The sequence below is a fragment of the Trematomus bernacchii genome, unplaced genomic scaffold (genome assembly GCF_902827165.1).
Source record: "Trematomus bernacchii unplaced genomic scaffold, fTreBer1.1, whole genome shotgun sequence".
In the NCBI taxonomy this organism is placed as follows: domain Eukaryota; kingdom Metazoa; phylum Chordata; class Actinopteri; order Perciformes; family Nototheniidae; genus Trematomus; species Trematomus bernacchii.
Genome location: NW_022988050.1, coordinates 12,087,328 through 12,159,416, shown reverse-complemented (window position 1 = coordinate 12,159,416; position 72,089 = coordinate 12,087,328). Strand labels below are relative to the sequence as shown.

General features: G+C 41.4%; 2 protein-coding genes across 3 annotated transcripts; both read left to right on the top strand.

Annotated features, from left to right (window-relative positions):
• The first annotated feature begins 14,372 nt into the window (after positions 1–14,372).
• On the top strand, positions 14,373–48,777 carry LOC117473713 (protoheme IX farnesyltransferase, mitochondrial). 2 transcript variants are annotated; one of them, XM_034119476.1, is made up of 7 exons: positions 14,373–14,504; positions 15,511–15,653; positions 15,763–16,159; positions 19,793–19,917; positions 41,064–41,134; positions 45,286–45,518; positions 47,658–48,777. In XM_034119476.1, exons 1-7 carry the CDS (start codon positions 14,474–14,476, stop codon positions 48,092–48,094), a joined length of 1,437 nt encoding a protein of 478 aa, XP_033975367.1. In that variant the 5' UTR covers positions 14,373–14,473; the 3' UTR covers positions 48,095–48,777. The 2 variants fall into 2 exon arrangements, with proteins under 2 accessions (XP_033975367.1, XP_033975368.1); XM_034119477.1 differs by lacking the exon at positions 45,286–45,518.
• A 3,569-nt stretch (positions 48,778–52,346) lies between these two features.
• hs3st3b1b (heparan sulfate (glucosamine) 3-O-sulfotransferase 3B1b) lies at positions 52,347–71,016 on the top strand. The gene is given in 3 exon segments (XM_034119478.1): positions 52,347–52,628; positions 52,631–53,171; positions 67,898–71,016. Coding segments are annotated over 3 exon segments (1,197 nt in total). The 5' UTR covers positions 52,347–52,591; the 3' UTR covers positions 68,517–71,016.
• The last annotated feature ends 1,073 nt before the right edge of the window (positions 71,017–72,089 follow it).

The following is a 72,089-nucleotide window of genomic DNA, read 5'->3' as shown; positions in this document are numbered from 1 at the left end:
AAACACTTTGTTTATAGAAAACCACTTGGAAGAATCCAGCAATGTTAACCGCTTTATGTCAGGAAATGTTGCAAAAGCTGAACTTCTGAACAAATAAACAGTTTATCGACTCACCATCTACTTCTTAGCAACAAGCAAATTATCTTGACATAAAAAAGTTGAACTGACAACATGGGTTGATAAAAGCATCACCCCCTGTTTCCCCTCCAAAGAAAAACACCACCCATGGGAAAAACAAATCAACGTGTTCTCATACATCTGCTGCTGAAAAAGTAGCAGTGCTCTGGGTGAAATTAGGAACACTTGTCTTGAGGGAATAACATCCTTCATGTGTCTGACGGACATTCCTCACACTTAGCAGCAGAGGTCAACGCACATCTTAACAAAAAATATGAACCACTGTCTGTGGTTTCCTCTTTTACTCCCACAGGGGTTGTGTACAGGCCAGTAAAAGTCCTGAGGGCCAGATTTCCCACACTGCGGCACGCTGTTGGTGCGTCGCAGGAGGGAATACATTCACACTGTGCGTTCATTTTGATGATGTAGATATGGAAAAATCTAATTTAGTTAGCGAAATTGGACAATTCAATTTTGTAGAGGGAAAATCTAGGCTTTTAATTAAAATTAAGTGATTAAAGTTAGCCAAAGAGGCAATTCTATGCAGCTTGTTTTGGATTCATTTCATGCTATTATGAAGAGAAGGACCAAGTGTGCAAATAGGATTCTACATCATTTGTCTGTTTTTAGGGAGAAGCCTGCTGCAAAGATTAAGACAAATGATTCAACGGTATCCTTTCTCAGATCTTAATGATACCACATTTACCAGAGCACAATATCTCATTCTGATGAAGGAATGCAAAAGAGGAATTTTTCATAAATTCAAGCATCATTTTTTTTCATTAACAAGGCAGCAGGAAGCCAGTGTGAGCGCAGGTGTTTTCAACCTGCCGGCAATTCATGAAAAAAAGAAAAAAAAGTTTCACAATCAGTACAAAGAGAAACAAAAGCCCCAGACTATCAAAAGTGTCTGCAGTGTGCTTAAAGATATCCAGCTGGAGACACACACACACACACACACGCACACACGCACACACACACTCTCTCTCTCTCTCTCTCTCTCTCTCTCTCTCTCTCTCTCTCTCTCTCTCTCTCTCTCTCACACACTCACACTCACACTCACACTCACACTCACACTCACACTCACACACACACATGGTAAAGATGGCTTCTCAACCTGGCTACCACATCTAGCACACAGCTGTTTTTCATTGTGAGGTCAAAACATGTTTTCCATTTTAGTTTAAATCAAATTAGTCCTATAGTATTTATGGGCCTTTCAAAGTGCGCACACACCTGAATCCTGACAACAGAAATGTTAACTACAACACTCGTACGTACGCACACACACACACTTTCTATCCCACACAGGGTCCTTATTGAAGGTTGATGCACTTTTAAATAGACTAGTGTGTTAAGTACATTCTGCTGTGTTGACATACACTTTGGGTACGTTATTCTCTCCCCATCTGGAATTGTAGACATCCTTTTCCCGTCCCTCACTTAATTCACAACTCCAGGACAGCATCTATTTCTGAGTGTTGTTTTTCCAAGAATGCTGACGGGTTAACTTATATTTGTGGCGCAGGAGACCCTCACAACAGCTCCAAAGTCCTATAAAGTATCCCGGGATTCCTGAGTACGGAATGTCCATCTATTCCTCTTGTTTTCCTCCCGCCTCAAGAAACAGTCCTGCGAATGCCATGTAATGACTATTCCACCTGGCACAAATGTTCTCAAAAGAAACAGAATGAAGTTGGGAAAGAAATAAATAAATCAGCGCGATTTGCTACGCTGAGGCTGATATAGCATATACCCGTATTAGGAAATTCCTCTGGATTTTTGTCTAGTTTTGAATTGACGTTTCTGACTGGTCTAGCAGGGGAAATTAGGGAAGGATAGAGAAAAACAAGATGACAGAGTGTCTATTTTCTGTTGCAAGCCGCAGGCGTTTGACTGACACCTTACGGGCAACACACCGTCAGTGTTTTCCTCGCCCTTCACAGAAAGATCTGTTTAATATTCTAAAGTAGCCGAGTAAATATTTGACATAAGGAAGCACTTGATTCGGGCAGGACGATTTAAGTCAGACACCGGATGGGAAAGGGGACATGAAAGAGGCCCTTCATGAATCCAACTGGCCCCGGGGTCAAGTTTCAAACAAGCAGTCCCGTCATCCAACAAACTCACACACTCTCCTGGGTGTGTGGCACGCATCGGATGCACAAACACGCACATTCACACACTGAAAAGCATGTGTAAAATGTTTAGTGTGGAGACATGTACCTCATAACGCCAGGCGATTGGTAGTTTATTGTTAAAACTCAGGAATTCAGCCTAATGAAAGCTTTAATGCTCTGTAAACGAGGTGACATGAAGCCAGAGGTCTTTTGAAAGACAAAGACCTTACCATCACACACAAAGGCTTACAAACAACAGTATACCTGGGGATGGAAACTTTTTTCTTTTAATTAACACCACATAGATATATTTCCAAAGAGGTGCAATGCTTGTTAATGGAATCAAGGATGCAGCTAAACCAGAAGAGATAAGCAAATGTGCAGAACATGTTTATCGTAAGCTTGTATGGGTTTGTTTACTGGAAATTGCTTCCCATTGGGACGTTGCCAAGAGCCATTGGGAATTGAGAATATGGAACATTGAGCTTAAAGCTTCTCCGAGTTGCAGTCACAGAACCATTGCTAGGTCTTCTTGAATTCAGTCCTCAACAAAATTCTACCTGCTAATAAGTCTAGCGTCTACTGCAACAAAATCAGCTTAATTTCATCCAATTTACATCTGATCGATTTCATAAATGTGTTGCTGTTGGTCAACTCCCGAGTATGACATCATTACCTAATTAGAAAATGGGCTTTAGTCTCTTTTATTGCCCCATAGGGTTGGTGGAAAGGCGCCTGCTATATGTATTCACAGTCTTGGTGTTGCTGCCCTGCTCTTTATTACGACAAGAGAAGAAAAATGAGAAGGAGAAAGTGGATTTCACCCACCTGTATTCCAAATTGCAAGTTCCCTCTCACTGGCACATACTGCACAGATAATTCCCTCTAAGCAAATGTTTTTGGTTGGAAAGAAATTATTGATCACAGATCAGAGAAAATGTTGCACCATGCAGGAAATACAGAGGAGTGGCGAGGGCATGGTTTAAATGAGAAAAGCAAAATGAATTATGCAAGTCTCTCACCCATCCACCTTTTTCCTCATTATGTGGAGCCATCTGAGTGGTAATTAAATTCACGCACTGATAGGATTCCCTCGTTTTCTGCCACCGTGCCTTTCTTCCGCACTTTGTCATTCTGGCACTTTCCAAAAAAGAGGAGGGGGGGAGAACGTAACCACTTACGGAACATGCTTTTGGTCGTATTATTTTTCTTACTTTCAAGATGTGATTTTTTTAAAACAATTTAAGGTTCAGGAATACTGGAATCATCTTTTTCTTGGACTTGCTTTGTAATACGTGCAGATTGGGTTAAAAGAACATTTGCATAAAACCTCGTTCCAGTGCATTTAATGAGTTGCTGTGATTTATAATTTGGTTATAAAATTGTTATAATTTAAATGTTATCATCATTATATATTGGATTATGATTACTGTAATTGGAGTGTGTAATCCCTAACCCAATATGTGTTTGTGGGTGGTAGTTTGGGAAATGATGAGCGGACCACCTCCACAGCACAGGCTTTCACAGTAATGTTAGGAACAGCTTTGTCCCTATAGATAAGAGCAGCATCCAGGAATGTTCCATACTCTTCTGCCTCACAAGACCCTTTAGAGCGCAGCTGCCAAGACTCTGTCATACAAGCAGCCATGCACACTGACCGACAGTCAGAAGGGCCCTCCTCTGGCCTCGAGGCTATCACACGGTTTGTAAAACTAACTGGTTCCTGCTGAGAATAAAACATTTTTCTCAAAGAATAAGGGATGGTTCATGGTCATTATAGAAAGAGTGTGACGGGGGTATAAAAGGTTAAAAATACTGTAGGTTCAAGCCAATTGATATGGCAGAAAGGCTGTTATAGTATGACTTTACATGGAGCTAAACATCTACAACTGGCTAGAATGATCTTCCTACAGTAAGAAGATTTCAACTGGATTCTAATGAATATCGGAGTAAGATCTTTCAAGATTGGGTTTTATTTATTTTTGTATGCTGAACAACCAGTTTCTCTTTCAGGAATGTACACTGGAGTTACAGCGAATGCAATGGTATAGCAGGATTGGGTTAGGGTTTATGATTAGGTCAATCGGAAATTATTTCCCACTCATACCAATAAATGTCAGACAGACTGGGGACGATTCTCAATAGATTTTATGATATTGTTTGTTTTGGTATCCATAGATCCACCATCTGCCAGTTCGATTTGGTTATCCTTCATAAAACCTGTTGCCATAACATTTTGAATAAATAATCCAACGATTAAAACATTTGAGTTTCAAAATGTTAGCATTGTTGATCTAGGGTGGTCTTGCTTTTCCATTCACTCATAGACTTCTGACTACAGGGACCAGGCTCCAGATCTGCATGTAATGGTAACAAATTGCCTAGAAACCCAAAATTATTTCAGCAGGGAGGAAGAGACGGTCCATTTCGTAAATTGACTCCTTCGCGAGACTGCGGTCTTGCAATATCCCACCTCCCCCATGTCCTCCTCTGTTGGGACATACAAACCAAGCAGGAAACAGATCCTGTGAAGACGGCCATGGATTTATGATGCGGAGGCAAGTGCGACTGAACAAGGCCTATTCCCATCTGGGCTGGGAGCCACTGCTGTACTTGGGGATTTATGACAAGGATGACACAGCTGATTACTCTCTGTTACTGAAGAGAATTGGACATGGACAGGCTCCAAGAGAGTTAAGTGTGTGTATTTGTGTTTATGAAATGGAAAATGGAAGCACAGTAACCCAGTTTTGTTTGACCTGTTCTTCATTAAACCTCAATGACCTCCATCACCAAAGTTTCCCATGGACAAGCGTAAACTGCAAAATGACTTGCGGTAAATCAATGATTGAATGAAGGGAAAGAAGAATAAAGAAACAATAAATAACCCACCCAGACTGACTGGAAAAAACACACCGAGTGTTGCGTATGCCGTCCCTGGATGTGAAGACATGTGGAGACTGTGCTGTGACCCCATAAACCGCATGTGCTGTGGACATTTCCTTATTCCTCTTGACAAATTTGTGGGCTTGGCGTTACGCTGCGGCCAAATCCTGGACTTTGAGAGTTCAGCCAAACCAAATACTTGCTGTACACTGGCTGAGGAGTTGTTATGACCTCTCTGACCCTGTCTGGAGCATGCTTCTGGAATATGGTCCCAGACACACTTTACCAGCAAGTGTCACCTTGTCCGATGCCAAATGAAATGGCTCACCGCCCATTTGCCAGCCGCTGCCACCAAACCGAGATACAGTAATAAAGCTGAACGAAAGAGACGCTCTCATTCTCACCCGCTCAATAAAACCCTATGAGGTCAAGTTCAAGTGAAAACAGCAAATAAGAAACAAAGTGAAGCCAGATGTTTGTCTGTTTTTCTTGAACTAACATTTGACAAATGTAATAAGATTCAATTTATATCAGCATATATGCCAGTTTGGGCATACTGGGTATTATTAAAAAAGCACCACATGTTCCTCGACTCCATCATAAACCCGGGTGACACATCTATATTTCCTCTCGGTTTAATGTTAGAGGGGAAGTGGTTGAAGCATGTCAGCGGAGACAAAGGACAGACGCATACATTGCTCTACATCTACTTGGAATAAGTGTGGTTTTCTCACAAACCACTTGCCCCTCCCAAAGCCTACTTTTAGGTCTTTGGGAAGCATAGAGTCCATTCCATGGGTCCCATTCCTCTTAGCTCTTTGGATGAGACTTTGGGTGAAAGGGGTTGCTCTGTATGATTGATGAGCCATGGCCAATTAGAGGCTTAGCCTTGGAGGCCCACAAAGACAACCGTGATCTCAGACATAAACATTGGCGGCCATAGGGCTGGAGGATACCTGTTGTCCATGGAAAGGGGCAGGACAACAGTTTTCCTTTGGAGGTTTTGAATGCTTCCCGGCTTAAAATATCTTTTAAAAGAAGTCCGATTTTAAAAGAGAGCAACAGTCGGTCCCACAGGGAAATTCCACGGGTAAGTAGCGTGGTGCCATCCCAGTGGGGGTAAGTGTGGTGGGTGGCTGCTACATCTGACGCTCCGTGTTTGACGAGCAACAGGGCGCCAGCCAGGGGCTCATTAGACAAACTGTGACAACAAGATGTTGCCCTTGAAAATCAATTATAAACAGGAGAGCGTCTCTGCATCTGTTTCTGCTTGGAGTTATGCGGCACTGTCTGCCTCTTTCTGTTTTTTTTAGAAGGTCTGACTCCACTGCCGTTCAGATGGTCATCCCTGTGGGATTAGTGATGGCCCTAAAGCCTGTGGGACAGTGCTTGTAAATCACAGCAGATGAACTGGGGTGATGACAGGTCTTGGAGGCCTCTGTTATTTGACCACCATTTATTGGGGCTTCCTTGGAGGGGGGGGTGTCTCATTATATGTTCTTAGTTCGTTCCCCAGCGTGAGACGTGTAAAAGTAGCTTAAAAAATGATTTTGCGAGGGCCATATGTGGGCTGTTTGCATGGAGTAATAGGGCCTTTGCTTATTAATGTCTATTAATGACCCTTCAGCACTTTGCTTACACAACCTGGGGCCCGTGCTACCTTCAATTGATTCAACATGTCACCTTTTCACCACTAAGTGCCAGGGAGCTGTGTTTTAAATAGAAAACTGCGTAAATTCCTGGACCCTTGAAATTGCTAAAGAGACCCGTTTTCCTCTCGGCAGACCAACTTCACAGTAAACTTTACAACCAGAGATCCTAACACTATGCGTACCCATCAATCTTACTGACATCTGCTTACCACTTTCCAAGGATTTGTCTTTGCTCTTTATGAAAGTTAAATATGTTATTATTATGAATAAATGTAGCTAAGATAACAATGAATTTACTCGTTAATTTGTTATGTTGTAGAAAAAAGACAGACTTTTCATTTATAAGAACTACCAGCCTAGTCATATTTTACTTTAACTCCAGAAAAACACTTTTTAAATCCATCCTTTAACTACACATCACCACAAGACTAGCATTGTCTGGCTGACATCAGAATGCTTTTACTCTGATAAACTACATGTCGTCACCATCTCACAATACAAGGCTTCTCTTCTTTTGTGTCTTTTTGTTTCTCTCTAGAGAGGAAGTTTACAGCCATTTCATTTTTTTCCAAGATGCAGTGAAAGAAGCGTGATAAAACACCCACATGCTGAGACCACCACCAGTGTTAGAATAACTGTAAAGATCCTTGAAAAGAGCCCTTTGGGTCAAATAGGCCTTGCAAATCCTCCTATTGTTACCGGGCCATTCCTCTCCATTTTGTCCATCTGTTATTCGGGTCCTGTCTTTTGGTCCACCTTATGGACAGAAGGCCTTAAAAGCCAATTTGCCTTTGTATTTACTCACTGCAGTGCATCGTGCAATTATCCAAACAAGTAGAGCTTCCTGACTTTAGGAACAACAAATCCGACATAAAAAGGTGTCAGTTTGTCTAGTGGTTCTTCACCACAAATCCTCAATAACAAATTGTATTTTCCACCTTTAAATCAAATATGTACTTGTAAGGAACGCTCAAGTAAACACAACATTATGTAGCGGAAATGCATTAGCTCCAACCACCAGACTATTGGCCAGTCAGAGGGCTACGGATGGTTCCATGGAATGAATTCCCCAGAGCAAGTCCAGCTCACACTCATTGGCAGGGGCTAAACTATTCCTTGATGCAATAAACAAATATTATTCCATTCCAGTCCAGAAGCGTAGTGGCAGCTGCACACTTATGAATGAGCCTGTCTGTTATTGTGAGGCCCTGACATTCTGTTAAGGATGTCAGTCATCTGTAGTGGTAGCTTACAGATTGCTATACAAAAGATTATGGTTTGACGCAGTGCCCTGCACAGCCATACACTTGGCAGCTTTGATCCTACACTCAGAGACTGTATTTCTGCAGCCTTGGAGAAGTCAATTGAAGAAAAACACGGAACACTGAAACACTACCGGGGAAATAAATAATATAGTGTAAAACCAAGCAATACACTTTCTTTTTCAGCACTCACATTAGAACCATAGCTAAAGCGGTTGACCGGGTCAGGGCGGAATGAAATCTTGAACACAATGGTTATCTCCTGTAATAAAGGTGCTCTTGTGCTGGATCTTGGATGGCCCCGTCTGTATTGTTGGCATTCACTATCCCCTGCATCTTGATGGTGCATGGAGATTATACCATGTAATCTTAGCAGGGGAGGAGCTGGCAGTAGAAGGGAATGAACAAGATGAATCAGGAGAATTGGATGCTACTGCAGTGGATATGTACACTATAGCCATAAAACAAAAAATACGTGTGGTTTGATTCTGTGTGTTTCAAATACCACACAATGAACCACATGGCATGACAATTGCTAGATTCCCTGTGTATGTTGCTATGTTTTTCCCGTATATAGAATATGACCTCTACAAACAGAGCAGCATAATAATGGTCCTCCTGCATCTGTAAAATGTTATTGTTTGAGGAAATGAAACACTGACAATCATACTGTTTCATTATCTTTGTTTGAATAAAGCCAGGCAGCAAAGTGAAAGCAGTGGAGAGGATATTAATCAGAAGGTTTCCATCTTGTTGGCCATGGCAGCCAGGGCCAACAAGATGATCATACACATAAATAACAGGCCGAGCAGCGGGGCTGGTCAGAGGACGTACAAGGGCAGGAGGCAAAAGGCCAGACATTGAATTAGACGGTAGTTTTGAGTTAAATGAATCCTGTCTTCAACTCAGATTTACTGGATAGTGAAAGGGGTTTTCTGGTAACCTGACTTCTGAAAAAAATTAATAACTTTAAGCGGTGTTTCTTATAACTAAACAGGGATTTTTTTCACATTACTTTGATTCAGCTGAACTGATTGATGTTCATTTAAAGCCTTGCTGGGAATACATTGGCTTCGTCTTGAAACTTAAGTAGTTCAAGGCATCATTACAATACGATATGGACACAATTGTCTTTTCACACTGTTAGGGTCATGTTGACTTAAATCAGTTTAATTTACTGAAGTAAAAGTAATAATGGGTTTTATTTGTAACGCACTTCATATTTGAAGACAAATCCCGAAGTGCTACAAGCAGTAAGAACAATATAAAACAGCAAAAGTATCAATTGCACACTGTTAAAATACTGTTACAAGTAAAAAGTCCTGCATTGAAAATGACTTAAAGCATTCAATGTAAAGGTAGTAAGATGTTCCCTGTGACCGCTATACTATTACATATTATATAATTGTATTATAATTACTTATGCATAATGTAAAATGTTTACTCGTCTAATAGGTTGAGAGGTTGAGTTTATTTTTGAACTATTTAGTATCATACTGCTAAGGATTTTTTCAGTTATGTTTTATATTGCTAATTTAAATGATCAAAAGGCATATTTAGCAGATCTTCACATTTGAGAAGTTTAAACCGGCATCAACGTAAACAAACAAGTTGCATGAAAATATAAAAAAGGAAGTAGCCTATACATGTACATTTTACTTTAGTTATATGTTTTTATTTAAAGTGCACCTATCATGCTATTTTTAGGCAATAGCATAGGTCTCAGATATATACAAATATATAAAAAACATATCTATGAAGTGTTTTGCTCAAAATACCAAACAGATCACCCATTCTAGCCATGCCTCATATCCCTCTATTTCACTTCCTGTTTCAAAAGTGCTGATTTGGGGTATAAAGCTTTAAAAAAAAAATATGTATAAAAAAAAAGAGGAGGGGGCTGAGCTCATGCAGGAGATGCTACCGGCAGATACTGCGGTGATGAAACGCCATATCATGGATTATCAAGGATTATTTCTGAAACAGTATGGAGCTCAAAGGCTTTCTCTCTTGCCGGTTATACCACAAGGTGAGTTCCTTTTTATTTCCTGCTTCTTCACACACATGTGACGAGTGTTAGCGATGCTAATGTAAACATGCTCTGACCATTTTACGTCCAAAACAGTCGGGCATTGTTTCTGATAGCAGTTTCTGATAGTGCCGTGGGTGTAAAGCCAGCCTACATTTCCGATATTACGTCATATCGGACGCAAATCTGGATCAGCTCCGTTGTAGCCCCGTTTTTAGAGATTTGGGTACGGAGGAAAAGAGAGAGGGGCCGTTTCTCAATCGCGAGGATATTGGCTTCCAAGCCAATATTTCAAGGATGCTACGTCATCGAGTGCCGCCGAAGGACTGTTCCAATCTCCAGCATACTTGGAATTCCACCGAGGCCGCGTCCTTGGTTTACAGGAAATAACTGTACATTTTTATAGTAATTATCATGTTTTTTTAAATAACTTGCAAAATCCTGTAAAATGACAGATATTAACTATAAATTAACAACCCAAAACATTATTTTAAAGGAGAGGTGTCATGGCCATTTCCACTGATCATAATTCCATTGTTGAGGTCTACTAAAATAGATTTATACTGTGCATTTTTCCAAACTCACATTGGTTTCTCATACAGCATCTCTGTAAACTACTTGTATTCACTGAATTTCACTCTCTGCCTTTAACGGCGTGTGTGGTGTGTGTGTGTGTGTGTGTGTGTGTGTGTGTGTGTGTGTGTGTGTGTGTGTGTGTGTGTGTGTTGTGTGTGTGTGTGTGTGTGTGTGTGTGTGTGTGTGTGTGTGTGTGTGTGTGTGTGTGTGTGTGTGTGTGTGTGTGTGTGTGTGTGTGTGTGTGGTGTGTGTGTGTGTTGTGTGTGTGTGTGTGTGTGTGAGTGTGTGTGGGGTGTGTGTGTGTGTGTGTGTGTGTGTGTGTGTGTGTGTGTGTGTGTGGTCCATCATACAAGATTTAGGGGATCTATTGGCAGCTGCTGATAATAACATCCATCATTATGGTTTACTAATAGTTATCACTTCACTTCCTCCTCCAGCACCTGGACACAGCAGGAACCTACGCCAGGATCCTGTTTGTGGACTTCAGCTCTGCCTTCAACACCATCATCCCAGCTCTGCTGCAGGACAAGCTCTCCCAGCTGCAGGTGGATCACAGACTTCCTGTCTGACAGGAAGCAGCACGTGAGGCTGGGGAAACACGTCTCTGACCATCAGCACCGGTTCCCCTCAAGGCTGCGTTCTTTCCCCTCTGCTCTTCTCCCTGTACACCAACAGCTGCACCTCCAGTCACCAGTCTGTCAAGCTCCTGAAGTTCAGACGACACCACGCTCATCGGACTCATCTCTGGTGGGGACGAGTCTGCCTACAGGTGGGAGATGGACCATCTGGTGACCTGGTGTGGGGAAAACCACCTGGAGCTCAACGCTCTCAAGACAGTGGAGATGGTTGTGGACTTTAGGAAGAACGCAGCCCCGCCCGCCCCCATCACTCTGTGTGGCTCACCATCACTCTGTGTGACTCCCCAGTCACTGCTGTGGAGTCTTTCCGCTTCCTGGGCACCATCATCGCCCAGGACCTCAAATGGGAGCAGAACAGCAGCTCCCTCATCAAAAAAGCCCAGCAGAGGATGTTCTTCCTGAGGCAGCTGAAGAAATTCAACCTGCCAAAGACGATGATGGTGAACTTCTACACCTCCATCATGGAGTCCATTCTCACCTCCTCCATCACCATCTGGTACGCTGCAGCCACAGCCAAGGATAAGGGCAGGCTGCAGCGTGTCATCCGCTCTGCAGAGAAGGTGATAGGCTGCAATCTGCCATCCCTCCACGACCTGCATGCCTCCAGGACCCTGAGGCGGGCAGGAAAGATAGTGGCCGACCCCTCCCACCCTGGACACAAACTGTTCACCCCCCTCCCCTCTGGCAGGAGGCTGCGCTCCATCAGGACCAAAACCTCTCTCCATCAGGACCAAAACCTCTCTCCATCAGGACCAAAACCTCTCTCCATCAGGACCAGAACCTCTCTCCATCAGGACCAGAACCTCTCTCCATCAGGACCAGAACCTCTCTCCATCAGGACCAAAACCTCTCTCCATCAGGACCAAAACCTCTCGCCACCTCAACAAGGCCCCCCCACTGACACTTTACCTCATCCACAACGCAGACTCTATGCATTACATAATGGAGATCACAGGATGGTAAATAATGCAATGTTTAAATATTGCTTACTGCACATATTTTATATTCTATAATTTATTGCATTCTATTTCGATGTATATTACTGCTTTATTTTATTGCTATCTTACTATATTTTTATTACAGTGTTCTTAATATAGTTCGCTATCTGTGTACTTTTTTTTATTTAATTTTTTTATTTATATGTATGCACCACGACACCTAGTCAAATTCCTCATACGTGTGAACCTACCTGGCAATAAACCTGTTTCTGATTCTGATCTTTTTGTCCTCTAGGTTGCACTGCCACGTCTACAGTAGCGCAGAATGGACAGAGGAAATATGATTGGGCCTCAAGTTTTTTTGCAGCCAATATACATTCTACAAACTTGGGATAGGAGGGTGAGTGAACAAGTTATCCATTGGTTGGAACCTACATCCCCATTGTTAGACGTACTAAATCCTGCACACTGCTCCTTCAAATTGACAATGTGAACATATGTTGCCATTTTGTAATTTCTGTTATTTTCAGTTGAGAATGTTTCAAAGTACTCTTAAAAAATTCAACTTACTTTTTGTTTCTACTGTTTATAAGTATGATGTTTAAATATGAAATGCTGTATTCATTAGTTGTACTATAATTCTACAAATATTTTTATATTTTAAGTTTTCAGAGTAATTGTTTCCTACAGAACATTTTGTGATTTTATTGAACCTGTTTGATTGGAAAATGTTAGAAAAAATATGTAAAATAACAGTATTCTACCTGTAGAACTTTAGGTTCTGTATTTATTTTAGTGTTTGATCATACAAATCTAATAAAAAAAAAAATGTAAAAAACAGTTTTTCTCATCAGAACTTTATTTAAGGTATTTGAATGTAACATTTTAAGACAATGGATTTTGAAAAGAGAGGAAAGTTTCCTCTAAAATCTTTAAGAACAATTTCTGTATACTAATTGCTTTTGCACTTTATTTCAGTTAAAGTATTTTTACTTTAATTTTATGGTTTTTGTTTGGCAGCCGCTGCTGCCAGTCATTTGACCGTTTTTTTACGGGTTTTTTGCCCGTAGAAGTTTTAGTGCTGTACTTTTATTAAAGGTTATTGACTGTAAAAAGAGAGGATAAATCTGTAAAATTACAGTGTTTGCACGTTAAAGTATTAGTGCTGTACTTTTATTAAAGGTTATTGACTGTAAAAAGAGCAGATACATCTGTAAAATTACAGTGTTTTCCTGTAAAATCTTTAAGGACAATTCCCGTAAATTAATGGCTTATTCACTTTATTTCAGTTAAAGTATTTTACTTTAATTTAAGGGTTTTTGTTTGGCAGCCGCTGCTGCCAGTACTTTGACCGTTTTTTTTACGAGTTTTTTACAGTGTAGCCTATGTAGTGGCGTAGAACATGTGTTGGTAAATATGTTACTTTGTTACATTTGTTTGTTATCACCAAAAATGTGTTCTGTGAAAGTAAAGCAAGTTCATAATTAGATAGACATCGTGAGGTATTTATTTTCGGTACAGTTTATGTTGAAACCGTTAGAGAGAGTGGCACACTTGTTAGCCTGTTCCATTCTTCTTCGTTTTCCGAAGCCGTAGCTTGGAAGCATACTTGCTTCGTTTCTGAAGGAAGTGACTTGGAAGTACGCGACTACCAAGCCAGCATCCTCGCGATTGAGAAACGGCCAGGGTTTTATTTTCTGACGCTGCGTGAGTTCCCCGACACACCGGGGACACATATTTATGTATAAAAGACATCAAAAAGTGCATTTTGCATGATAGGTCCCCTTTAACCTTTATTACACTTCTTGAATTAGCTATCTTCCTCTGCTTCAGAATGAGTGAAATATAATCAAAATACATATTAATATATAAGTCTGTGAAATTACACATTTATATTAAATTCCCTTAGAAAACTCGTTTTTTTTGCTGTCTTATTTCTTTAATATGATTCTAAATGAAATGTACTTATTTATTATTCGTTATTCTTTAAGCAGTATAAAGTATCTACATTTTACAAAAGTGTATGTTATTACTACACAGTCTTAAAAAAATGATCATTTCACATATTATTGTTATTTTGATGGTTCTTCTTTTCTATAGTTTTCTGCCTGTTGAAAGAGCTCAGCACGTATAGCGCGCGGGACTGGTTGACGTTTTGTCCCCCGGAAGTGTTTCTCCTTATCCAACGAGGTCATAATGGCGGCTCGCTGCATGTGAAGGGGTCGAAACAAGAGCCGGCTTAATGAGTGGAGAACATGTATAAAACGCCATGTTGCAGACTGTCAGGTAACACAAGAGGCAATGTGATATTTCGGTTTGCATACAGCTGAATTTCGAAGTTGTAATAATCTGCATCTGCTAAATGCAACCTTTGAAGCTAAGCCGGAAGAGGAAGGCTAACTAGCACATAGCTATCCGGATAGCACCTGAGATGTTTGGCAAGAGGCTAGCAGTGACCTTAAATAGAAGTCAACTGCATCTGCACACACCGAAATTAACTTATGACTGACTGGCTTGATAACGACAACATGTTGGCTATTTTATATAAGATGTATGTTAGCAAACAACGTGAAAAGCTAAGGTTCAACTTCATAGCAATGTTGATACCCATTTTATAACCTGTGACGATATGATGGGAAACATGCGTGTATTTACCCTGTATTATTAGCTGTATCTCTACTTATGAAGTGCCAATCGGAAGAGTATAGCTGTATTGATATTGAACTGATAACATCTGACAGGCATGAACTGGGTATAATGCACAGTAGTCTTTTTTGGTATGATCATGCTCTGATTTATGCCCAACACATTGCTTGTGTATGCTGCTTATAGTTAAAGTCATATATATTATTTGTTGTCTTTTTGTATCCAATGTTTCTATTTTTACCATGCACACTTACACTACCTATACTTCAGATTTGATACTGTACATGCATTTTATAATGCAACCCAACCTAGATTAGTCAGAGCTATTTGTCTGCTTATATTTGTATGATTCATAATGTTATCCTGAGTTAGGCTTTTTAATATATAAAATATGCACCTTATTTGCACTCTATTGTTATATTGGACTTGTATATTTTCACCCTTTCCACTTTTCATTGCAATTACTGAAGGCAATTTCGCTTTTCCCTTGCCCAAAAGTGTTATCATACTTACTTGACGTTGTATATACGATTGGATCCGTGTTTTTTGTCTTGTTTTTTGTGTGTTTATTGGTTTAACAGAGTTAAACTAAATCAACAGTATTTATTTTGCTGACTTAACATTGCATTTTACTTTTTTTTTTTAGGTTTGGTTGGTCTAAGTGTGAAACAGAAATTAGTCCTAAATGTTCCTCAATGTAACCAGAGTGCTCGCAACCTCATTCAGCTGCACAGAAGGGATCCATCAAACTGGCTGACGTACCAGCACCTGATCTTCCTGAAACGCCAGGTATTTTGCACTGGGCCCAATATATAATTTTTTTTTTTCTATACCGTTTTATAGTACATCACAATATATGATCCCATCCATCACCTTGTGCATCTGGTTTTCCTTTCAGTATGTAACAAAGAACAACAATGAGCTTCACCAACGTGCCATCCCGAAGCAGGCTCCCGCCCTGACCATAGTGAATGAGAGGGAAGACACCATTGAAAGACAGGTGCAGAGAATACTAACTATTGATCCTGTGGACAGACATACTGTGTCACAGCCAGAGGATGTCAACAGTGAAGCACAGCCTGGAATATCCACCTTGAAGCCCGTTACAGAAGATGCAGCAGAACAGAGAGATTCTGTGTCCGGTACAGTTGGGACATCCCATGAGACTCCCCATGTCCACGTGGAGACGGATAAAGCAAAGGAGGAACGTCTAGACAGACAGTGGAAGCAGGTCAAGGTCAATGTGGCTGACTTGCCGGATGTCTACGCCAAGCTAGCCAAAATCAAACTCACAGGTAAATGATATGACTTTTTCTGTCATATAATATGAAGTGTTTACATTAGGAGGCGGATGCATGCAAGCAATAACCTGAAATGCATTGAGATCTTCATTACTACATATACAAACGTACCTGCTTATTTAACACAGTATATTCTTTGTAATACCAAATACAGGATGTGCGAGGAATCACATACTAATTTACTGCATACTATATTCTCAATCTGATTGTACTGTATATTTAATTAGCGATGAAGTATTCCATTACCATCAGCGAACTCTTCACCCTGGAGTAAACTCATGCGATACGTCTTATCTGCATTGCTGTCCAAGCTACCATTAATGGAATATTTTAGAAAATTGACATCACCCTTCCCACTCAATTTAATATTTTCCAAGGCTGATTATGAAATCATATGCCTCGTAGTCTGTCATTGAACAGTCTGAAGAGCTGCAGTGCATTCTGGGGCAGTTATGTTTGTTTAGTCCAGTAAGAGACTCATATGGGGCTTTCACACCAACGCGGTTCCAGGGCCGGTTCGGAGCTAGAGCCTGAAAAGCACCGGTTTTTCCTGTTCACACCGCTCCGGAATCCGGTTCGTTTCAAGCACCAAAAAATGGTCGGTCTAGAAGCAAGAACCGCATACGTCACGCTAGGGCTGTGCAATTAATCGTATTTTAATCGCAATTACGATTTGGGCCTGCCACAATTACGAAAACAACATAATCGAAAAAAACGATTATTTTGCTTTGCTAGGTTGTGACAGTGCACTGCAACATATTTGATCAAATGTATTTGTATTTATCATATTTATATATGTTTAGTAGATTGTTGAAGTGCGCTCCAAAATATTTGTTGATCTTGTTTATTGGTATTTATTATTTTGATATTATTTATTTAAATGTAGATATAAATGTATCATTTATTTTATTTATTTTTGTATTGGTTTTTCAGCTGAATTATATGTTCAGGGAAATCAACAGATACTGTTCAAATGATTATTTGTATTTAAAAGTTCAATAAATGGATGTTTTCAAAGTCAATGAATAATCGTATTTAATAATCGTGATATCAATTATTGACCAAAATAATCGTGATTATGATGTTTGCCATAATCGCACAGCCCTACGTCACGCTTACGTCAGAGGGGGGCGAGATTAACCTGAGCTAACAGTTAAAGGCGAGTACGGCAAATAAAAGTTGTAACAAGCAGTAGCGCTGAGCAAAGTGACTAGAACACAACCACACACTTATAAAAAAAAACACACTTTATAAAGTCAGGCAACACTAACCAGGCTTCGTGTGATTCTGTTTATTTGTATCTTACTTTGACCATCCGTTCGCTGTTATTGATCATTGTGGAGAGCAGGCAGACGTTTTGTTTTTTATTATAGCAGCTATTGGATGGAATCAATACATGGGCTGCACAGGTTGTCATGTCCAACTATCACAAGTAGAATCATAATGAAAAATACGCCGGTAAAATGTGCCTGTAGAAAACGGCTTATGCCACAATAGGATAGCAACAACAAGTAGTCAAGATAGTCAGTTTAGCTTCGGTTACTATGCTAACATCACCCATTTTATACCAGAGAAACTTTCATAACAGCGTTGTGATGCCAAACAGCGTCAATTCAGACTGACACACATTCACTTAAGGGGAACTGGGGATATGTATCAGCTGCTTGTGTGACCGTCAGACAGTGAATACTTTAGCGGCCGCTGCCGTGAGTTAACGGGAGAATAAACTCCAGTGGACGAGCAGCACTGCAGCGGTCGGTAAATGCCGCTGAAACACATTAATAAACAATGAACCACGGCACTCTGGAGAAAAGTATATGGTTGGAGAAGTCGTTATTTAATTTAATCTGGCTTCGTATGATTAAAAGCCACACGATCATCGACCCAACGCAGTCCCCCATTGTTGTTGTAGTGAGCGCCGTAACGCCGTTGGGGAGAAAATCAGCGACGTAAATGGTGACGTCATGACGCAGCAGCGGCAGCACCAGTCGGGCTCTGGGCGGTGTGAACAAAACGGGGGCTGAAAAGAAAAACCGGTTCCGAACCAGAAAGCTCTAGCACGGAGCTAGAACGGGAACCGCGTTGGTGTGAAAGGGGCAATACTGAGTAATTCTTGATGTGCTATGTATCCAAACATTTCTTCAGTACTCCAAACCACATACTATACAGTCGGACCACACTACCTACTCCATTTTACATGACACTTACTAGCAATAGCATATCAGGGTTGCCAACTTTGGGTACCTGGCTGGAGTGAGATTTTGATATCATGGGTTTAATTACACATATGCGCACTAAATGACTGCTATCATGTCAGTAGCGGGACCTTAGCATATATATTGGATATATATACAATATATGCAAATACACAATATTGGACACAGACTATAAAGGGCACAAAGTTTCATTCACTAATGAAAGTCAAACATGTTTGTTTCCACTGTTTTATTGTGCCTGTCGCGATAAGCAAATAATTGACTTATCGTACGATAAATAAAAATGAACTCGATAAATTGCCATTTACATGAGGATGTGACAAGCAGTTTGAAAGGATGTACTTGAATTATTATTATATATTATCATTATGTCAGTGGTCTAAAATGGTCATACAACGGTGCCGACAATATTATCGTTTATCGCAATAATTTCCGGGAAAATGTATCCAACAAAATTAATTATCGTGAGAGGCCTATACATGAAACACACACACACAAACAAATCTACAGACTTACTCCAAACTGCCAAATATATTAATTAACACACTCTCACTCTCATATACTCTTTGACTCTATTTTGGCCTAGTAGAACAATAAGCAGCAGACTTTTACTTTTTATCATTTCTACTGGATCTCAGATCTGCGCATGCGCAATACGGGTCGGGGATTGACCAACCGGCTCCCACTGCTCTGCTGTCTGTTAACGTTGTTAAGAGTGGTGGGGGCGGGGAGGGAGCGGATTGACAGCTTGAGCAGCTGTCAACTCAACATTGTAAATAACCAACCAAAAATGATCGCCGGTTCATCTTGTTTTTGGCGTGAGAATAGGTTGGGCAGCGTGAGAGCGTGAGATTGAGAGTGAAAGCGTGTGTCACACGCCAGATGCGTGAGAGTTGGCAACCCTGGCATATTAGTGTGCAATCTTTGGGCAGACCTTTGTTGTGTGACGCTTTGGTCACTGGAAACGACACCTCTCTGCTGTTGATCTGTATGATGAGTATGTTCCAAACAACCCGTTTTTTGGAACATACTATATTTCTCATACTAATTGAGAAATATGCTTCTTTCGGTTGAGTGTTACCGGCAACATACTGATCAAAAAGTAAATATTTTGGCAGTTTCATGCAGTGTTATTTATTTAATTGAGGGCTTGCTATTGTATGGGGTAAGACCTGATTTTCTCCATCAAGACATGTTAGCTGGCTAGCCCATAGAAACTGACTTTAATTAGTATTTAAAACAAATACAAATGTTTGCACTAAAACAGATCATATTGTGCTAGCTTCTTCTGTTTACATATAATTAGGCTTCTACAAAAAAACAAAGCATAGCACTGTGTTCGCTTTTTACTTTAGGAAGTAATTCTACTTTTAACTGCTGGTTTAATTTGCTGCTTGCTTGCTTTTTTCAGCGCTGGTGGTTACGAGTGCAGTGGCCGGCTTCGCCATGGCTCCAGTGCCATTTGACCCTCTGCTCTTCTTCGTGTCCTCTCTGGGAATAGGCCTCGCCTCTTGTACTGCCAACACAATCAACCAGGTCAGTTACCCTCAGAGGGAGGTCACACAAGGCCATGCATTTTTATTTCCGTATACGAGTGTTTGTTTTGTTTTGGCTTTTTGCCAAATCACACGTAGGCCTAAACACAACACAAGTCCTCGATAATGTGTGGAATATCGTTTACTTTTCACTGTTTGACCTTGAAGTGTAATCAAGGGCTCTTAGACACACTGTCATGAATACGTTTCAGAAGGATGGGACTAGCTGCAGGAGTATCTAATAAACCGGTAATAGTGTAAACAAAAGAACAAAAGCGTGACTTGCGTAATTGTTTCAAGAATCGCAGTAAAAAGTGCAGATGTTTCTGCTTAATAATCTGCTTATTTTTAAAGTACCAATTTCCTTTTTGGAGGAAAGTAATGAGGAATTGTCTCAGAGCTGGCAAGATATCTGTTGGTCTTTATAATGCATAATCCATTTTTTTTGACATGTTATACAAACAAGAAAAGTGCTTGTTGACAGACACACACATGTGCAGTTTTCCTCATAGTAATGCCTCTGTTCTGGAAAACCATCACCAGCACATCCCCCTTTTTGACCCGTTTTACATTCCTCTTGTGCTACGTATCTTAAAAATGCATCGAGCAGACTGTAATGCTGTTATTATTTCCTTGCTGAAAGCTTTTTTTCGAAGCTATAAACAAAGGTGAGCTAGTGTGCAGAGACACTTAGAATGCCTGGAATAAGTGGAGCCTAGCGTTGACGTTAGAGATAGGGATTTGCTCCGTGACTCAGGAATATTAGTATAATGGGTGACCTCTCCCTCAGCCTTCGATTGAACTCTTCTTAATAGTGTTTTTAGTCTATAATTTAGCAAAGGCCCTTATTACACTGCAGGTTCCTGCCCGTAGGGCCGAAGCCCCGCCTACCTCTTACCCTCAACGTTCCAACTGCTGCAAATGCCAAGTCAAACAAACTTTGTTTAGAAGTGACACTGATCACCATAGTCCTGAACTTGCATTCTGTATCACAACTACAATCTGCCCCCCACCTGCGTCACCTACTGGAGTTTGGATATGAATGTGCTAATGTTTACACAGTTCATTTTTTGTTTCGCCCTGAATAGTGTCAGTCAGACTGTCGCTCAGGTTAAAGTTGTATTGTTTCTTCAGTGGCCTGAACCAGAGCCGCGCTCCAACTCCTCTGTGCAGCTCTACCTCACACTGAGCAGGTGTGTAAATATCCTTCAGGTATTTGAGAAATGTTCCCCTCCTCATGCTGCCTAGAGTATTGCAGACTCCAGCTCTAAGACGCTGAGTGATGTAAGAGGGGTCTGCCTCTGAGCGTACCCTGGGTGTCCCTTTATCTGCGGGCCCACCCTCACATCAGTACTGTCAGTCTTCATTTTCTCCAGCCCGAGGTTAGGATACGACATGGCTTCGTATTTCATTGGAACATTGTTGTTTGCCTTTCAGTGCCTCTCTCTCGGCTTCCTCCGGTCAGGTTCAGTTTCAAACCTACAGTGAAGGTGAAGCGCGGGCTAAGGTGAATTTCAGAGCCCAAATTCTAGTTGCAAATTCGATAAGTGTGTTAAAAATGACAGGAAATACTTACAGTCAGGGCGTCCATCAATTTGGAAATGATGGAACAGTTTTTATCTTTTCCAGGCCATTTGCAAAAGCCACATTTATTTTTTGCAACTCGGCTTCATCAATTTAAGTTGAAGCAGAATTTGGATAAATAAATAAAAATTAAGCAGGCTTTAATTATTGTTTTTACCTTCTTGCTGTGTCACTTTTCAAGGTCTATTTTATCCTATACACTCTAATAGCATTTTGTATGTCTTTAGTTATACAACCGGAGTACACCAGTATTACATTTTTAGTAAGAAGTCATGAAAAGTTGATATTTGATTGTATAAATGGACCCTCCAGATTGTAAAGATATCAAAGGGGCTAATGGACAAGGTTATTGATGTCCAAAAAATGTGTTCATCTTGCAATATGCATATGTGTAAAAAGATCTCTCTGGTATGATGTATGGAATTCTGGGAATGTTTTACAAGGTTTCTGTAGATAAATATACAGTGAATAATAAAGAGATCCTGGTGGAATATTACTTCAACATTTCCTTCTGTTAGCACAAATGGCCTTGTGTGTGCATTAGCTGGAAATGCATCAGTGTTGCTGTGTTTTGAGGCTCCTTTTTTTGTGCCTTAGTCAGATCCCTCATCCCTGATTCTCTGTAGGGACATTTAGCGTGTCGTCAGTCTTAATTGGCAGGACTTGGAGATGGGATTATTGTTTCAGAGATATTAGCCACCTGTCTTTCAGTGCGGCTGACTTTGAAGCATGTTAGTCGTGCGAGGGCACATTTTAAGGTGTTTACCGCTAGGATAAACATCATTAGGAAGGTAAACTTACTTGTATCTGGTAGTGTCTCCATTTACTTGTCTGGTATGAAAAGTATGTGCCTTTGTACAAACCAAGCAGTGGTTATTGGTGTTTTGTTTTGTAGTCATTTTCAGCAGTGTAATTATACACACAGGCACAGGGGATGTCGTGTGTGACAGATAATTGCCACTCTGGCGGCACTTTGCACTTCTTTGCAATGGGTTAACACACTGTCGGCTCTTGTGTCAAAGACACACCCTCACCTGTGTGTAACTGATTTCACCGCTTTGGTTATCGGTTTGTTTTTCATAATCCTGAAAAGAAAAAGTAGAATGCAGAAAAAAAACATCACTCCTTTGGATCTGCTGCCAAAGGTTTTTTAATTATTTTTCTTTGCATTCTCTTTCATCTTATAAAAGTGGAGCTTCACCATTAGTGTGGTTAGTTGTGATCAAAGCTATATGTTTTTTTTGTTGTATGAAATATACAAAAGCTTGATAATCAAAGTAGAGAAAGACCCTCCTGAAAAACACATCCTTTAGATTCTCCTGCTCGGTCTTAATCCCTTAATGCCCGGCATCTAAAGAGGCAGAAGATGGTTCACGTTTGTGACCAAACTGCCGCCACACTACCTTGATTTAAGAAGGAAAATGCCTTAAGGGAGAGGGAAATGCTTTGGCTTATGGAAGTGGCAGTCGGACCTTCTGTGGAGCTGTCAAAAGCCAAGGCTGCTCTTTGTCCCACTGGAAAGGGCCCGTAGGGCAAACAGAAATGTTGTGGTTTCCCTTTAAAATGTTACTCTATTTAGGAAACTGACGGAAGGGTGTAAGCACTTGGAGTCACGTAACAATGGCATTTCACCGTCTCGTGTTTCTCACCACAGACTAAATACTTAATGCTGTCATGTCTGTCTTACAATCACAGACGAGTCAGCTCGGACACACAGGGATGTAATTATCTGAGCTTCCCGTTCAAGTATCTCGCATAGGTTGGCAATTATAAACTTTTCTTGACACGTTATTTTTTGCTTACACCTCTGTTGTTCTTAGACTACCACTAAAACATGTAAAAATGTTGCGCTCAAAATACTAACACTGTAGAAGGGCTGCAACTCATGATCATTTTTATTATCCATTCATCTGCGGATCGTTATTTCGATTATATGGATAATCGTTTTGTCCTTAAATGTCAGAAAATAATGGGAAGATTTCTATCCTAGATTTCATAAGTTTGAGTCGATGTCTTATTTGGATATTTTTAATAAAATGATTAAAGATTCTACAAATATTTGGTGATTATTTCTCTGTCAATCAAGTAATCCATTGGTCATATTTTTGTTTTAACTCCTACTCTGACTGAAATAGCTCAGCGGTCTCAAAGTCTTACCAAAAGTGTTCCTACATTGTTCCTTCCTTTACTGTTGGATAGAGTCCCGACTAGTTTTAGTATAAAAACTACTGGATGATCCGGTCTTCAGGACCCTTGGGCCCCACACCAGGCCTCCGCAGGTGTTCCAGCCGTCATCACCTCCCAGTCTGGCCACTACTTCAGCTAATTGGATAATTGGGTCAGATCAGAGTTTCGGCCTGGAGCCTCAAAGACCCCAGGGAAGTCTAAGGTCCCCAGCAATGTAAACAAGACCTGATGCGGCCTTTCGCTGTCAAACACAAACAGCTCGCTTATTTTGACAGCGGCTTTAGTGTAAGTCACACCAAGTCAGCGCGCGTGTGTTTGTTTTGATGAAAATTCAAGACGGCTTGTTTTGTGGCTGCCTAGCGTCCCTGCTGCATTTGTGACCATGACACTGAGTTTGCTTTTGTGTCTGTGTCTCTCCTGTGGTGAGCTGTCTGAGCCTGGCACGCATAAGCGAGCCCCCACAAGCCCCCGACCCATCCACTCCACGCCCTTCTCTCCGTCCTGTGCAGGCATGCATTATTTACCCTCCTGCACGCATCTTGGTCAGCTCCTTAGTGTATAGGTACACGACCGAACATAGAGATGAAAATGTGTATAATTAACTTTTTCAGCCTTTTAAAAGATGAATGAATCAAGGTAAAATACAAGTGTTTTGTTCTCTGAATGTAAACTCAGTTGTGTGTTGGGTGCGTGAAGGCAGAGTAACCACTTTTTGTAGCACACCAAAGCTCTATAAAAACATTTTATACATGATTTCTGAAGCTACATCTTAAATCATTTACTCATCAGAATCATGGAAAAGGTTTCAAATTGATAGGACTAAAATTATATTTGTCTCTTAATACCCAATGCAAAGCCATCAGATAAAGCCACTGTATTATATCTTTTACTAGCATTTTCAAGTTCTTCACAATCTAATGATATCTCTGCTTACTATTTCAAGGACATGCTTTAACAATGCTGGCTGACACATGGAGGTCAGACTGGTGAGCTGACACCTGAAATGTGATGTTAATTGAGCCTGGAAATTCCCTCCTGTTGTTCTAATAGCTGTCAGAGTTAACGAGATGGCAACACGCTAACCCAAATCTGTTTTAATGCCACTATTATTTCTGCACATTAACGCAGACTGTGGTACGAAGCACCCTATTCTTTTTATCCCTGTTGCGGCTATATTGTGGGCAAACGATCAACCATTTCTGTTGATAAAAAGTATGAACTCTCAAGCGTACTTTTTGAGGAGATAATGTACATTAGAACATTATTCTGTAAGGAACAGTACTGATGCAAATATCCAGACTGGTGTTGGTGAAACTCCTTGAATTTTACTTGGTTAAATTGGGTGAAATCAGGACAGAAAAATAATTGTATTACAATGCATTAAAAAGTGAACTATGGCAACATTTTTGGTAGTTTTTGGTTTGTAGACGACAACGTCTGCAGCCAATATACTACAAATAAAAAACACTCGCTAGTAAGCCTGAAAGCTGACTCCCAGCTTAAGTTTGACACCTATTACATTCACACCAAATTAACAATGTTTATTATTATTATAGCACATTTTTTTACACAGTCCTAATTTTTTTTAGTGGCCATGAAGTAATCAAACATGTCAACATACATTTAAAAAAAGTAATCTTAAAAAATACACCCTTAAAAAACAGCTAAGAATCAGTATGGATATTGAAAGGATTCCACCAATCACAGTTTTCTTTAAATTGTCTGCTTTGTATTATCTTCCTCTGCATTTAACACAAATATAATTATCATCCATCCTACATTGATGCCTGCCGTCTTGACTACACCGATATGTTTTATGACTGATTTGGACAGACTCCAGATGTAGATATTATAGCAGCGCAGTAGGTGGTAGAAGTCTCCCTCAGGCTGGGTTGGCTGCAGAATTGCTGCGCCCCAACAGTCAAGGCTGCCACACCAATTTTCGAGGATGGGGCTCCTCATTGTAGTTTAAAGCACCTCACATAACATGGTACCTCTTTAGAGGATCATTAGTTGTAACAAGACCTCCTAGCTGCTAAAACCCCACCAACCATTGTGCCCTTCAAAGAAAATGAAACCCTTCCACCACTGGATTTGTGTCTGTTCCCTGCTGGGAAGTAGCGACAGGAGATATGCTTTCAAACGGTTGCTACAGAATACCTCCAGCATGATGACATTGCCATCCTTTTTTAGGCAATTTATTTTCATTCTGCTTGAGAATTACCTCCCAACATTCTCATACCAGAGTCCATTTGATGAGTTGCATTGGATACCTTCAAACAAACCCTATATTGTGGGTGTACTGTATTTGTTTTTCTTGTGTGGAAAGCTTCAACGGTATCATAAGACGGATGGAGTTGTAAAAGTATCAGTGCTTGTCATATTAGTTCCACTGGCTATGTACAGTAATTGATTGTTCAAAAGTGCTTTTGTCTTTCAAAGGATTATGTTTTGGCCATTTTTTCTAGGGCGCTTTTTTGAGTTAACGGTCGAACACATCAGAGGCTTAGCCAAATCGGTAATTAAACAAAAAAGAGATCCCTTCCTTAGCGCAGATGCTGCTCTTAAGATCTTGTTTTCCAACAGCTTACTTAAAACAAAAGAGCAAGCTGAACTTTGACATTGATAGTTTAGAGTTTTTTTGTTTTGAGTGGCCTCCACCAAGCTGTTGGTTCAGCCTGGGAGAAGGAATGGAAATTTCTTTTTTAATTGCCTAGCAAGATGTCACGAAGGGGACGCGATGGGTGTCTCCCTTTCTGTGCTGGATTAAAATAAATATTTAACTAGACAGTCCTGTTTAATAGTTAATTTCTTTAAAGGCTTTTGTCTTTGTCAACCATGGGGTGCCAATCCATTTCAAACTGTACAAATGGTTCTCTTTCAGCCTCAGACGGCAGACAGATGCTTTCCTCTGATGGAGACATGAAGGGTAAATCCATCTATTATATACCCCCAAGATAAAGCCTGAGGGAGCAGATACTGTTGCCAGGCAAAGTGTTAGTTAGTAGGCATTGACACAAAGATGTGGATATACTGGTTTCCAAATGTGTATTATATTTATTGTGTGTGTTTTAATACGGTACCTTTCTTTAAAAATAATTTGGCATCAGTGTTGCAATTGAAACAGTTGTTTGTCTTCTGGCCAAGTCTGTTCTTTACACAAGCATAATGTGTTAGAACCAAAGTGGCACTGGTTCTGATAGTGAAGTCCTGGTTCTGATATCAATGTTTAATCTTAAACAAACATTACAGTTGTGTCAAATTATACACTATATAATACTTTAAGTTAAAGATCAGTATTTAAAGACTGCAAGTTATACCTTGAATACTATAACATTTGACTATTTATAAGGCAAACTATAAGGACGGCTTAAAACAGTGAGATACCATTTTCTTATTTTATAAGATGAGAGCTGTATCATTCTGAAACTAACGTTTATTGGTTGTCAACCCTCTGAAATAGCAGTGCATAAAAGCAAGTTTTGGTTGTAAATATTTTATTCTTATTCCATGAAAGTGATTATGGCCCCCAACTTCAATTTTCCCCTTCCTCCTTTCACATAAGATAACTTAAGCTAGCATTAAAAGGCAATACTACAAATGCATTGGTACAGTTTTCATTTTTGTTTCTGTGTCTTACAGAGTATTAAATGAGTACAAGACATAAAACATATTGCTTTAAAAAACACTATAATATGTACCTAACATTTTCTATCTATTTCTTTATGCTTTCTTTATGCTAGTACACTCGAGCCTTTACATACATACACACACAGGCAGTCCTTACTTCAAAAGAAGAGGAAACGTGGCTTCTAATTGGAGTTGTCCACAACATGTCGTCATCTTTTTTGAAGCTCACACTTACTGCTCACACGCAAAGGTTCTCTCCGAGCTTTCAATGCCACAGCTTGTTTGGGAAAACACACGTCGCCACAATAGAGCTGCCGTCACCCCAGGGCATGAACATGACTGACTGATGGGCAGGTGGAGCCACTCCTCTCCACCTCCCTGATTAGCCTTTAGTTTTTCACAAAACACTGTGATTATGGGCTTCGGCGTCCAACAAGGCAACCTGAAGACACCTTTGAGTTTTGAGTCAGAGGTGGGGGGGGAAACCACCCACCTGAGCACTGTCTGGCACCAATGAACCTTTCTACACCTCACGCTGCATTTGGCAGTGGCTGACCTCACGCAAGCTGAGTAAATGTTGTTTCATCAACTGGAACACTCCACCTGATGTATTTTCTTCTCTCGTGCTTGTTCATGCTTGTGGCTGTCGTTCTTGCAGGTACAAAGTGGAGTGTGAATATTTATGGTCAACGGGTTAGGACCTCATATTTTAGAATTTCTCTTAGAAAAACGTTTCTTAACTACCTGTAGTGAAAGCAGCTTCTGTGGGTGCTGTCAGTGTCTCAGTGTTAGTTTCCTTGGACCATTCTGGACCTGCGCTCCCACTGAAACAGATAGTGACATGTCAGCACCTCCAGCATGCATTGTTGAGGTATCAGTGAATGGAGACAGTCAGTGTAGAGGCCCCTGTATGTCTAGAGGACAAATGGTTCATCTGACAGTAGTGTCACACAAAAACATTACGGAGGAGAACGACGGTTTCAAAAGCTTTGGAAACCTCACTTTGATTTGATTTAAAGGGCTGTGATGCATGTATTTAATATTATTGATACATACGGATTTTGTGTGATGATCCCTGATTAGCATAAACTGATGAATTAACTTCCATTATCTACTATTAATACAATACAAGTATCAACTATTTAGAAACATCTCCATGGTGCTAGATTTGAAGCCAAAGAGTACCAGTCTGACTTTATCTTAAACACAGCGCACATGTTTAACTCCGTTGCATTTCACCATCCAATCGGTTGAGCCATAAGGAAAGTATAGCCTGGTCTTTCAAAACAGGTCACTAGCAATCATAATGTGGAGTATTGAGTTTAACATTTCTGATAGTTGACTTTCTTGGAACTAGACATTATATTTCAAGAGTAGATCGTATCTTAAGAATGCAGTTTTTCCTCACACCCCTATTGCGGACAGTGAAAATGCATTGCTTGAGATGCACTCCTTAATGTCCCTTCCTGCTCCCCATCAATCCTTTGCAACTGCTGAACATTAGCAGACTGGGGCCAGAGGTTTGCATGCCTGTTCAGTAGACGTAATAACACTGGATATTGCCAACCATTACCCCAAATGGTTTTGGTTTAGTCCATCAGCTCAAAATGACCCATTATTACATTTTTTTTATGTTAATCCTAGGCAGATGAATACATACGGTGTTTTGATATGTGTCACTGATTTTAATGCAATACTGTACCAGAGAGGAGAATAAAATGACCTGCTTTTGTTCTGCTGAGCTGAAACTAATATGTATTTAGCTTTTTATTTTATGGCCTTCCTCCTTTGTTTTATTTTGCTAAAGAGATCATTACACAAGGAAAGAGCGTTTGCTTTTAGACCTTTTTCACAACTTATAAGGTAGATAAATAAATAAAAAAACACGTTCCTTGTGAGTAAAAAAACCTCACAAAGTTCTTTTCTGGTTTACGGTAGCTAAACTAATAGAAATTATTTTTCAGCAAGGCTAAGATTGAAATCAGGAAAACACGTGTATTGAGGGGCATCACGTTTATGTATATGTTTACGGTCTACCATTTATTTCCCCCTCAAGTGTACCCTCTATCTGAAGGTAACTTAGCCAAAGGCAAGTAGGAACACTCTTTGTAATGCTGAGATCCGTGGATAATTAACAAAAGCAGCCCTGTTTATGGCGTGCCCGTGAGCCAACACTGAATGCTAATTTGATTCAAACGAAAAGCTTTGGGGCAAGGGCATCGTTGCTGGAAAACAAAATGGTTACCGACATCCACCAAGTCTTTCCCTAAGCCTTGGGTGCGTCTCTAAATCTCAAAAACTCAGTTTAAAAGTCTAGTGTATCTATTTAGCCGAAAATCACAAGGTTTTGCTATAGAGCTCTACAATCGATATGACTGTCCTTGTTACACCTAGATTAGCATATATGTGGTCTTTATGCATCTTAGAAAGGAAAACATTTAAAGTGTGTTGCTTATTTCTAATACTTTGAATGATTCATATACTTTTAGTCTCCACCGCTATTGGTTCGTTTGCCTAAAAAAGTTCCATCTTCAGAGCTCCTTTTGCTTCACTATTGCAAAGTGCTCTATATCGGCTGAGCATTATGAAGACAACACATTATTACCAAGTACGCCTCTGTACTTTGAGAATTGCTTTCAGCTTGTGCTCTTATAACTTGAAATATAAAACGGGCTCTTGTCTGGTCTTCAATGACTATTATTCAGACTGAATTTCCTGAATCTTAAGTGCCACCCCAGTCCTCAATCCTTCATTATGTAATCACACAGCATACCCTCAACAGTTACAAAAAGCCATAGGTGATATTTAGCATACAAAGGTAGTGTTTTGTAAGCCTTTGCTCATAAGGGACATTTTTAAGCAGAGATATTCTAAATGTGGGAACTATTGTTACTACCAGAGTATGCATATATATAAATATATATATAACGGTTTTGAGAGTTTTTCCATTATAATGTAGCAAAACGTTACCGCATTATATGAATCTGTCAATATGTCATTGAAATTTTGATATAATACATCGAAAAACTTGGAATCTAATTGGCCACAGCTTTTTAGAGGTGAACCAGTCACTCTCAACTGAATCTCATCCTGTAATTCGTGTTATCTACCCTTTAATGCATATGCATACAGGATAAAGGTGTGTATGTAACGGGTGCACCTGAGGTGATTGGATAAAGCAAACAGCACTGCCTGGACACTATGCATGTTTCATTCAAACATGGAGCAGATGGTGCGGTCCAGCTAATTGAGAGTGAAAAGGTAAAAGGCCAGTCACTGCCCTACTTTTATTCAGTTTTCACTTATTTTTGTTGAATATATTTGGGTTCATTTGACACTTTCCTTTATTTTGTTTTCTTATTAAATGACTCCCTTTGCTTGCTATCTGCTTTTTGAACATCCCTTTTAAAGGTTTTCCGGCCATGCACAATCCATTGCCCTTTTTAGATTGTAAGGCGGCACTACAGAGAGCAAAAGGCTTAAGAAGTCTGCCTTTCTGTCTCTTCCTCAGTGTGGCATTACTGGCGTTCTAACAGCATGTTGGTGCACCTGTTCTCCGCCTGCTCACCTGAGGAAGACATCCTGCTGTGTTGGGTGTGGACCTTTGTCTGCATGTGTGTCACTGCGCAGAGTTAAAAGGATCTTCAGCTTTATGATGACATGGCACTCTGCGAGACTGTCATGTAGTAACTGTTGATTACCGCTCACAGACCAAAGTGTGTGTCTGTGGGTGTGTGCAGCCTGAACATACTTACTCTGCTTCTGATGCCTGACTCTACCTATCCCCATCTACTCTTTATATGGAGCAGTGATTTCTGCTTTGTGGCTAACCCCACCTGAGGATCACAAAGGGATTGTAAAACCACACTCTTTTTATCTATATTTGTTTATGTCTACTTCATAACATTACTTTACTTCTCTATGCTGTGCGTCTTAATTACTATTTTCTCATACCTGTAAGCCAGCTTTTAGAAGCGTTGCTGCATTGTCAGCCCACAAACAAAGGTGACGCAGCTTTTGTAAGTGTGGCTGTTTAACTTAACTCCGCTTTGAAGAGGCCTCTGTCATTAAGTCTGTGTTTTATATCGGCTACTCTCGGCCCCTTTTTGAGTCACAACCACCGAAAACAATCAGATTGGAGTCCACAGCTTCATTTTTAAGATGTACCTTTTTCTACAACCAACTAGGAATGAACTTGCGACCCCCGGTTGAGCAACACTGTTCTTCACAAGTTTTGTCTAAAACTCCATCATTAGTTTTCCTCTTCATGAGCATATTTTACCATGTGATAAAGCAGACCTTGTATAATTATTCATGTCCAATTCATGTTGCACTCATCCTCTGTGGCATTATCTTCCCGCCCACACGCCTCCAACACAACAGCCATTAACACACAAAAAAGGGCCTTGAAAGCAACACGTGTTTCACTCTGAACACCATTAATGTCACCATACAGTCATTTATACAAGCAGGAGGAAGTAACCACTGCCGCGTCCCCTTTCATTTTACACCCACACAACTGTAATCAGCTTGAGGATGATAGACATCAGGGTGCATGCCCATGAGTGTGTGTGTATATTACTTTGAAAGTCTTTGTTTCAGTTACCAAGATCCTGGGGATTAAAGCATTTCCGTTGTGCACTTGTAGTGGTACTGGGGGAGGAGAAAGGGGGGGGGGGGGGGGGTCTTTTGGTCTTTCTGCTTGTAGACCTTTTATCTGAATGCTTCTCTTGCAGTAATTGCTTATGAGGAGACAGGGTGGCTCCAATTTCAACAGCCCACCATTTTTTAATGCCTCTTTACCGCTTCGTAATATCTGTCTTGGTTACATCCTTTATACAATGTGCTGTAAAGTAGAGCCGGGAAGCATTCTCATAACCTTAGCTTTAAAGAGGCAGACACAATCTTCATTTTCTTAGCTAAATAAACCGGAAAAATGCAATTTAGACGAAGGCAATACAACTAGAAATCAATTGTAGTATATCCCACTTTATCTGACATGTCCTGGCGGGTCAACAGTGACTGGTGGCCAATCAATCTGTGCATATCTAATATTTGTTATCTAAAATAGTGTCATCCTCAGTTTTCTTTTTTAACCATCATTGCGGCTCACCCCTAGGAAACGTGCCAGCACTTACTCTCCCCCGTTCAGACACACTGGAAGCTGTGTCACGCCACATCCTGACAGCAAGAATTTCTGTTACATTCAGAGGACAGATGGTTGACGGCTCACTTCTGGAACCCGTTGAGAAGCTAACTGGTTGCCTTTCCACATGAGGGAAGAGTGATAGAGGCATAGATGGTGCAGAGAATATTGCAGAGAGAAGGATGGGTCTCGGGGGGGCTAAGCTCTGGCAGTGGAGGAGCACACACTCTGACAGGAACTTTGTTACCCTGTTCACACACTCTCCTCCCATTTGTTCCAGCAAACAAGATTTAAACTCATGGATAAATTATTTACTCCTGCTGCTTTTTGCCACTGTTTACTCACTGTGCCGTTGCCTTGAGTGTAGCGTTCGCTCTACCTACATATTCAAATAGTTTGATATTTTCCTTATGTTTCGTGTCACTCACGCGCTCCAACACATTGTACGTGATAGGCCACATCATAGGGGCGGGACATCTCTAAGCAGTTGAACAATCACAACGGAGCCGGTCAGCTAACCAATCAGGCAGGCAGTATGAGACAAATTAAGCACTTTTTTGACATTGAAGCATACAAATATGTCACAGTAGAGGCACAAAATACAAATATGAACCTGAATGTGAGCATTTTAGGCCCCCTTTGACTTTATGAATATTGTCAGTGATATCATATTATCCATACGGTTTTGTGCAATTTCTAAATAACACATGAATAAAATCAGATCAGATAATATATATATTTATAAAAAATGCTAGCAAAAAATCAACATATCTAGCATTATGATGTAGGGATGCTACCAATAACACTCCCAAGATTTACAATTAATGATTTGCTATGCTTTTTAAAATGTACATCAGAGACTGTAGAGACGAAGCTTGCAAAACTACCAAATCAAAAATGTCTTTGCACGCACATTACATTGTAGGGAGAATAATGTAATCTAAATAGGCGGCAGTGTGTTATCAGATGTCTAGTTTACACAGCATGCTGGTGAGGAGAAAGGAACAGAGAACAATGATGCTGATTGAACAATATGTGTTTACTTTCTTGGACCTGCAGGATATTTTCAGCTTGCTTACCAAAAGCCAGAGATTAAAAAGAACAAACTGAAAGTGAAAAAAAAGTACTTGACCTTCATTCGGAATGCATATTATATATCCCTAAAAGGTAAAGCTATGGATAATGTTAGAAAAATATACTCGTCACCGGCTTGGTCTTCAATATCAGGATACATGTATTTATTATCCTTGCAAGAATGGAAGTAGTCATCACACACAGAGCTGCGTGGGACAAATAGTACCCAGAGTAGAGTCCTTGACATGCTTATATACAAGAGAGGGTGTTACAGTCAACAAGATGGAAGAATACTGGTTGAAAGCAGTATTCTTACATTAGTTAAGATTAGCCTGCGTAAGCAATAAACATGACAGTCATATGTCTATCTCCATAGAGGCTGAATCATCATGTTAATCATTGTCACATAGCTATCATATGCCTAAAACAGTCCTGACGCTCTTCTAGGTAATCATACATCCTGTTACGTACACAGCTACGTAGGGCCTTTGTTATCACGTGCTACTCTGATATTAGAAGAGGACATTCAGTATTTTCCCAACAGATAAGTTGGAAAAACTCTGGCTACACAAGGAGAACTATACCTCACTATGCGTCTTCTCCTGAGCCCCTCATTTTGATTTGAAAGGCTTGTTGAATGAACCCGTCCAGATGAAGAGGTGCATTCTACCACGGGTCACTGCCGCAAATACAAATCTGTCAGAGGTGCTGACGGCTGCTGTCATCTGTGAGGGAACAGTGAGGGCCTTCATATGTATCTGCACCTTATCACTTCTAATTTCTATTGAGCACATTTTCTTCAAGATTTCCAAGACTAACAGTGTCAGAACAGTACACACACACACACACATTCACACTCGTTCCAGTGTCCTTATGGTCAGACACAGCTGCGGACCAAAAATCTAAACACTCACATTCTCTCAAACATACACACGGTCATGCACATGCCTCTTTTTCAACTTCACCCCAACTGTCAAGATCCTTTCACAGTGCATGTCATGTCAGTCACACCCTCACAGTTATTTGCAAATGCCCAGCGATGGAGGAAAGGACTGTTTATGTCTGTTTAAACAAGTGACCACACACACCAACGCACCCAATACATAGTCCCTGTATTGGCCTTTTACTGATATGTTTTCCCCGGTATGCAAGAATGAATAGAAAGCAGTCAAGTGTGTGCAAAGTTAACAGTAATCAGGAACTGGAGTGAAAAGCCCTCATTAGTAAGAACGTTAACTTATCTCCCTCAGACTACAGATATGGCCAGCTAGCACTCCAACAAAGGAATTTATCTTGTTTGCACAGTCGATATGTTTACAGTAGACTGAAAATGAATGTGCCAGCCAGCATGGACCATACCACTTTCTACAAATGAAGATTAATACTGAAACTCCATTTCACTCACAGATTTGGCTCCAAAGATTCTTTAACGTTCTTATGGTGTGACGCATATTTTGACTCAAGTGGCAAATCGATGAATTTAAGGTTCGTTGGCCATAAGTGGTACAGTAAGTGCACTTTCTGTGACTTAAAACAAACATACCTTCATATGAAAAATCTCTCCATAACATCTTAAAGATTTGCTGCCATCCACCAAGAGTTTGGCTTGGAATCCGAGGAGTAGACCCTATGACCTGGTCACTACGTAGCGTGAATGATGAACATGGTGATATCGTCCAACACACAAGGCAGGCTACTGAACTATGGCATCACTTTTGAAAACTAGGAACATATTCCCCCCAGGCCTTAAAGCGTTAGCGACCTAAATCGGTCATCGCCAATGGACAGAAATAGATTCCTATATCTTTAGTTGCGCTCCGCCTTTGATCAGAAGAGTTCTAAGAAAGCAGAATGTAAGAAAAATCCTCTACTTATACCATGTCAGGCTTCATCTTTTTTTTGCTCCGCCACTCCCTCCCTCTCTACGTGGCCAGGCAATGCGAGTATATCATGCCTCCGCTGCCCAGATCCTGCACGTATCTTCACAGAAAAAAGGGCAAAGGCAATGTGGGTTCGCTCGGCATTAATAAGCTGATTAACATGAGGACAGTTTAGCACTTCACTGTCCCACACTCAGGCCATCAATCAGGAGAGACGCTGTGCCAGGTGGAGCGCTGCCAACTGCTCTAAACAGATCATTGTAAAGAGAGGAAGACTTTCAGACTCCATCCACTATTTGGTCAGACAGAGAAGTGCAGTCTTTACAGTGTTTCCTTGAAAGAAAAGCAAGGTACTGGTAGTTTTACCTTGGCTAGATGCTCATTTTGAAACTCGTGATTCTGTACAGTACAACAATGTCACGTGCACACATTAACTTGCAGGCCTTTGCAAACCTTTTAAATGCACAAAAAGATAAAACACACTACAGGAAAGGGAGAAAACGCATAATAGAGACCATTAAAGCAATTTCTGCATTTAAAAAAATATGTTCATGAATCAAACTGTGCGAACGATTAGAGCTTTTCATGTCTAATCACACCAGCTGATCCAGCCCTATCATCTCATCACATCAAAGGATCACAGAGGGCGAGGAACCCCGAAAAACATCTGCCAGCTGTCTGCATGCAGCATTCCAGACACAGACACACGTCTCCTGTTTTTATCTTTCACCTCCACCGCACATAGTGTGAACCAAATATTGCTAAGCTCTCTGTGACAGAAATGAAGTGATGGAGATGTTGTCAGTGCTGTTATTTCTAAAGCTTTGACGCCCACATCCAGTTTCTAGGCTTATTTCTGAATAATGACCGGAAGGTTTATTTTACAACCATATGGTCTTGTCTAGGTCATTTCATCTTTATGCTTTTAGCATAAGGGGTTAACTGTAAGGTGCACAGGTGAAGAAGATTTTAGCTTTTTTGTGGTATTCATCTTCCTGCTTCGTCATCTCTTCCCTTACTTGCCTTTCATCATTACGTCTCTTCTACATTTTTGACCTTTTTCGTGTTTCAAAGCGTTTAACTGTTGCTAACAGTTTAATAAGTACTTTGGAGGTGTTTAACAGGTTCTTCAGGGGTAGCAGTGTAAAATCAAAGCATTGCTCACATAGCTCCAAGACTATTCGTTTGACTCCAGAGACATCAGAAACATTTCTGAGACAGAACAGTCCCACTGCTCCTGAAAGACAGCTCAGAGTGACCTTAATGCCAGCGTTTTTTTGTGTTGTGACTAGTCAGGTTGCGTGGCTCGTCTGTTTTGTTCCATTTCTTTCATTTGACATCAAATTGTTCCGAGTGTCTGCCAGAAGCATTGAATTGACTTCTGAGGAAAGCTTAATCTATGTAAATCTTTGGCTGCTTGTTTGTCAAGTTCTTGATCAGAGACGGTTCACAGTTGGTGTTGAAGAGGGGCTTTGAGAGCTCTCGTGCTCTTTTGAGCAGACTTGGCACTCATCAGAGCACCACCCTCACCCCCACCCATGCGGATGTTTGAGTGTGCCATTCAACTCCAGTGTGCAAACAGGTGACGTTCTGACAGGTGATGACTTGGTCTTATTGTTGTGTTTAGCCTGTGCACCTGGGTTTCTGTCGGCAGAGCGAGAGAGACGTGCTGTTCAGGCCAGCTGATGTTCCTGTGAGCCAAAGCCATACAGCTGCTCTGCTCTGTGTGTTCCTGTGTTTAGGCACACTCCTGACTCTCCAGTAAACACAGCAAATGTGATGTTACTGTATCGCTCCTCCCCGACCTTCACTGCACTTCCTATTGTTGTTTTAGCAACAGTTAGGTGTGGCATTGGTAAGGCAATCCATCTCCCTTGAGGAGCAGCTGCCTAGTTGTATTATTCCTGTATAATATAATATATATATATATATATATATGCAGTATGTAAACAAGTTTAGGAGTTATTTTTAAAATATGTGTAAATGGATCAACTTTATGATTGCAAACATCTTTAATCAGATTTAGAATCCATTTTATTGCCAGATATGTTTACACACGCAAGGAATTTGATTTGGTGTATGGTGGTGCAAACGTAAACACAGCATAAGGAAATACTCTAAGTTGTAAGGAAAGATAAAAAATATAACAATTATAAATAATAAAATATATTCAAACAACTATTCATCATTAAAGAGAATTAAGACAAATACTTACCAAATATAAATATACAAAATAACTACTCAAATGAATATAAGACAAACTGCAGTATATTATATTTGTGGAAAGGCCAGAGAGGTGGGATCAGGGGATAGGAGCTCATTTCACTTATACCTTTTTCTATATTTCCATTTGTATGATTAGTTTCTATATGGTTGTCATCTTGTGAAGATGGCTTGAAAAATTAACAAAATGTTGGTCACAAAAAATAGTATAAAGCTGTCTCAATAAATACTCAGTCTTGTTTAATCTCCTTAATGTTCAGTGGTTATACAGGCCACTTTCATAAAGTTTTACACTCTTTCTCAAAATTACACCAACCCTTAATGTGTCGCCATAAATCATATCAGGATACAAAGCCAAGTTGTCCTCCATAGCTTATACACAAGAGAAAAAGGAAATGCCTGCCTGTTATCAATTGAGCCCCGGTGGTTGGCGGAGGATCACGTTCGGTCTTTGATAGCTCGGAGGATCTGGCAACAGTACTCCCCCGCTCCTCTGCTTCTCACTTTGGTCGCGCCTGTTTTCCATCCTCATCTGGTGGATAATTGTCCCTACAGTTACGGGTTTCTGTGCGTGTGTGTTTGCGTTCATAATTGATAGCAGCAGCCAGGCTCTCCATAACTTCCGGTTCCGTCCCCCAGCTGCCTCTGTGTAGATGAAGGTAGTTTTAAACTGATGTATCATGGTGTGTCAGTGAGCTTTAAGAGAAGAGCATTGGGTTACGAACAAACTGTTGTCTGTTTGCAAGGGCGTTGTGCATGTGTCAACACAATGGAAACTACATTCAAACACTGGTATATTGTAAAATAGCAGTCACACTGACACTCAATAATAAATACAATTTTATAATTTGTATTCATTTTAGTTTTAATTCAAATATACATACAAAGCAATATTTATATTTATGTTGGGCTTTTTGCAAACTGTGTAGTGTGTGCATAGTGCATCTGTAGTATAAGCTTAAAACAACAATCACTCAATTTGATAGAAATATTTTTTTCTGTTCATATTTTTTTCAGGCCTTGTTGACATAATGGTGTAAATGTCATTATTCAATTATCATATCCGCTTTAATATTGTTGTTGCTGTAGTATTTTATGACGTGTATGACAATATGATGATACTACCATTGAGTAATGGCATTGTACATTTACACCAGTCAGAAGAGCCCTTTTGGAGATTCTTGAGCTTGATGCTATATGCTATAATCACCAAATGTTTTGACAGCTAATTACACAGTCAAGTTACCTCGAGTCATCGCAGGTGAAGACGTGTCAATAAAAAAAATGTACCAAACCTTCAGACCTACCTGTAGCAGCGCACGTGCATGCACACAAAACACAAATGGCCTAATTATTTGAGTGCCCTCACTGTTACACATGGCAACATCGGGCGGAAATAATGACACGGGCTGAGAGGGCCGCTGATGCGAACCAGATGAGGCACTCTGACTTAAAAGGCAAAGAGGGAGGAACGAGAGCAGAGCTGGACAAACTGTGAAACGACAGCGGCACACGCAGTGGGGGGGGACTGAGTGACATTCTTATTAAATCATCCATATAAACACGCGACAACTTCACTCAAACACAGCAGAACTTGTGTTTGAGATCATTTTGTCACTCTAGAAACTCTTTAATTGTTCTTTTATTTACTGTTGCCTTATATGCCTGTGGGACACAATACAAAGAGAACCCTTTTCTTGTGACTTGTGGGATGATGTTATTGGAAACTAAATGGATCCTTTTTATGTGAGCGTTGCTGCAGGGAGCTTGGCCCCGGGCCGGCCCCGAGGCCTGCTGCAGCACCGCTCTGCTCTGGCCACAAAGAGCATTTCTCTCTCATGCGGCCCCTGACCTCTTGACGCATTTCCTGACCCAGGAAATAGAATTAACACCTCAGCCCGGGCCTCGGGGTCCCACAGCCGCGTACACAGCTGTCCGTTAGCTCGGCCCAGTCCAGTCAGAGTCCGGCTAGCTAGTGCTAACACTAAAACTGAGCCAAAAGACGGAAAAGGGAAGCAGGAGATTTGTTTTCGTGCATATCGGAAGAGTTTATACAACCCCTACCTCTTTAATGTCTTTGGGTGCTTGGAGGGTATTAGTGCCACTACAATATAGACATTAACTGAAGCCAAATGAGGAGATGTGTATACCAACTGTTGACTATCAAAGGCTCTGTTTGTCATATTGCATTTATCTCTTCAAAATAGTACAAAATGTTAGCATGTCGGCACTGTGAAATGGTAGCTGTACTTTGTCGACTTCTGGCAAGGAATCCGGAGGAAACCGACCCAAAAAAGAGCAACACGAAATGCAAAGACAGAGTAGGTTCGAAATATGTATCCCACTCTGCTCTGAGAGGTTCAGTGTCCCTCTGAAAACCACATCTAAAAGAGCACATTTATACTAAAGATGTTTGATCTTCCCGTTGCTGATCATATTTAGATCCAAGTCTCCGTCAACCTTAATGGTGCCGCCCTCTCTCTAATGTTCTTTATAAATACAAATCTATACATAATGCAACGCCGTTCCACCCGAGGTTTTTTAATAATATTGTGGCTTTCCGATGTCACGAGCGCAGTAAATCTGGAAACTTGGTTTGAAGAAGAGAAAAGTGGATTATCTGTTTATTACATATTTGATGTGGGCCATATTTCCGCAGAGATGGTTCTTGATGCTCCGTACTCTTAAAGTGCTTTATCTGTTTTCTTCATTAGTCAAAGGCTCTCTTATGCGGGCGAGCAAACACACGCTTGCACACACACACTCGCACACACTCAGATTAGCCAGTTCCTGCATTTAAGCACCCCATGTGTTTGCATTTTAGTCACACATTGCCAATCTCATGGGAGCACTTTGAAGCATACTCCTCCAGAGCAGATCATAAAACAGGAGTATAAGTAGTTTTTCACATAGTTTTGTCCCAGTGCACCCCCCCCCCCAACCCACACCTCGGTCTCCACCTTCCACCTCCATCCGCTGACTCTCTACGTGTAGGGCGAGCCTCTGCTACACCCGGCTCCCCTCACATTGTTTCTCTCCAGATGTTGCGTAGAACTCGCAGAGGCAGCCACGGCGGAAGTCCTGTGATCGTTATAATTTTGCCAAGTTGATTTACATTTCTGTGGACGTTAACACAACCGACACCGGAAAGAAATGCATCATTTATCACAGTGGCTGTTTCTTTCTATTCACACCTTTTTCTTTGTTTGCATCTGCAGAATGATCGCGCTATAAATCTTTGCTGTATTGTTACTCAGCTCAAAGGAAGGCAGAATTTAGGCAACATAAATGCAGTTTAACATCCAAAGCGATGAATTTCCACTGCTGCCTGAAGTAGTTCATATATACTGTGTGTCCATGAAGGAAGATCAGTGTCTTTGTGTGGGATCCTGAATGAACCCACGTGTATTTCTGTCTCCGCAGTACTTTGAGGTGCCCTTCGACTCCAACATGAATCGTACCAAGAACCGACCACTCGTCAGAGGACAAATCAGGTACAGTTTTTCTCCTATTTAAAAGATCTAGCCTTCTGTGTGCAACATTTAGCAAAACAACCCCATCTGCACTTTTGATTACTTTGAGAGAGTGACTCAAGTGGAGGAAGAGAGCATGAGTTCAGTACAGAGGCAACACTGCATGACAGCTACTAAGCCCCCAACCTCATCCCTTTCTTTTATTAATACACAAGGCTGCTACTGTTTCCTCTCTCACTGACCTTATCTTTCTCTAAGCTTGTAATTTACCGGCTATATTTGACTGACCACACCTTTTATAGAAAACAGTAGCACTGAGCACACATCCGTATTGTTTTACTCCCTTGTGTTTCTCTTTAGCTGAGTTATCATGGAGCTAAATCAGACAAGTAGCTGTGTATGTAGAGTAGCAGCAGCCACAGAGCGTAGCTGCCAATTCCAACCCTCTGCTGTACGCCTGTCAGGTGTAATGTGAGCTTATGATCAGGTTGGAAAGGAGGAGGGTAGAGGCAGAGGTTAGGGTGTTGTTACATGACACCTTAACTTTTGCTTCCTCCGTAGTTCAGATGTCTGATAATCTTTGTGTTCAGTGAACTGCATCTATCACTGCGCTCTACTACTGTATGACTGGATATGGCGTCTTTCCTTTCTCTTCCGGAGGCTTCCACCCTCAAGCAGCAGGGATGCACTGATGCAGAAAAACCAAAAGAAAACACAAACTAACATCATGTCCTCCTCACCTATTGCCAGTGCCAGGAAACTGCCTTTATCGCATTGAACTCTTACAGGAAAGGAGCGTTATCTCATTTGTATTCAGGAAGAAAGAAAGCAAACAACCTGTTGACACAAGAGGATAACACGTGGGAAATAAATATAACTTAAGGGACTGATCTGGAACATGTCAGTGTGGTTCTGAATGATAAAACTGAGTTAAAAGACACTACAGGGAAAATAAACCCTAACCCTTGATATGTACACTATTAATACATTTTAAATAATTGACATGGCTTTTGAATTTCCTATTGGTTTATTTAATTTATTATTATTATTATTGTAATTATAACTTATTATTTAAAGTTCATTTATTAATGTTTATTATGCAACTGTGTATTTATATATTTTTATAGACATATTTCTAATATAAAATTAAATACATTATTGTATTTTTAGGATATTTACGTGAGACCAGGAGTGTAGGTATTTTGATTGTTGACATGACATGACATTTACCTATGTAGTGAAAAGCTACATTTATCAAAAAAGACAATGAAACACTTTCCACAACAGTCCTGTCCACATGTAGCTAACAAGTAGAAGCTAACAAGTGGAAGCTAACAAGTGGAAGCTAACAAGTGGAAGCTAACAAGTGGAAGCTAACAAGTGGAAGCTAACAAGTGGAAGCTAACAAGTGGAAGCTAACAAGTAGAAGCTAAAAGCCTCCGTTGTGTGCTGATGCAGCATCATAGTCCCGCTGTGACTGAAACGGCCTGTTGGTACTATAACTGCACCCTGACCCTCAGCTATCTCATCCCAGTTTCAGGAATTCTCCTTTGACATGCTGTTTAAAATCGGACCCTCATGCTGTTGAGCTGCTGATTGAAGATGCTCTCTCACTATCTAAACACATCCTCTTCCCTGGCTTTTAGCCTGTCGCTGACCAGAGGAGGTGTGTCTCTGAGACGCAAACACTGAGACAGAACATACAATCTGGTGTAGAGACGGCGGGCATATATGAGGCCGGAGTGTCCTGTCAAACAAGCCATGAGGAGGCCGCATTTTACACATTTTCTATATTGTCTTCAAGGTGTCCCTCCTCTACATCTGTCCGACTGCGGAAATCTGTCTGCCAATGTGATGTGAGCATCGGAAATACTTTTTCCTCTCATGTCTAGACTACAATAGTGTCTCATCTTACCCACCTTTACTCTTCTTCAGTAGAATGCGGATGACAGTCCCCCAGCCTTTGTAGTGGCTTCGCAGAGTTTGAGGCATCCACATGTGGTGATGCTGAAGAGCTGTCAGCCTGCTAGGAGGAGGAAGATGAGTTTGAGTTTCATCTAGGTGGTTAAACACATGGCAGCTTTTGAGCCAGAAGAGAGTTTTGATTTGGGCTGTTCTGCACCAGAAAATTGAGTTTGCTTTGTTAAGATAACTTTGACAACCACTTTTTATTAAGTACAAGACAGAACTTAACCCAAAAACATGTTTGATTCTTTCATGGGATGGCATTGGGACCGTTAGGATAATGAAGCAGGAAAGTTATTATATTTTCTTCGCTGCTATATTTACAGCGTGTTGATTGTCGTTTCCTTTTTATGCTGCATCAGAATTGTCCTCTGGTGGACAATAAAGCTTATTGAATTAAATTAAATGTATTTTCCGAGTGGAGTTGACGGTGGAAAATGGATAGCAACTGTTAGACATATTCTGCATATATTCTCTTCATTTTAGTTTTTTGTGTCTCTACTGTAACATGCTTTAAAGTTCAAAAAGCTCTTTATTTTTCCTGCCTGTGCATGTCCTGCTCCCTAGCCTATCACGTTCAATGTGTTGGAGCACTAGCCAATAGAATTGTGAGTGTTATACTGATGTGATAGTGATGTCACTATGTTAGGGAAGTAAACAAAGGAGTCCATTAGAGGCATTTCAGGCAGGGGGTGAGTGTGTGAGAGAAACTCCCTCGGGGGGGAATGGTGTGATTTTAGCCTTTGCCGACCAAACCTTTATTTCACAATACAGGAAAGGGAGACCCCCAAAAAGCATAATAGGGCCTCTTTAATGTAACCGTGTGCTCAAAGTAGTTTTTATCATTCAGTTAATTTAGCTCTTTCAGCTGAAGTTCACTTTATTATTATTATTATTAATGTCACCTATCCCCTGCTCTCTCTTTGCACAGTTTAACATCTTCATCTTTCTCCGTTCTTTGCCTTTTCTGCAGAAGTTGCAGCATTAGCTTAGGAAGCCAACACTTTTTCAAAATGGTAGTCCACTTCTGTTTTGGCACAGAAGCACAAGAGAACTCTTTCAGGATTAGCCTTTTCCTCCTGTTGTATTTACATTCAATATTGGCTCCACTCTGGCTGTCAATACATAAAGTATCTGGGTTTGTTTGTGGAAATAATCATACTCAAATGTGGGCAGAAGCTTTCAGTGATCTGTAGTGTTCCCAGTTGGCACCAGTCCCAGAAGTCTCTGTTTTGTAGGCAAGGCTTACAGATTTAGAAAGATCAGAATAGTTGTTTTCCACAGTTTACTTTCCCTCTCCGACCACTTGAATATAGAACAGGTGACTCCGTTTGAAGTAGAATCATCCTGTTTCTTTAAAGTAACATTTAAATCCCTCATGTTTTACTTTTGGATCCCTGGCCTTGATTGTGGTCTAACCAGACGTCCACATCTTTGGCTTTGGTGTTGACATTACCCACCTGACGTTATGACTGCGGCTGTGACAGACTGTAAGCACCTCAGACCATGTGATGCACTCCCCCCCCCCCCCCCCCCCCCCCCTCCCCTGACTCCCACTGAGCCAGCCTGCAGGGCCCCACCTCAGCCCACATAAAACAGACATAACACCACTAATCACATTAATGATGCCATCTCCCCGCGCGCCACCAAAATAAAAGCCCCGTTTGCTTTTTGAAGAAAAAGGGTCTGCTTTTGGTCAAGATTTTAATCGACCCTCTCTTTAATTTATGGAGCATTTACTCGTGAATTTGAACCAGACCTCGCCATCACTGCTTTCAATAAAAGACGAGGGAAGGAGGAGGAGGAGGAGGAGGAGGAAGTCTTCATCCGGCTAAAAGCCTGAGCCGTGGTTTTTCTGCAGCTAGTTTTGATCTCTGGCGTGTGCACATGCTCTTCATCTTGCCGGGCTACTTTTATCCCTGACAAACTCTTATCAGATGAGCTTCCTCTAAGCCTCCCGTTTTGAGACTCAGCCATGCACGGCTGCTGACGGTTAGTGTGTGGCCCCCCCCATGGGTCTCAGTGTGTGTGTGTGTTGAACATGTGGAGCTATCATTGTCTTATCTTGTGTCTGCACAAGCCCACTAACACTTTATCACCCTATAGTTCTCATGGCGGTGACAGGCTTTTGTCTGAGCCTGTCTTTCTCTATTGCCTTTTATCACAAAAAATTTAAAAATCTTTTTTGTGTCCCTTCCTCTCCTCAGCCCCCTCCATGCGGTGTCCTTTGCTCTGGGCTGTGGAATTCCCGGAGTGGCCCTGCTCACGCTGGCCGTTAACCCCCTGACGGGCTTCCTGGGGGCCCTCAACATCTTCCTCTACACCTGTTGCTACACTCCGCTCAAGAGGCTCAGCATCACCAACACCTGGGTGGGAGCGGTGGTGGGGGCCCTCCCCCCCGTCATGGGCTGGACGGCTGCTACGGGGTGTCTGGGCCAAGGTGCGGAATTATTCATTGAAAGATATCTCCTACCTGAAGTCATTTTACAAGCACAGATGCCAAACAAGCACTGGATCTAACCTCCGTAATCTGTAAATAGATACATTTTTGAATTTCTGCCTTTTTAATCAGACGGTAAGCAATTTGAAAACGTCATATTTAGGGATACCGGTCAATTAGAGTCAGGTCCAAGTAATGGAATATTGAGAACTGCCGATGACCTTGCATCATAGTGCATACTTCAAGTACATCAATCCCAAGTATGAACTACATAACTGAATAGATCCTCATCACATTATAAATTAGTCATGTTGCCGTGCTGGTGTGGTCTCCAAAAACACCAGACTCTTACACCGAGCTGAAACGCAAACAAATACACACATAATTAAATTCAAGGCTTTATTGTCATTTGCACATTAGCTACAGTGTAGATATGGCAATGAAAAACGTAGGTCACAGGCTCCTCCAACAGTGCAACATATAGAGACTGCTTTGAGATGTGCAAGTAAATACAAATAGAATAGAAATAGTGCAAGAAGAGTCTATATACAAGTAAATGGAATATGATGTATTAGATAACAAATGTGCAAGATGAATATTTATGGATGTTCTTTAAAAAGTTCAGGTGTAAATTAGGTAATTAACAAATAAACAGTCTCAGTGAACACACACACACACACACACACACACACACACACACACACACCTCGCATACTTAGGAACTTGGCATATTGGAGGATTTCAACAGCTATTTGAAAATACTTCCTGGCTGTAAGGCCAAATGTTATGTTGTGGATAAACCAAGTTATTTGGAATAATTGTATTGACTAAACGATTAATGAATATTGTAAACAATTTTTAGTTGCAGCCCTAGTTAAATCACGTTGCAGTGTTTGGGTTGTTGCTCCTCTCCGGATCATCAGGATCCCTGATCTCACACTCGTAAAGCTTTATTTACACACGGCCCAGGATCCCTGCAGCGCTCACACTGCTCTTGTTCCTGGGGAGTTTGAATGCCCTTATTGTGAGTCTCTTTGCACAAAAGCAGCTGCCAAATGAATGTAACATTAAGTTAGCGAAGAGTCGCAGACTTCGGGGGGGGCTTAAGCAGCTTGTTTGGGGGACACATTAAGGGTTCTGTTATGGCAACTGCATGATTTGTGTTTCATCGTGTTGCCACCATTTCCCTCACGCGAGTTTGTGCTCTAAATATTAGGATGGCTTTTTCAACGTAATGTTTAATAAATGTGCTTTTCATCTGTAAATGGAAGCAGTTCTATTTCCATTCAAGGACTTGTGATTCCATAGTAACTCATCATATTCATAAAAACTTTAAAAAGCAATCCAGCGTTTACAGAGGATCAACCTGAGATGAAATTGCTCTTTGAATTAACCTGGTGTATAAAAAGCATTACGCCTAATGTCCCTCAAAGCCGAGTCCACCATCAGAGATCCAACCCAGTCCTCACTCTGAACTCAGACAGGAGTTAACATGTTTCCTAACAGCGAGGCAAAAGAAGATCGGTATTTGAAGCGCTCTATTTGTGTGTTTTCTTTCTCCCTGCAGCAGAGAAATAATACAAAAAACACTCAATTAGTGTGAAGAAAAACCTTATTTCACGGCTGATTTGATTTGTCCATTAGCAGCATTATAGCACAATGTTAAAGTAAAAAGCAGCGCTCTGTTTATGTTTATTATGCATATTTTTTTTCAGCACTACATTTTAAAGAAAATAATAATGTAATTTTGGCCATAGTGCAGCACTAATAGTAATTAACTGAAGCACCGTCTGATCCGCATCATTCACTCTGTAGTTATGACATTGGAAAAGCATAGCCGTTTTATATTATAGCTTTTCTTTTTGTACATGTATTTGTAACCTCTTACTAAAACTATACTTAAAAAGCATCTTCTAAGTATATTTTAGAACACAAAGGAAAGGTTTGCACTGAGCTGTTTGGTCACTGAAGTGTTCAAATTCTGGAAAAACTATTATTACAATTGTTGGATTCAAAAGAAAACTTTCGCACCGATCCAAACATAAACCATTTATTTCCGGCTGTTATTGGCATGCTGAACACATTATAGTCCCTCAGATTCCCCTCCCTCATTCTCTCCCTCTCTCCCCCCCCCCCCAGGTGCTCTGTTGATGGGTGGTTTCCTGTACTGCTGGCAATTCCCTCACTTCAACGCGCTCAGCTGGAACCTGAGGGAGGACTACTCCCGCGGCGGCTACAGAATGATGTCCGTCACCCACCCCAGCATGTGCAAGCGGGTGGCCCTGCGCCACAGCTTGGGCCTCATCGGCCTCTCCACCTTGGCCCCGGTGCTGGACGTCACCACCTGGACCTTCCCCATCATCTCCCTGCCCATCAACCTGTACATCAGCTACCTGGCCTTCCGCTTCTACCGCGAGGGCGACCGCGGCAGCGCCCGCAAGCTGTTCTTCTGCAGCCTGTGGCACCTGCCCATGCTGCTGCTGCTGGCCTTCACCTGCAAGAAGCCCCGCAGAGACCCCGAGGAACCCCCCGCAGCCTCTTTAGCCCTCGCTCTGCAAAGCTCACTGCCTTCCTAAACACTTCTTAGACCTCTGAGAGCTTTTATTTTTACTGAGATGCTCCCTCAGTGTCTTCAACCACTCGTGCTCAGAGGGGTCTGCATAATAGACACATTATTTTATCCGTGTGCTTTAAGGTGGTCACTGCAGATCAGCAAATGAGCTGGAAATGATTTGGATCAAAAATATCTGATTTACAGAAAACACACATCAGTTTGTTGTCATTTCAAATGCGTGTGTGTACTGTATATATTCTGTATTTATTTATATTGGGGTTCCTCTCCATGTTGTACATGACTGATGTTCAATTTATTGTACAGTGACTGTAAATCGCTCCTATGGATCCACACAGGGTTCACTGTCTGCATTGCACAAATGCAAAATAGAAGAAGAGGATATTTAAAGGACGTGAAGACATCATGGTGATCACAGGATCTCTGTTGGAGTTCTCAGTCAATGTTTAAAAATAAGAGAAAAATATAAACTATATGAAGCAGCTATGACAATGCACCTGATATCTATTCATTGTGTTTTCACTTTCTATCATTCTTTGAGATGCCTCTTTGTATTTCGCTTCTCAGCAAAAGCACTGATGTGTCTTCATTTTTTCTCATTATGGTTTAATTACAAAACGAAGGGAATATCTAACCCCTGTACACAAGGGCAAATGTTCTCTTACAATAAATGCCTCATGATTGTTATTCTATCTTTTGTGTCATCATTCCACTTCATTTAAATCTTGTAAATTGTGTACCTGAAGTCAAGGCCTTGTGCACCACGCCTTGTTAGGTGGTGCTGCCTCCACATAATGTATGGATTTAAGTTTCAATTATAGCCTTAGTGGATATGCTACAAAATGGCCATCCCTCCAATGAGCTCTATTTAGCAGGCCACCTCTGCACCTGTCAGTCAACATGTGCTCCCCTTCCGCCCTTTACCCCTAGTTTTGGTATTGGGTTACAATTCCATCACCGCACTCGGAGAAACGAGCGTCCCCTTCCCCTCGCTGCCATCCTCCCTCCATAAAAGGGGGCTGTGGGATTTAGCCAAGGCCGGGAGACCTGAAACGGCTCGACATCCTCGTAAAGTGTCCGACCGGATACAGAGTTTCATATCAGAGGGAGGGAGGGGAGCGATCGAGCCAGCTGTTACAGTTAAGAGAGAAGTGGGGACAACACACACACACACACACACACACAACCAACCTGTGTGCAGATTGGATATCAACCTCCAGGGCTCAGGGTGACGGCCTGTCATGGTTCACAATGTCCGCTCCTATAGAGGTAGAGAGCTGCTGTCTTGTCCTATGAGCCAGGAGAACAGAAAGCTACTGCTGATGCTGTTCTGAGTTATATTTCATATTCAGTGTTAGGTCAATAGCTTTTAACAGTTGCTCGATTTATTCGCCACAACCAAGCGTTCCTCCTCAGATTATACAAGAGATGTCTTTGAGCTGCTGTTCTGATGAAAGGTAAATCCATCCATTATTCCAAAAAAGCCTCCAGCTAGTTTATTTAGTCTCAGATTGAGGTTTGGGAGTTATTCAATGACATTATGAACTTTACTTATGCCAACAAGTGCTCTCTGAAATGTGTTTTTTGCAACTTAGCTCGGATGTTTTAGCTTCCCTTGTGAGTGATGTGCTGTTTTTAAATCCATACACTCTCCTTAAATCTGACTTTACAGCGTCTACGATTGTGATTTGGTGACATCACAGCCCGTGTGGGAACAATTCAAGAACTGACACAAGGGGGATGTGGAAACTTGAAACTTCCAGTGCGTATTCACCGAGAATGAACTTTACCAGATTGAACGTAGTAAAAAAAAAAAAGAGAAAAATTATACATTTTGAAATGAGAAATATTTGCATATTCAATTGATTCTGAGGTTTTCAGTAAAGGAATCTGAGATGTCATTTTCAAGAGGTAAGTTTAGTTTTTTTTTTTACTCCAGACACTTAATCATTATGTAAAGTATATAATAATTCATAGGTATTCATCATTATAATTGTACAGTATCTGAATGGGATTTTGATATTTTTGCACTTAAGATTTTTCACATTTAGCTATCAAAATGTAAGTAATGTTTTTAAAAGTCTATAATTTCACAAGCCATTTATATTTCATATTCTTATTTTTTTTGCATAAAAACATGGAAGCTTCCCTCCTTCTCATTGCTGATACTAGTCAATAAACCATTTATGTTAATTGCTGAGACTTTCCTCGTATTCAACAACACTAAAGGGGCAACATATGCATCTGTAAACAGGAGAGAGTCCCATCTGAAGTCCTCCCAGCTGCTTTAACATCCAGAGGGGAAAACAGTAGAGGCAACAGGATTGAAAGCAGCAGTGAAGTCTCAGGATGACGGATGACCTCTGGCCTCCCTTCAAAGGTTGGTGTTGCAACATAGAATCCAAAGCTCTGCAATAAACTATAAAGCAGCGTTTGGACAGAAACTAAAAACCCATAATGTAAAACTATCTCTTCAAGTCTCTGTAGGAATATCAGAGGGATAAATGATTGATTCCGTGGAAAATAAACTTGCATCACACGCAACAGGTCATCCTACCAATGTTTTCTATGAGGAAAATGGAGATAAAAACGAATCTCCTGCTGAAAATACTTATATTTTTGTACTTGATCACAAGGTCTCTATATTTACTGTTTTTAAAAGAGCGAGGCTGTTATTTCGACGTGGTTTTGACTTTGTGAATTGCAGCCAAAACTGCAAAAATAAAAGCCTTTCTGTTCATATGCAATAAAAACACATCTAAGTAGATGTCGTACACATTTAGTCAGTCTGTTCGTTCGTTTTAAAAAGATGAAAACAGTCTGTCAGTGGTTCTATTTCATAACTCGGCCGAGGTTCCCCGGGTTTATATTACAGATCTGTTTTGACTCATCTCCAGTATCAGATGAAAAATAGTCGCTGAAACTTTATTCTTCTTTCTTTCTCTCTAAATTAAGTGCATATTCCCACTGTTGAGCTTTTTATTCAATACAGGGCTCCTCAAGTGTTCCCAGATATAAATGTTAACAGTGCCTGCGTTAGGAACATGACTGAATTACGCACAAACTCCTAAAAAGAAACGTGTCCATAGGGTTGCGTTTTCCATTACTCTCTTGCTATTCTGATATATGTTCTATTAAATATAAATGTACTATTTTAATAAAACGATATTAAGTTGCTTGACTTCTCAAAGTTAGAGGGAGGCCTCTATATGTCATGAATAAGGCGATAGTTAAAAAGCAAAGTCGTTATTAATTATGGTATTGTTAAAATAAATAGAAATGTCCTGTGCAACCTGTTGAATGAGTGATTTTAGCTTTATAATACAGTCTTCTATTTGTTCAAGCCGTGAATTGACATGCTGTTGGTAGCCTAATATTAAGAGACGTAATTCATAATGCGTAACATCTCAATTAAGACACATTATAAGCGATAAAGAGTGTTCTAAATGCATAAGTAGTTCTTGTTAATAGTTATTTGCCCTGAATGCCGTTAGATTATATTAGTTTGTATTTATTGTTTCAATTTCTGTCGGGGTAAATAAAGTTAAGTTTAACATCATTATTTTTCATTAGTTTCTACAGGCGTAATGGTTCAGATTTACGAGACGTGCTCACATTTAATTATCAGTAATTATGTAATGAATTATATAATTAAAACAACTAATTTTAAAGTTAACGATCTGTTTGAGCTTTGTTTCCTTTTTCATAAATGTAGGAATAACTGTGACCTCTGCATTGCTTCTCATTCAATGAGCAGTCATTTCATGTCACGTGTGTGTTTAGGTTTAAATTAATCAGTTACGTCTGTTCCTTTTCCTAAAGCTTTCCCTTATTTTCAAAGCGTCTGCTGCAATATAATTTGAAGTTTATTTTGTGTAGGCCTATTGCATTATAAACAAAACACGCACAAAGGAGTTGTCAGAAGAAACCTGCTGGAAATATTTAAAGTTGTCTGATCTCATTTAAACATTCTGTCCGCTTACATGAGAAACAAGAGTTAATTGGTTTCTATGCCCAATAAGAAAGTTTTCCAAACTCTCAGCAGCGTCCCGCACACACGCTTCATCTCCATACCAAGGCTCCCACGAGCTGGCCCCGCCCACACCTCCCTCTGATTGGCCCGCTCCTATAAACAAACGGCTGCATATTTATCTCCTCTGCACCTATTGGCTGTCGCTGCTGTCACTCTCCTGCTCGTCCCTGTATAAGGTCTCGTGCTCCAGCAGCAGTTTTAACAAACCTGAGATGAGCCTGGAGCAGCCTCGCGCTGCGTCTGACAGATTCACAACCTCCCATAGTGTAGCCACAACTATGATTACAAATTCCTCAATGCATTTTCATTCCAGGATGTACCATTCTCTTCGTTTACACTAAGATTTTTTTATTTGAAAATATTTATGTTTAGTTTTAGGTGCGTAATTTTGCGAGGATTTCCGAGGTGCCAACGGGAGTGACTTTGGCAATATGCGCCGCTGGGATATGATTTTCAACAGAAAGGCTTATGGAATATAGCCTGGTTTGTCACAGCCTGTATGCCCTCTGGTCCAGCCCGTGAAGAAGAAACTAATACTGCTCAGCATCATGTTTTTAATCTGGGTATACATGCTGTACTCCTGCGTGGGCTACTGCTCCACCATGCCAAGTTTGGTGGTGGACAGTTACCGGGGCAAGGAGACTGTGTCTGCGGTGGGGAAGAGGACAGAGAGTGGCAGGACGGACCTGGTGTCCCGGCTGCTGGCCAAGCCGCAGCCCTGGGAGGATATAGAGAGCGACTACGAGGAGCCGTCCATCAGGACTGCCGCGTCCAGAGACCTGCTGGATAACGAGATGGACATGGACCGAGCCGAGGACTGGGACGAGATGCGGGGAGAGCAGCAGAGAGCCCCGGAGCCCAGCGCCATGTCCAGCTTCTCCAACGGCTCCGGGAGCAAGAAGCTGCCGCAGGCGATCATCATCGGGGTGAAGAAAGGAGGGACCCGGGCTCTGCTGGAGTTTCTCCGGGTTCATCCGGACATCAGAGCCGTGGGAGCGGAGCCGCACTTCTTCGACCGAAACTATGACAACGGACTGGAGTGGTACAGGTAAAACTCATTTTATACTACTGTGTGTGGATAGAGTGTGTGCAAAAAACGAAATTTAAAAGATGGAAGCATTTTTACATGATTTTATTACTCCGTAAAATAGATTTATTGGGTAATTGGCAACATAGTGCTGCAGAAAAGTCATGCTGATATGGATCAACAATGGACAAATATATATTTTATCAAATGTTTTCACAAGTTTTGTCTTATAAAGAGAATTAAAGAAATGTGTTTAGTTAATTTCTAACAGAAACGCACTACACATTAGTTGCAGCTAATTAATTGCAGAGTGGTTTGCAATGCAATACATTTGGACCTTATTAAAGCACATCAAATTAATGTATTTTTTCACAATTATCCAACAAGTTTTTTGAGTTTATTCCAAAATTAAAGTATCAATTTAAACACAGTGACACACTTTGGTTGCGCCTCTTGCTTTTCTTTATGTCATTTACGCGTCATGTTGCTGGCACGTAGGCTACATTATTATGCCATATTAATTCCATTAGCTAAATTGCATGTTTGATTGTTCACTTGTTTCTATCCTGTATGTTATTTAACTAAATATTGACTCAGTTTGACATTATGCTGGGGGGCTCCACTCAGCCTGGCCTGTTTGCGATGTGCAGTGATCTCTATTGGACACAGTGCAACACTGCACCTTCACGGGGACGTGTCTAAAGGCTTTTCCGTCGAGTTAAAATGTGAAATTAGTTTAAGTTTTTTTTGTGTTTTGTTACGACTGTGGTGCATTTTTATAAATTGGACGTCATTCTTTTGTAGCAGAGTTTGGCATTTTAGCACAGCTAATCTCTCTGTATTGTTACATTTGTGTGAGCACATGTATGACAAAAAGTGACCCCACAGACATTTCATAGCAGACTAAGCTACTAATGGATTGGGATATTAGGGGTTAACGGGAAAGGCACATTTTTCACAAATCGGTCTGATGATCCAAATCAATTCCCTTGACTTCTTAGATAATTTCAGAGATTTTAAAAACTACAATGTTAAAGTGTTTTTTCTTGTAGAATATTTAACCTAATAGTGTTTACCGAGCTGAACGCGTTTGTATCGTTCTGACCACCAATGGGCTCCAAAGCCCAAATAGCCCAGTTTGCATAAAAACAGAAAACACATCTACAAGACAAAGTGAGGATCCTTCTTAGAACAAAAGCGCTAAACATCTTCACAGGCCGACAAACTAACATTATCCTTTTCATTTACATCACAAAGTGCTAATATAACGAGCTGAGGGTCTGTCGAGCGTAATGACTGAAGCCCATCCATCTGCCTAGTGAAGAGAAAAGGGCAGTTACGTTTTTAATCTTCCACCAATTTTGATTTACTCATAATTATATCTGGAAACGTCAAATTAGGATAATACTGGCAATTTTTACATTTATTTTATTCACAAATAAACAAGGTTATGGCTGAGAAATCATGGCCAAATCAATGCATTGATTGTGTATTGGAATTCCGCTAAAATCCTCTAATTATTTCCTGCCTTTTGCGACCTTCACATTGTATGATCGTTGAAGCTTCAAGTCTTTTGCCTCTGGTCTTTTATCAAAGTTGTATCTGATGTTAAACTATGGAAAGCTCATCTGACAAATTGATAAAAGCTTTGGGATTTCGTATAGCTTGAATGACCGGATTTGGTCCGTGCACGTTAAATATGCAAGACCTCGAAGGGGGCCCCTGCAATGTTGGACATAATGAAAAAAGAAGAGCCGAATGGGGAAGCAAGTGTTGGCAGCATTCAAAATAAAGACACCGTTCCTAGATTTGTGCAAAGAAAACAGATTAACTCTTGGTTTGAGATGGGAGGAAAGCTGTTATTTAATTTCCCCATGCAGCTACTTTTCTAGGGAGGGAATTGTGGAAAAGTGCTGTCTGCTAGTTTTGAAAGCCATGAAATCTAATACGTTCTAAGCCATGTAAAGAAATCATGACTCTAGGTTTTCTGTTGAGGTGGAATAGAAGCATATCGTCCTGAGCTAAATCTCATTTCAGTCAATTTACTCTCCTGTTGGTGCCAACAAATATTCCAATATGCTCACTCTTCCTCTTAGTATTTCTGAGTCAGAGTGCATTTTTCTTTCTGCATTTAAAACAAAACATATGCAAGAACACTTCAGGTGATTTCATGCAGCAACAAGATATCCGTACAAAATCCACCTTTTAGTCCTCTCAAACTGAGTTTCAGAACAGTAAAATCTGTCTTTTATGGAAGAACTGCCGTAAAAAAATGCAAATTTAAGTGAGACAGCTGGTGTAAGCAGTAGAGGGACATTCGTTTTTTGTGATTCTATTTTCCAAGCGAGGATGGACCTAGAAAGGAAACCAAAGTCTCCAAAGTTTCCCATTAGGACCAGATACTGGAGATAATTTGGGAGAGTGCAGGAATGTTCCACACAGAGGCAAAATTGTGTGGCATTGACATATATTTTGTGGGAATATGATCTGATTTGGCGAGGGTCATTTACGGAGGCGGTTGTGTGTGTGTGTACGAGTTGTGTAATTCACCTCTGCTTGCTTGTTCGTTTGCACAATCTCTCTGCTGTGCACTATTGTATCTAGCTTGCACCATCCCTGCCGTCCCACACATTCAGTATTCCACGAAGTAAATGCAGCCATAGAAGAAGTAGAAAAGACTCGGAAGTTTCAAAATGAATGGAGGTGGCGATAACAAGTCTTATTGTGGATTTTCTGATGTCCTTTGACAGTTTTTATTTGTGCCAAAGACAAACGCATGATTCATGCTTTAGACCGAGAGGTCCTTGTATCAGGAGGTACACATTTTCACAGTGAGGTCATGCATGAACTGGCCCCAAGGAACACACACACACACACACACACACACACACACACACACACACACACACACACACACACACACACACACACACACACACACACACACACACACACACACACACACACACACACACACACACACACACACAGAAAGAGATCCAGAGCTCAACAGGCCAGTATGAACAGGAACGTTGGGTCATTATTTCTCATTTTCTATTTGCACCTGTTCACTCAAAGTTGAATGGTGTTATCTGATAGCGATATATAAATAATAGTTATCTGCAGCACATACATTAACGGCAAATTCACCGAGCTTATTCATGGCACGATAACTAATACATTGTGTACAATAGATCTCAGGTTCAGCATTGTACTTTAAAAAAATGTATTTAAATGATCTGCAATGTCACTGAGGAATTACAGTACGGTCATTTTTGCACTTTTCAAAACATGGTAGAGCAAAAACAAGTAGGTGATAAAAGGCAGAGAATACACTTTATCTAAACAAGGAGACAAAACCTTAAAATATAAAGTTATACAATCATGAAAAAGCCAAAGAACATTGATACGAATTTGCTGTGTTTTTGAGACTTTGTAGGCAAAGTTAGTTTAGTTTTAGTCTAGCAGTTATATGTTGCAAGATCGTCCATCCTACAGTATATATTTATTTCTACTATACAGTTTGATTCAGTTATTTTTTCACTTTGAACAAACTGTGCCCCCGGTATAGTTTAAAGTTGACTCACGCTGTACCACATCTCTTAAAGGATTTGATTTACTCTTAACTTTTGTTGACTGCAGCCCTCCTCTCGCTCTGACAGCCTGTGGTGCATGTCGCTCTCTTCATATTCCATTTAGCCCTATTGGCTATGAAGGGTCTTTGATATATAATTACTATACTGTGGTTTTGCTGTCGTGTCGCGGGCTCGGCTCTTATAGCTCGCTGTCAGGGCCCCGGCAACTGTTGACGCTGTTGCTCCTCCCTCGGAGTTGCTATAGAATTAAACAACATACTTTTTGAAGAGAGTGTAGTCATACAGTTTATGGGTGGTATATGGTGTTGGACTGTCTCGGAAACTGTCACTTATTGCCATTTTAAAGGTTAAATGTATGGAATCTGATCTGTCATATTTAGGGTTAGGGTTAGACCTGGATCCCACCCACTGAAATATACAATCTTCAGTCTTTGTGTGATGTGGTTTGTGATCAAAGCTTTCTGTTGAGACTGCTGGGATTGAACCCGGCGCCGTCCCCGAGCAGGATGCCCCCCCTGGTCAACCTTTGTATCTGTTCTGTGATAAAACACTGTGTAGGTAAACAAACATACAAAGCCTTGTCAGTTAAAAACTACTTATAGTGCCACACACACACAAAAAAAGCACAAGTGGTGCATTGTTGAAAAGTAGGCTCATGTTCCGCTATCAGACCTTGGGCTTCTTGCGGAAGTCTGCGCTGTTTGAAAGGCGTTATCTGAAAAAAGGCCGGTCCACCCCCACTGGTGGCTGTTGAGCCTTGAGTCAGACTGCTGCTCCCTTCCATGTAAAGGACAGTTCTGGATGGGTGCACGTCCTTTTATCTGCTCGCCACAGGGGTGCTCCTATTTCCATGTAGGTGACCCGTCCACTCTCTGTTGCCGCTGACCTCGCCCTCCTTCCTTCCTCTCAATGGCCAAAAAGAGGCCACCTGCTTCTATTGAGCCCCAGTGAAGGGCATCAGTGTTCACAAAACATCTTGAAATGATGTTTGCATACACGGGATGTTATGTAGAAAGCCAATAGGTTTTGAAAAGTGTTGTGCGTGGTTGGCTCAGCTGTGACGTCACAGATAATGTTCATCTCCTGTCACAAGAGAATGAAAACACTCAGACAAATGTCAGCGTGGCGTGGCTCCTCAGGGATAGCCGGTATTGATCGGTCAGGCCTGATTGGAGGTAATGGGCAGATTTGGGTTAAGGGCCTTTGACTGGGGTCAGACCCACGTCTGTTTGCTGACAGGCTCTGTGTGTCGACCATCTGCAGGGCTACAGAAAGCTTCTGGAACCTACAAGCCCCACTGGGGATTTTATAGCTTGCAGAAAACAATGGTATAGCCGTTTTTAAGCCTCCTGTGCATGTACACTGAGGTATTTGACAGAATCAATGAGAACTTTAAGTGGTTCTAAGCCAGTTACAGTTTTAGAGAACACTAAGATGAATTTGGATGATTAGATTCTTTGGTGCTCTGGTTGTTTCCTGATTCCTGGAAACTTCGCAGCCCCTCGGGGAGCGAGCGCCCGGCCAGCCAACCGTACAGCTGACAGCAGGTCCTTCGCTCAAATCCTGTCCACATAAAAAGAAAAGAAGCAGTTTGAGACTGTGCCTCTGTGTTGGCTAAACTTCCACCTCGTGTTCCCAAATGAGTGGGTTATTCGTTAATAATACCCGCTGTTTCCCTCCCCCAAACATCACCCTCCAATCCCTCCCTTATGGACTGCTTTCTCTCCGCTCTCCAGCTGTGCACTTGCTCTGCTGCTGTGTTAAGAATAGTGTTGCATGTCATGCTCGGCTGGTCCAATCCTGGGCGGAGCTCGCTGCAGGCCTCGCTGACCCAGTGTGGGGAGGACGGAGGCCCTCGCTCCCCTCCGCCTAAGCTAGCATGCCTCATCCCAGAATGGAGAGTGACCGGGGGGTGGAGAAACAGAGAAAAGGCAGCTTTCAACCCCAAATTACAAGCGGTTAATTGTGAAAGGGGAGACCTGTGGAGAGGGGAGTGGCAGCGCTGCCTTCCCCCCGACACCCCCCTCCACCCACTGATGATGTCCAGTAAGCACCCCAGAGCAGTGAGGACAATATGGCCGCCAAGGACAGGAACCTCCTGCTGGAGTGGAGGATAAAGGCCACAAAGCAACATGCTTGATGCAAACAAAGATGCAGAAAGTCTTAGCTTTTCTATGCAAAATAGTGTCAACAACAATGAAAAATACTCACAAAGAAGTGTAATGAAGTACCGGAGGAAGTGTACAAACCCTCCCTCTGTGCTACGTGTGAATTAGACCCTTTTTTTAACAAGGTGATAATTTGGATGTTGTTGCACGTGTCAGAACAGAAACAGACATTCTCCCTCCAGAGTTAATGGCCATTCATCGCTGCTAAATAAACACTAATTTACACATTAAAAAAGTTCCCCTGGAGGCTGGGAGAAAAAACTCTAATATGGTTCTGTTAATCATTTGCTGTTAAAGATTAGTTAAGGAACTCTTAACAGAACCAAAGAACAGAAAAAGTAGTTTAGGAGAAGTTGTAGGGAGAGGAGAAAGTGATGACTGTAAAGCTTCACTTGTCCCAGGTATTAAGTCCCAGAGGTAGCCATTAGGGTGCTGGAGAGTGTGCCTGCCTCAGGGAAGATAGGACAGGACACACACACACAGAAAGAGAAAGAGAAAGAGTGGCTAAGGTCCCCTGAGGTTTCCATTAGCCTGGCAGTAAAAGAGCAGAGCTCATTAGAAGCCCCGAGTTGTCTCCCTGCACTGAGGCTGCTCGACACTCGTCACTCTCTCCGTTTAAGATGTACTCCCAGAGCTGTTGGGCTCTCTCTCAAGAGCTGTAACACCACTTCAGCTCAACTCCAAGACAACCTGGCCAAATCCAACCAACTTCCAATTATTTTCCACCACGAGGAGTTTTTCTCTCCCTTGTTTAACTGATTGGAATCAGATGGCAGCCATGGAGAGACAACACGCTGTCTTTTGGAGGCAGCAAAGACTATAACACCATATCAAACCGCTACATTTCTGCTCTGACTTTTTTCACATTTTTTACAAAAACAACCAATAGGAGCAGGATATCCATATTCAGTTAAATTTGGTCAAAAGTTAAGTTGTTGGTTTAGGAACAAGCGGGGTGTCCGTGTGGATTTATTTCCTCTTTAAAATACTTGTATTGACTTCTATCTTTTAGCAGGGTCGTCTGGAGTCCGATTTTGTCACACTACCTTACTTACTCAAATGGAAAAAAAATCTGGCACGTGTAGGCCTACCCCATGATTTTATTATCCGTACGTATGCTTCAATCCAAATCGGGTTGAAAACGCTTCCAAAAGAAGTGGATTGTACATTTTTGTTGGCACAGGTATGCAAATGCTCTCCAATACTGGAAGTGGATAAGAAGAAAATCACTTCTAACCAAGAGGCTTACTGATAGAGATATAGCGGAGGGGTGATAAGAATTGTCAACATGCTCCACAAGCGCTCTTGAGTGAAACCCTAAAACTGAGCTCTGATGTCTGCTTTTGGCAGCACTTTGTAGCAGAAATGGTTAAGACAGAACCTGATGTATTTAACAGTAATTACCTTGTCTTCAGGCTGCTCAGAGATACTGAAGGAGACTATACATCTAGGCTCAAATCCAAAGAAAACTGACAGATTGCCTGAGGATTCTTTTTTTTCCACACCTCTGAAAGGAGCATGTTAATTGTCGCGACTGATGCTATCGTTACCCAATTTAGCTAATTATACCTTAGCTGTCTTCAGGAATTTGTAAACCATTAACCTGCAACAGCTGCACTGTAAGGAAACAAAAGTAATAGTCTAAAACACACAGGAAGATAGTTTTCTACTGAGTGACATACAGTAGAGAGGAAATCCCCTTTTCCTGGCACACACTTTGTAGTTCACCTGTCTTCAAAAAGGTGTGCAGGCAGTTACGGATGACAGCCAATTCAAACAGGATGCAAAGTAGTTTGCTCGCTCCCTCTTTCTCTCGGTCTGTGTGTGTGTGTGTGTGACTGTGTGTGAGTCTAGGGAGTGGGGGTGGTGGCATGTATGTTCTTCTCGAGTCTGTTTCATCTTTTATTCATCTTTGCTGTAGCTAGATCAAGGAGTCATGTGCCTCTTGGTGCATGTCAAGTGTCAGGAAATCAGTCAGAATGGCTGATTCTTGCCTGCACAGCCACACAGAAACATCCAGAAATCCACACACACACACACACACACACACACACACACACACAAGCTGAGTCTTCACCTGCAGCCCTTCATTGTTGTTTTCCCTGTTGTTTTTTTATCCTTTCACGGTTCATCAGTTTATTCGGAACGAGCTGTCATCCAGTCGCGCCCTCATCCTGATGGAGCGGTGGAATGTGTGGGTATAGCTTCAGGCTAACACCTTCAGCAAACACTCGGGGCACACACACTGATTAGTGAGGATTACGCGCGCTAAACAAATTCTGGGTAATAATGCCAAGTGGTGGATTTCAAAGAGTGCGTGTGAGTATGTGTGCTGTGGTATTTCTGCCATTGAGGCACATACAATGAGTAGCCCGATCGCTGCAGCAGTGTCCGATAACACATCTCGTATCGCATGTCAAACTAAGCGGTAAGATGTTAAGTGTTACTAAAAACGATGGGATATTTTACATCTCTTATTCCAGTATATTTTGGGCTTTGAAAAGCAATAGAAAAAAACACTTCGGCAAGCACACATTTGCACATTCATGAGAGAAGGGAGGAGGTTTTTTCTACATTCTCCTCTCCGCCATCCCTTTCACCAACTCCTCTGTTTTATTTATACCACACGGCGGGCTCCTTCGCTTCACTGCAGGGTTATTAACACTCGATAATTCCATGCAGCCGATGTGGTTTCAGCCTGAAAAACCATTATGGCCTCACACATTCCCTTTTTTGTTTTCCAAAGGTGCCAAATAGCAACAAATATACTTAACAACAGATTTTCCAAATGGGAAAAATGATAGTTGCGTGTTGAATTGAATAATGTGTGCCTGTCACGCCTGTGCGATGCTGCCCATCACAAGGCGACCACAATGGTATAAGAGAAGAATGTCTCAGCCTTGCTTGAATATTTTCAGAACTTAAAAGAGGGGGGTATCTGAGGCTGCGGCCGGGGGTAATATGCTGTTGGGGTGTCTGACCCCATGTAGTCCGTGACATTATATTTGGTGGTTAGTACTCTATGTATTCATTCTACTACTAGTGTCTGATGTTGCCTCCAAAACCAGGCTGGGTACGAGCCCGAAACCATGGATGGTCTGTGACCGCGAATCCCGACACCCCTTCTTTCTCTCTTTTTCTCCCTCCTTAACTCACATTCCCTCTGTCATTCACTCTCCCTCCCCTACACACTCTTTTTTACACACACAGGCTGTAATAGACACTACGATTAAAAAAATGCTCAACTCTTTGGCCAAGGCATGACTCCCTGATTCCAGTGAAAAATGATGGATGTACGGGTTGCGTCGGTCGGGTTAACTGCTTTGTTTACACGGAGGGTCAGTAGATTCCCAGGCTTCTCTGACATAGTGCAACTTCTTGATGGAGTTAAGGGGTCTGGGAGCTGCATTTATCAGCCACATCAAGACTCCAGCACAGATTTGGGTGTCAAAGTGTCACTGAGTAAGAAATGAGATGAAGGCTTCTACCAGTTTGGCCATTGCACTCATGTTTGTTCTGGGAAAGCTTAAAGTTGAAGCAGCTTCATTATATTTTGACCTTGGATACTGTTGTGCAGCCACTTAGACTCCTTTCTTTCCATCATTAGTAGAAATGTCCTTGTAATTCTGAAACCAAAACCAATATGTGTGTTTTTATTCATCCAATTTGGATTAAAGTCTTATTTTACTCCAAAAATAGACCTTATTTGCGATGTGTTTCCATTGTTTGTGACCATTAATAACAAGCAGTGGTTACTCCCAACTCTTAAACTTAAGCCAATTTTGGGTTTTATTTGAATATTTTTAAGAATAGGAGAATTTACTGCAATTACTGTAGGTTATTTTCATCACCAGTTGTACATAGGGGTGTAAACATGATCTGATATGTATCAGAAATCCAATATTAGCGTTGCTACATAAATCGAAACCAAGCAATCCAAACCAAATACTTTGTGCACATCTACCTTCAACATCATCTGGAAAATAAATGGTGGCACCACAAGAAGGAATAGCCACCTAAGGAAGGAACACCTGAGTTAGCACTTAATACTAATACCAAAGGACAGTGGCTGCAGGAACGTTCCCAGTAACCTGAAGGTGGAATTGATCTTTCTAAATGCTCTCCTCCTACTAGCCCCACCATCCCATGCAGGACCCCCAACATCCAGGTCTGAGTGTGTAATACTAGGCCAGCCTGCATTATTAATCCTTATAGCAGACAGATGATTTGGAGGGTCTTCCACTTAGCCACCTTGCTGAGTTTCTAGTGACACCATTACTCAGTGAGGCCTGTTAATTTGAAGCCCCAGGCCGGGGAGGAGCACTGACTGTTGACTCTGACCAGGATGATGAAGCTGTAGCGTCACTAAGAGTTTATGAGGCGGGTATCAAGCTACAAGCAGGTGACGGAGACTTGCTCAATTGCAAGTGCAAAGGTATATGCATCGTTTTTTGCTACGCAAAACAGAGACGTATAAGACACAGACCCACTTCAGCACACTCCTGCAAGGTCTCAAGTTTAAAGCAGAGATCTCTGGCTCTTCTCAGCCAGGAAGTGATCTGTCAAAAAGCCATAAGGGGCCACATACTAACACCTGCACTCCACTCGAAGTGCTTGAAAGAGAGACCAGATGAAGCTTCTGTATCTGCAGCCGGAACTCTTCTCCCTCTCTGCGTTGGAGTGTCCTTGGCCGCCATAAACCATCTTCTCTAGTCTTTTCATTTATAGCCAAAGCCATGCTCTGTGGTTACATATAATGTCAGACTCCAGGCACAGTGGAGTGTATTTTTCAAAATGTCTGGCTTCTGTATGTGCTTAAATGGTACTTTGAAAATATTCAGTGATCCAGCAGAGTTGTTCATGCCTGCCTCCTTGTGTAGTAACCAAAGTGTGTATGTAGTATGTGTGTTACATAAACATTTAGCTCCCTTCAGTTCCATTTCATAGCATGTAGGCTTCCCCTACTGTGAGCTTTTAACGGGAGGGCTGTTTACGAACCCTGCTTTTATTTACCAGTGAGTCATCCATGAATTCATGCAGGGAACCTTCCGTATCTGCATGTATCATCCATCATCTTTCGCGCCCTGTTTCTAACTGGGAAAGCCATTTTCACAGTATCAGACATTTTGTTAGAATTAGCATGTTGTACTCAAATGTTTTTCTTCTTCATAGTAGAAACGATTAAATGTACAACTGTGAACAAGTATAGCCCCGAACCACATCATCCAATGAGGAATAAAGATGTTTCTTTGTATTTCCTGAACATGCTTGTAAGTCCACCAACACATTGGTTCAAGTGAAGGGCTCAGGCAAGAGGCCCTTGGAAAAGAAAGGGGGCCTTTCAGTCCCTCTTCCCTCATTTCCTCCCTCTCCATCTTCCCACTTGTGAAGTGTCACTTTGCTATCGGACCTCGAGGCCCTGATTGTCAGGGGTCGGGGGGAACCTCTGGGATCAATGGAAAAGAGAGCAGGGTGAAGAGTGGAGACTTGGGGAGACTCGTAGAAGGGAATTGTTTATATCTGCATGTTTTCCTGAAATGAACTGATGTGTTAGATGATCTTATTCTGGCTCATTCAGCCTCTAGTAGAGCAATGCTAAGTGTATGCTGTTTTCCTGGGTGGTGTTAACTCCCATAAGGAGATGACATTAGCTCAAGGGTCTTAAAGCCATAGAAACCTTAGCTCTAAATGCCCATAAGAGCAAAGCCGCACCCTCCCTTCGCTGCTGGATACAAAGTGCCCTCTGATTTGTCTGTATTCAAATAAACAAACCCTAATTTGAGATTCAAATGCTTTCAACATCCAGACATGTGAGACAATTGAAAACCTTTTGTATCGAACTGGAAATCGACAGACACACATGCCAAATAGCTTTTTCCCTTTGTCTTTGAGCAAAGCAGTCATTTTGTCAGGGATGCTGTGTCACAGACAGCTCGGTGGCAGCCCGTTATCATCCCATCAAACATGACAGGGGGGAGGCAGCAGCAGCATCAGACAGAAATAACCCTTTTCCTGCCCGACGTTTATCTCCGCCTGGGATGAGGGCTCTTTAAATCGCAGGCCAAAGGGCCACTCCGCCGGGCCCCCATTTTGATGCCGTCATGACAAGAGCTGCTTTGTGTCTTGTCGCTGTTTTTGGCATGTCTTTTAACTTGGAAATGCTCTCAATTGACAAAGGTGTAGAAAGTCAGGATATTCTTTACTATACTTACTATTTATTACTAATACTACTAAGATATTTCTACTATTTCTATGTGGAGTCCTTGGTTTCCATGGGGGACAGGGTGATGTTTGCAGGGCAATTTCGGCACACGTTCCACTCAAGAGCTCTCCAAAAGGCTTCTCTCACTCGAGGTGGAGAAGGACGTAGAAGTGCTCCACTCAGCCCTCGATAAGCATCCCTCCCTCCCTCCCTCCCTCCTTCTCCTCTATCTGCCCCCTCTCCACCCTGCCCCCATCCCCGCCCCTGTGCCCTGACCACTGCCCTGCTCACCCCTGCGCTCACGGACAATGGCTCACTTTCAAAGAAAAGCAGGAGAGAAGCGGAGCTGGGTGTCACAGAATTGCCTGTTTGCTGACGGAATCTTTAAAAGCAGCAGCTCATAAATCAAAAAGGAGCATAATAGCCATTGTTTCTCCAAGAGCCACTTGTCCCACTAAAATTCCCCTCCTCTCTTCTCTTTTCACTCTTCCTGACTTTTTTGTGTTGCCTCTTTGGCAGAAAGCGGGTAAAGCCAGAGGTGATTTTTTTTTTACTAGGGGAGGGGGGGGTCTCTTCTTTCTACTTTGGCGCTTTTTAGGGGCTTCCTCGCTGCTTTCTTTCTCCATTGCTGACCAACCATTTCCTTATTAATGCCTCTCCAACCCCCAACACTTTTTGGGGATTTAGTTTTTTCCAAATCCCTGAGCTAGGATCAGCATAATCTATCACTATGCACATTGTACAAACTCAGGCCTCCTCTCTATCTCCATGCCGCATTGTCATGTTGAAATCGGATTAGATGGGAAGCCATTTGCCTCCACTGTGTCAGTTCTGGACTGTTTTTGTATGTTAGCACAAGGAATGACAAAAAGCTTGCAGGCAGTATCACCATTGTGCATCAAGAGAATGACGAGTAGCTTGACGTTTGAGTAGAGAATGTTTGGTTGCATTTCCTTGAAGGCATTCAAGAAGGTGCAGTTATCAGTTGTTTGAGAGAATCGTTAATATCTGTACTTATAATGGGTTTTATGCAATACTATTAAGGATTGCTGGACACAGACCAGAGACACTTGACTTGTTTTTAATAAAGGAAACTAAACCAGCTTTCTGGCTTGTTTATTTATAATCCCTGGCTCTGAATGAGCTTTTGGAAACAGATTTGCTTTCCTCCCCGTCTACTGCATCCACCCCTCGACGTGTCAACAATCAAGAAGATATTATCATAATTAGATCACTGGCACTGCATTAGGATTACACAGATCTGCCAACATCATTTCCACCAGACATTGTATTGGTTACCTGACTCTACCCTGGGTATTTTCTCCCTTCCCTCACCATCCGCACAAATATATGCATAGATGGAGAGCCGATGTACCATGAATTAGCCATGAGGTGGATGGACGTGAACTAGATTCCAGCTTTTAGAATATTTCTTTTCTGAGGAACAGCTGAATCTCCGGGGAAAAATCGAGTGTTACAGACTTCCGAGTGTACAGAATGTGTCCAACATAGTCTTTTACCTATCTCCTTGTGGAAGTACTCTGTGTAGAATTACATGGAATTTGAATGGGATGGACTACAATGGTACTGTCTACACAATGGTGTATCAGTGGCCTAGCCTTAACAACAAAGGCGAGGCTCAGGGTTCAACAAGCCAACAGGAGTCTTATCTGCGAGAGTGTGTTCACCCTGATAAGTGCCCTCGGTTATCTCGTTCTTCCTTTTGTTTTTTCCTCCTTCAAGGGCCCATTTGCTTCTTTTGTTTTTCTGTGTCCCTGAATTAGATTTACTATTGTCTTTTTGATTAGCCAGTTTCCAGTACGTAATCCAAACCCCTCCCATCCAGCCAGCCGTAGAAACACATGTAATCCAGCGTTCATCACACATAGTTTTCTCCTTGGTGTGAGGGCCAAAACATGGAAAGGTGATCTGTGTTTCAATGTCAGTCAAACCGCTCTTATCGCCTCCACCATAATCTTGCGGTTTGCCACCAATTGTGAAACCTAATGCTGAGAGAGCAGAGCACGTTCACTTTCCCTTCAAATCCAGTTGTTCTCAAGTACCTCTTGATTATACGTCTGCATGTAACATATCTGTAGAAAGCCCATCAGCCATCCTTTAACCCAAACCAAACCCACTCTTGTTAAAAAACAGATTCCCTTTTTGAAACAAGCCTCATCATCTTTCAGCACTGTAGCGTTTAAGGTTTTTTTCTTTTTTTGTTGGTCGGATAAGGGGTGGGGCACGGCTATGCCTGAGTCAGCAAGGCAGATTGAGAGTGTATATTTGGCCTTGTTTGTAAAAAGTGTTCATTTTGTATTAAGTCTGAACACTTTGGAACATAACATCCAGCAGTGAGGTTTAAGTAAAGATGAGCTCAGGGTAAACCCATTCGATAATTAAATGCATTGTAAGCTTAATTGCAATACATATTAATAAGGGGTAACAGGCTTGATGAAACCCAACTCCAAATCCCTAATATGGTGAAATGTGAGGTCATGTTTAGAAATTCCTGCAAATGTTTCCCTGTGGTTGTTTATGCAGTAAATACGAGTTCTCTGTTTTCTGTCAGTAGTGAGATATCTTTTGAGTGAGTGAGCGTGCTGATGTTGGACGGCTGCCTGCACTAATAGGTTTTGGAGCCCTGTAATAAGGCTAAACAGGCTCAGTGACTCATTGATTACAGAACAGCACACTCCATCAACTTGATTACATTATGCAAGACGTTGCTCCACCTTACCCTTCTCCTAACCTCCCTTTTGTGTCTTTTTGTATCTGCAGGGAGCTGATGCCCAAGACTCTGGAGGGCCAGATCACCATGGAGAAAACCCCCAGCTACTTTGTGACCAGAGAGGCTCCGGCCAGGATATCCGCCATGTCCCGGGACACCAAGCTGATCGTGGTGGTGAGGGACCCCGTCACCAGGGCCATCTCGGACTACACACAGACTCTGTCCAAGAAGCCGGACATTCCCTCTTTCGAGAGCCTCACCTTCAAAAACAGGACTACGGGGCTCATCGACACCTCGTGGAGCGCCATCCAGATCGGCATCTACGCCAAGCACCTGGACAACTGGCTGCACTACTTCCCCATGGAGCAGATCCTGTTTGTGAGCGGCGAGCGTCTGATCAGCGACCCGGCCGGAGAGCTGGGCCGCGTGCAGGACTTCCTGGGGCTCAAGAGGATCATCACTGACAAACACTTTTACTTCAACCAGACCAAGGGTTTCCCGTGCCTCAAGAAGGCAGAGGGCAGCAGCAAACCCCACTGCCTGGGCAAAACCAAAGGGCGGACCCACCCCAACATTGACCCTGAGGTGGTGCAGAGGCTACGGGACTTCTACAGGCCCTTCAACATGAAGTTCTACCAGATGACGGGACATAACTTTGGTTGGGATTGATGTGAAAATCATCAAAGACTTTTTTTTGATGAGAAGTTTTTTTTTTTCCTTCTGTAATTCAATGGCAAGATGTGGAGATATTGCTATATATATGTAAAATGTACAGAAATCTATTTTATAATAATTTATTTTTATTTCTAAGCAATTAATTCACTAAGCTGCCTAACCATATTTGTACATAACATCTGGCCCACATGTTGTTTTTAACATTCCTCATTTTAATTTTGAATTCTACCGCTCCTCCCTCGTGGTCCTGTAAACTCAGCGGATTTATCAGTGCTGCCGTAACGCAGATAATCAGCGATGGCTGAAGTCGAAATTAGGGTGGAAAATGTAAAAGCACCATATTACGGGTACAGAGCGCTCACTAAGAAGTGGAGAACACCTATCCATGAGCATCCTCATTTTATATGCATCATAACTTTCATCATTTAAAACCATCATTCTGAGTGTAATTCTTCACTGCAACACAGACCTTACAATTAAGTTTTCCTCTATCTAATTTTCCTCCACCGGCATCATTTTAAGCTGCAGATCTCATGTCCCTTTCCACTCAATAACAGTTAGATCAATAAGCCTAATTGATCTTCATTGTGTCACTCATGCTTAAAGTATACAGCTGCCCTTTCATTCTCACTGCTCCTGCTGCCTGCTCTAATGAATGACCCATCCATCAAACCTTAAATCCTATCCTGGACCACATGGACCCATGTTAACATTATGCTAATCGGGTAAAGGTAACTGGCAGATCGATGGAGTCTCCGTTCTCTGACTCCCCATTAGAAGCAGTGTTGGCTGAGAGCCAGGCTCTTGCCCTATCTGCTCAGTTCAAAGGTCATGCAAAGTCTCAATCAAATTTCCTTGAGAGGCATTTGATTTGTTGAGGAAAGCGGAGCCGGAGCACCGAGGGTCATTGGGAGTGTGGAGTCATTGCGTGAAGCTCATATATCAGGAATGGAGCATATATATAGAAAATATGACAGACAAACAACAACTCAGCTTTGCCTCATTGAAACAGAGCTTTTTCAAAAAATAGTCCGCCAGGCCCCATATGAGATCCCAGACTGAAGAGATCAAAGGCAGAGGAAAGGGTTTTGTGAAGCACTCTCAGCACAGCAAGAATTGCCACAGGCGGGGGGGTTCAGTGTCTAACCTCTCTAGTGTCGTCAGAAAACCTCATGTGCCATCATCCATGGCCTATATACTTTATGCCTTATTCACTCACGTCATCCTCTCACGTCTCACAATCTCAACTTTCTACTTGTTGCCAAAAAAAAAAGAAAACAACCACTGGGTTGATATCACATTTCACACAGCTTGAGTCGATACCTCTGCTTTTTTCTGCTTCTTTGTTTCTGTCTTTCTACTTGAATTCTTGATATGCAAGAGGGAGAAAAATGTGTGCTTATCATTCTTTCATGTGTTGCCCCATCTCTTTGCAGCGGGTGGGACACACTACCATAAGGGCAAAGGGAGGTGGCCGTGCTATGCTATGCTATGGTGTGCTACGCTAGGCTATGCATGCTCAATGTGGCAGCCAATATTTAAATAGAGGGATGATGGGAAGGAATTATAAGCATCCACAGGAGTGCATCATGTGTTTAAGCAGGGCCAGACTGAATGTACACAAACTATCCTCACACTAAAACACCCTCAAATCAATTTTTAACTGTCAGATTGTAACTCAGTTTTAGTGAAAAGTTACATTTGATTGACCCTATTTCTTTCTGAAGTTATGAAAATGTAGTGCCTCTTTAACTATCAAATTCAACACACTTAGCCTGTTCCTGTCATTAAGACAGAGAATTACCCCAATTCAGCTATTTCTACTATTTTCCAGTTGAAACCAGCTGCTTGGTTTAGCCTCAAACCAATGGTTGGAAGCAGGGGAGATGAAAGCTTGCTACACTGCATTTTCTGTAGTGCTATTTTTTTACTTTGACTCTACAAGAGCGAGGATTCTTTTAGCATGATTTTATGTGGAGAAAGCCTTCATCCCCCCTTCTCTTCTTTGTGCAATGTTCGATTATCAAAAAGCATTTATGATGACCTCTCTCAGTAAGCTGTCACACTCTGGAAGGATAGTCTGAGATTTTTCCCTGTAATTGATGGAGAATTGCATATGGATTCCGGTCAAGTTTATGTAACTGAGGGAAAACCTGAAAAAAACAAAACCACAACAACAACTCGCACTCATGGGTTCACTCCGTGTTGCTGCATCGGTTATGGTTGAGTTTTATTCAACCTGTCTTTGAAATCTAAAAATGTTAAAAAATGTTTGTCTTACCCACATATAATATGTATTTAGACTAGCAGATCTGTATGTACAAAAATGAAAAAGACATGTAAATCAAGTATTTTGTGGTATGTACATCAAAGGAATACATTTTACACAATGCAAAAGCAAAATGGAACAGATGTTTCTAGATGATTAAATACTGAACATTCAAAAGATTTCTTTGTATGAAGAAATAAATAAAAAAGTATATATTTTACCAAATCTGCTTGTGCCTGACTTTTATTTGCCTGATTCTCATGTGGAGTTTTATTAAAATGGAAAATTATATCCTTGCATTCAAGTGTAACTGTTTAATCATTTGCATCGATCCATCATTGAGTAATACACAATTGCATTCAAACTTGATCAAAAGCGTCACAAAATCTGTCCTTAGAGAGATGGAGAGAAAAATAAACACCTTGAGAAGGTGTCTCTTAAAGCACATTTTGCCATTATGACACACACAAACTGTACACACACACTTACAAGAGGGAAACAATGTGTCTCTGTCATGGCTGGTAGAATTAAACAACCTTACTTTGATATTGTTACCTATAACCCAAATAATAATTGGAGGATAATCACATAACATTTCTGGTGGGCTTTAACATATATATATATATATATTTTTTTTTTAAATTGTATTCAATGAAATGCTCTCTGGGTCATTTAGAGTAATGGGTATACTACTGGTTTTGGGGATACATGCTGTGATCATCACAAAGTTATTTGGACCTGCACAGCAAGACAAGTTGATTTATATATCAATAACAAGACAAATCAAAGAGTATGTGTGAAAAATAGAGATATCAAAAAACCTGGATAAATGGAACCATAACTGTCCTCTACATGTCTAAACACCAGTTGAAGTATAGTGGGTTATTTAGGTTGTACTGGCCCTTTAATTGAGCGACGCTTCAGTGAACAGCTCATTAACGCTGTATCAAACACACCTGCTGTAATTAAGATCGAAAGGCCACGCCCACTCTGTTTCGATGCAGTGTGGCTACCTGCTCTTTACTTTCATTAGCAAGCTAGCTACCAACAGTGTGATTATATATTTTTAAGATGACATTGTGGAGTCAATAATGTGTGTTTTCGACGCTCTATTGTTGCTGCTTGGCTCCAAAAATATTATTTTACCTTTTTTTCACATCGGCTGTGGACACAGGTACACCTCAAACTGGAAGTAATCCGTGACGTAGCAGTTCAGAGCTAGGAGACTGCCAAAGGAGAAGCCTTCAATAAACCAAGGTAGGCTAAATGCTAACTGTTTGTGCTGCTAACATGCATGT

Excerpts from the sequence above, each read along its gene's own strand:
- LOC117473713 (XM_034119476.1), top strand. The coding sequence starts at position 14,474 with ATGTATAAAACGCCATGTTGCAGACTGTCAG. Across the intron at positions 41,135-45,285 it reads CTCGTCAGAGGACAAATCAG|CCCCCTCCATGCGGTGTCCT; the intron begins GTACAGTTTTTC and ends TCCTCTCCTCAG. Across the intron at positions 45,519-47,657 it reads TACGGGGTGTCTGGGCCAAG|GTGCTCTGTTGATGGGTGGT; the intron begins GTGCGGAATTAT and ends CCCCCCCCCCAG.